Raw genomic sequence first — 72,089 nt, forward strand, 5'->3', positions numbered from 1 at the left:
AAGATCCCTGGAAGGAGGGCATGGCAACCCCCCTATGGACAGAAGAGCCTAGAAGGGTACAATCCACAGCGTCTCAAAGAGTTGGACATGACTGAAACGACTGAACGCGCACTGAGAATTCACTCAGGGATGCTGAAGCTGAAGCTTCAATCCCCGGGCCACCTGTTGCGAAGAGCCAACTCATTGGTAAAGACCCTGATGCTGGGAAAGACTGAGGGCAGGAGGAGAAGGGGACGACAGAGGATGAAATGTTTAGATGGCATCACTGACTCAATGGACATGAGTCTGAGCAAACTCCAGGAGACAGTGAAGGACAGGGGGTTGCAAAGAGCTGGACACGACTGAGTGACTGAACAGTAAATTAGCATACATAGTCTGGGACGGATCCAAAGTTTCTAAATGTGAGGGGTTTTCTATCTGGTTGGAGTGTGTGTATGTGTGTGTGTATGTACGTACGTGTGTGTGCTCTTCCTGATCACCCCACCTGCTCAACCACCCTTCACCCAGTTCAGTTCCAGACACCTCAAAGCTAAATTTGCCTTATTTCCTGTGTGCTTTCCCAGTGCCCGGTGCCAGTTCCCATGGCGGCATTTATCAACTCATCACATGGTATTTTAAATTTCACCTTCCCCACCTCTCTCTCTTATTGGACTCTGAGCAAAGAGGAAAATGTCTTGAGATAAAGAGACTCGGGTTGTATCAGAGGGGAGGTCAACATCTGGGTGGCTGAATGAGCACAGTGGGGTGGGGGAGGGGAGAGCAGGGCAATGATGATTACTTCTTTAATCTTTATGACTGTGGCCACCTTTGCACATCACAGTACCTGCAGAGGTTATCACTCATTATCAAGGCAAGACTGACAAAGAGGAAGGAAACTGATCTTACTTTTGAATGAATTTTTATTGGAGTAAGGCTTCTCTGGTGGCTCAGACGGTTAAGAATCCACATGCAATGTGGGAGACCCGGGTTTGATCCCTGGGTTGGGAAGATCTCATTGGAGTATAGCTGTTTTACAATGTTGTGTTTGTTTCTGCTGTACAGCAAAGTGAACCAGCTATACATATATCTCCTCCTTTTTGAATTTCCTTCTCGTTTAGGTCACCATAGAGCACTGAGTCGAGTTCCCTGTGCTATGCAGTAGGTTCTCATTAGTTATCTATTTTACACATAGCAGTGTCTATATTAATATGTCAATCTCAATCTCCCAATCCATCCCACTCCTCTTTTTCCCCTCTTATGTCCATGCATTTGTTCTCTACGCTTGAGTCTATATTTCTGCTTTGCAAAGAGGTCCATCTGTACCATTTTCTAGATTCCACATATGTGTGTCAATATACAATATGTGTTTTTCTCTTTCTGACTTACCTCACCCATATGACAGTCTCGAGGTCCATCCATGTCTCTGAAAATGGCACAATTTCATTCCTTTTTATTGTCCCACTGTATATATATGCCCCATCTTCTTTATCCATTCCTCTGCTGATGGACACTTAGGTTGCTTTGATGTCCTGGCTATTGTGAATATTGTTGCTATGAACATTGGGGTGCATGTATCGTTCAGAATTATGGTTTTCTCAGGGTATGTGCCCAGGAATGGTATTGCTGGATCACATAGGAAAGAAGCTGAACTTGAAGGAATTTGACTTACAGTGTTTCTCAATTGTGGCTGCACAAGTGAATTACTTGCGTGAGCTTTGAAAGATAGTGGTGTCATGTCTGGTTCAGGAGAGTCTGACTTAACTTGTGCTGGGGTAGGGGTGGGGCATCCATCTTTTTAAATGGCTCCTAATGATTTTTATAGGAACAGGGTTGAGAATGTCTGGTTAGGGGAGTGTAAGGTTAAAGGGCTAGACATAATTGTGACTCATGTGTAAGGGGCTCCTCAGGAGCAAAAAAGGGCCCACCACATGTCTGCCTGTTCCCTTGCCTTAGACAATTTCTTTTTTTCACATCCCAAAAAATGCATTCACAGCACAATTCTTAAATCAACAAACACACATAGTACATTCATTCTGTTCTGGAAAGAGTAAAGACTAAAGGTGGGGGGACTTCCCTCTTGGTCCAGTGGCTAAGACTCGGTGCTCTCAATGCAGAGGACCTGGGTTTGATCCCGGTCAGGGAACCAGATCCTTCGTGCTGCCACTAAGACCTGGCGTAGCCAATTTTGTATATATATGACTGAAAGGGAAAGTCTATTACTAAACCAGTAACTATCAAATTATCTCCTGTTTCAGAGAAAAAGTCCTTGATCTTTTATTATGGTAGGAAATTAACATTTATTGAGGACACTTCTATGATAGTTTTCACATTGGTGTTAGGGGGCTTCATATAGGTTTTCTCATGAGAAAGAAACGTAGTATACTTCTACAAAGTAAAACCTCGAACTGACTCTTACACTGGAACCAAAGAAGACCAGGTCAGCCTTGGGTAACATTGGATGGAGGTGGCAAAGGGGCTGGTGGTTGCCAATGACTGGAGGGAAGGGGAATGGGAGTTTGTTCATTGATTTGGAGTTTCAGTCTCACAAGATGAAAGTTCTGTGGACGGATAGTAGTGAGGGTAGTACAACAAAGTGAATGTTAATACCGAATTGTGTGCCCCAAAAAGGTTAAGATGGTAAATTTTATATTATGTATATTTAACTATAATTCTAAACATAAAAAATAAATTCATCCACATAAAGTGTGAATTTCAATGGTTTATAGTGTATCTACTTTAGAGTTATGCAGCCATTGCCATAATCTAATCTTAGAATATTTCTATCACACCCGGCTCCACCCCACCCCACCTCTGACAAAAAAAAAACAAAAAACAAACAAACCCTTATACATGTGAGCAGTCATTGGGAGAGATATTCCTAACAGATCATGGGTGTCATGTGTTATTCTTCTGGAACTTGACTTCACAGACTCTTAGAAGCAGCTTAGAGACTTTTAGTCCAGTCTCTGCAGATGAAGAAATTGAGGCTCCGAGAAGCAAAGCATCTTGGCAAAGGTCACACAGCAAATTCATTGGCAGAGGCAAGGCTTCTGATTTCCCGTGGAGTTGCTTTTCCCAATACAAAAATGCTGTGTCATTCACTTCCTTTAGACTGTTGCTGACAGTGGATTGAAGGTATCAAATAAATTGCTATTCTTTTTCACTGTGGACACAGGGACTGTTTCTCCAGCCTCTCATCTTACCCACCTGAATCGGGAAGTCCAGCGTAAAGACAGGAGAGTGCAAAAGTCTGCAGTGGTGTCCGGTCATGCTTCCTTATGCCTTAACACTATTAGGGAAGAGCTATAATGAAGGTTATGGAGAATAATGTCGCAGCCTCTCTTAGAAGAATGATTAGAAACAGCCAGGTGCGAGGACTTTACTTTTGAAAGATGTTGTGTTTTGCTGTGGCAGCAAACAGAGCACCATGTGTCAGAGATGCCAAGGTTTCCGGCTGATGGTGGAGGTCATTACCTCTCTTGTCATTGCATGATTATTGGGAAAGAGCAGAGGAAGTGGGTTGAGGCTTCTGTACATCCTGCCTTCTTCTCTTTCTTGTCTTTCAATTACTTTCAGACTCAGCAGAGCCTTGGGCAGGGCAGCAGCTGGACAAAAGTTGGGATTTGGAGTGGGGTGGAGGACGAACTTGGTGAGCTCCTTGAAGTATCTTCAGCAGTCCTGATTTCCTGGAGGGCTGGTGGAGAGGGCGCTGAGGTTGCTACACATGGGGAATGAGGCCAGAGAGACTCACGCAGCTACAGACTTAGACATACCTAGATCAAGTCCTGAAACCTACTCCAGGCGAGGTTTGGGTCTCTTTTGTCTTCTGTCCTTTGGTCTTTCTGGGAATTTGACCTACCCTCCTCCCCCCTGGTTACCACTCTAACTCACCCCAGGATGATGAACACCCCTGGGAGTGTTTGGAATTTCTCCAGCCAGGCTATCTGCGAGGTAGGTACTCTAAACTTCCTGAGAGTTTCCATCATGATAGACACACCTGACTGGAGAGATTGCTGCGGGAATGAGACAGGCTCCCAGCCAATGGAGGACACTGCCTGGATTAGTCATCTTTTAAACTTCCGGTACCTCGCCAAGGGCCAGGAGGGTTTACTGAATGAATAAGTAGTAACGTTTCACATCAAACGATGCATATTATTTACAAAGTGATTTATTTCCCATGCATGGACTCATCCTCACAACTGCCCCTACTTGACCCCTGGAAGGTAGGCAAGACTGTTTCACAGATGAGGTCACAGAGCTGGAGGTTGGAGAGGTGGCTTTCAGACTCTTAAGTCTGTTGGCATTTTTATACAGGTATCTTATTGAGATGGCCTTTCCTAAAACACTCGGAGCACTGAGATATGAGTCAGATAGACGTTTGCAGTCTCCGCATTTTGTTCCTAAATCTGGGGTAGACATATTCTTCATCTAAGTCTCTCACCGATGGTATTATTTTCTGTTGCTTGCTAATCACTGCATGTGTTTAAGTTTTCAGTCACATTTTGAGGTAAGGGGGATTTCAGGGCTAGCCTGGTAAACCCGTGTCACCCCATGTGGTTTAGCGTAGGTAGCAGTTTCTTGACAGAGAGTTTGCATCGTACACGATTGTATCTAACACAGTTTTTGGTTCATACACTATTGTCTTGAATGCAGTTTTGGGTAATTTCAATTAACTACATTATAGTTTTATGGCCCTGGGTCGTCAAGAAACATATGTTCATACATTCTCCCTGCTTAACGATATCCTTGCTCTTGCTGAACTTCTATGACCTTATTGGAAATCAATGATTGCTTCTGATCCTCCAAATGTATTGTTGAGGAGAGACCTAGATGAAATCACTATACGAAATGCTTTGAGATTGCAGGATGTGGAGAGCGCGCTGTCATTAAAATGAATGATTCTGCTTGGAGGTAAACCATGTTTTAGTCTGCGAGTATATTGTGCATGAGGGAATTTCTCTGTGCAGAATCATTTCCCAACTACCCACCCCTCCCCCAATAATTCGCAGGATCACAGCCCTCCTGGCAGCAGGTATCTCCCTAAACTCCTGGGCAGTCGCACGGCTAAAGCGAGCTTTCCTCTCCTAGCAACTGTTGCTAAGAGGGGCGTGGCCTCGGAGTCCGACTAGAACGCTTTTGGTGTCCCGCTCCCCACCCCCACCCCACCGCGTAGACTACATTTCCCGTGATGCTCCAGGGTGGTCTCTGTAGTGACGCACTCGGTGTTCGCGGAAAGGGGGGTGGGGGGGTGAAGGAAGGCGGAGGCGGTGGTTGCGAGGAAGGCGGGGGGAGGGGGGCCGTGCTCTCCGCGGGTCCCGGGCTCGCGCTCCGGCAGCTGCTGCCGCGGCCGCCATGTTGGCTTGAGGGGTGATGACAGGAGGCGGCTGCGGCGTCGGGGACTGAAAAGTGGAGGAGGAGGAGGCAGAGAGACGGAGCTCTAAGGAAACGGTTCCCGGGCTGAGGGGAGGAAGGACCCGGCCTCTTCCGGGGTCCGGCCGAAGTCGGCGTCGCGGGGAGCTCGCGAGGCCGGGGAGGGGAGCGGAAGGCGGAGACGGTGGGGGGGAGGCGCAGGCGGAGGAGGCGGGAGAGGAGCGCTGGGAAGCCGGAGACGATGCGCCCCGAGCCCCGCGGCTGCCCGGAGGCGCCCGCGGCCTGAGCCCCGACGGGCCGTGGGGGTCTCGCTCCTGGCGGGCCGAGCGCCCCGCGCTCCACCCCCTTGCCCCAGCTCCCCGCCCCGGGCTCTCTGACCCGGGCTAGCGCTTCGGCTGCCAACGAGTTAAATGCCCTTGAGCGCGGGTTTCCGCGGCCCCGGCCGCGCGAGTTGAGAGCCGTTTGCCCGCTCCGGCCGCCGGGGACGCGTCCATGTGTAGCCACAGAAGTTCTCTGTGTGCCGCGGCGCCTAGGCATCCTCCTCCCGCTTCATGAGGACTCGACTCGGGAGCGAGTGTGAATCACGGCGGGGCTGGGAAAGGAGGAAGGCGATTTAACCCCCTCCCACCCCGCTCCATGTCCGTGTGTCACTCGGCTCGGTCCACCTGGCGCGGCCGGTCCTGGGGCTGCTGCTGCCGCTGCTGCTGACTTCGGCGACCCGGGAGTTGCTCCGCTCCGGCCACAGCTCTGCCGGCGATTGTTCCTCTGCGCCCGGCCAGGCCGGCACTTCGGATCGGAAAGAACTTATTATTTTATTTAAAAAATTTTTTTTGGAGAGCATATCTCGAACCAGTCAAGATCTTGAAGATTGATTTGTTAGCTCGAAGACGAACAGAAGACTCTTTAATTTGTTGTCTTAAAAAAAATTTTTTTTTTCTTTGCGTAAACATCTGGGTATATGTCAAACGGCAAGATGTCCAGTAATGTCCCGGCGGATATGGTAAGTGAAGGATTAAGAGTTAACGACAGCCTTTGATTTAATTGTGGTTTCCAATCTCTTAATCAGAAAGGATGCAGGCGTAGGGTGAAGGTTTGCGGGGTGGGGGTGGGGAAACCACGGTCCCGGGAGATTGTGGAAGAAGTTGGAGGGTCTGGTGTCGCTCTCGTTGAAAGCGCTGCTTTGAATACGGATCTTCTCACTTGGTTGCGTTTTCTAAATGGTTAAAGACAATGGAGAAGTTGGGAACATGTAGCAAGGTGCCTTGAAGTGGAGAAAAATCTCTTCCGCTTTGCTAGAAGCCTCTGAACACTTGTGTCTGAAAGCTTCTGAAAACGGCAGGGCTGAGGCCGGGTGTCCCTGCTAGATACAGAGGTGGGCAGGAAATCGGGAATCTTGCCCTGTGACGCTGGTCGTGAATGCAGTAGGTGCAAGCCGGCTCTTTCCAAGAAGTGGGGACGTCTTATCTCTCGGCCAGGATTTGCTGTGAGCTTTTCGAAACGTTTGGGAGAACAAGTACGGCGACAGAAATAGACGTTTTGGAATGTTCACAAATCCTGACTGACTGTATTTTGGTACTTTTAATGAATATTCCAGGACTTTTAGTACCAAATAATTAGTAGTATGACATCACTGGACTTTTAAAGGCAAATGAAGCACATTATTGATCGAACCTTGATCCTGGAATGTTAAGAACTGGAAACCAAAGTACTCTTGTTTATTGACGCTTTTCTTTTTGTTCGTGAAGAAGGTTAAGCTTATGAGACTGTTGACTAACAGGTCTGTGTAGACTTACAGCGCTGGGAAGGTGGGTTTGTGTGAGGTGAAATTACTCTTTGCTGTCCTGGGGACAAACGTAATGCAATTAACAGGAAGGGGAATAATCTCCTTTATGAAAGAATTGAAGTTAACATAGTTATGCTCATATATACGAAGTTAACATTTGAGCGTTTGTATATTTCAGTGAAAAAACAAAATTGAACTTTGCTGAGGATTAAATTTTAAAATGTCAGATGTTTCAGTTAGAGTGAACCCCATTTACGGGCTATAAAATTAAATTAAATGGCTCTAAATGGCATATTTTGACCTTGGTTTAAAGACATTTTGCTTGTGTTTGATTTCCCTTTCAGTGCGCTGTTTAAATGCAAAGGAACCACAATGTTCTGTCTCTTGGGTGGCCACAGAGCAACCCAATACTCCTTCCTGAGTCTTAAAACGCGAGCATTGTCCTTTTAGTTTTCCTTTCCCTCCTGGGGTGCACACCGGAGCATAGTCTCCTGCCAGCTTAAGGCTAACCAGACTGGATTCCCTTCACCCTGTTGGTGAAGTTGCCTAGCTAGGTCTCTGGACGGAGCAGGAAAACGCTTTCCCCGATGGTACTCTGTGGGCTCATACCCTCCAGCAAAGACTTGCTCTCTGGCTGAAACCTCCATCTTCTATCGTCATGCACAGTGTGCGATATGATCAGAGAAATTGTCGTGCAATAGATCTGTGAGATTAAAACAGTGCAACAACTTTCTTTATTTAGGCCCAGTGACGAGAAAGAGCTGAATGTGCGTAGCTTCACTCACAAATCGGGGTGATTTGGAGAATACCGTTTCCAAGTTAGAGAGGAGGTTTGGAAGCTAGTGTTTGGATCGGGGTGCCGGGAAGGGATGGCAAGGTTGTATTAATAGCTGTAGTTATCAAATACAACTATTTCTGTTTTAGATTGTATTTTAAGGCCTTGATGATTCTATGGTGCTTTGAGATCCCTTGATTAAAGGTGATAGGCAAGGGCAAAGCAGTATTATGTAATAAACATATAATTCCTTGGTGATGCTGTTTCAGAATGTGTCTAGGGTACAGCTCAGATTAGATGATTCTGAATAATTTTTAGATTTCATTTTCTAGCCATACAACTTGCTGGAGGCCTTGAGGGTTTTTTCCCAGCATTAGAACCTTTTAAACGTCATTTGCTATTACTCACATTGCATTTTTAAGAAGTGTCTTCCTTTGATATGTACCTAGAATTACAGCTTTTTGAAATATAACATGATAAATACCAGTTAGAAGTCATGGAATCAATACTTCGTGTTTGTTAAAGTTTTCATTATCAATAATTGACAGTCTGCACTTACATTCTGACTTAAACTGAGGAAAATGTCACCACTCTTGAAAAGCATCGGCCTTCTCAGCCCCACCTCTCCACAATCTGATACTTCCCTTGCAGCATAATTCTAAATTGATTGGGATGCATATTCTTGCAGGTATGAATACATACATTTGCTAGATGCAGTAAGCATTTTAAGTTTCTCATTGGTGACAGTGTGTGCTATTTAGAAACAAATGTTACGCTTTTTCACCTGTTAATGGTGCTTGTCACCTGTATAGGAAAATCCTATTTCGGAGAAGAGGTGGGGCAGTGAAATTATAATAAACCCTGTCATGGTTTCAATAGAGATAGTTCATTCTTGGAGTTCTAATAATTGCTAAAGCAGTTGATGTTTTTGGTAAAGTCTCCTTATAGAAATTATTGTGACTCAGTTTTTAAAATCGATTTTTTTTAGCATGACTTATTTTGTTACTGACATTCAAAATATTTTTTTAAACATTCGGTGTATTTTTTTGTGTACCATAAGGGGTCTCTTTTTCTTAGAATCCAAATTTAGTAAGTCCGTCTTCTAGGGCAGGGTACGAATGGTACCCCTAGTGAATGGATTTGCTATATTTACAAAAAATAATTTGCAGTTGGTACTTTTTCAGTTAACATTCTGTAAAGATGTCCTATAAATGGTATAACTGTATTTACTTAAAATGTTGGCTTTTTCTTTGCTAAAGGTGATTAAGTTTGAATTGAGATTTACTGACATTTCAGTGTAATAACTAATTTGTGAGAAAAATCTGAAAATATCCTGTCCTGAACTGAGTATCATTATAATACATTGTATTTAAGTGATTCATTTCCCCCCTCAAATCATAGCTCATGATGCAGCTGTATTCATTGTTTATACTTGTAGCATGAATTATGTTAATGATTTAGGCTTTCTGAAAGAAAATGTTTAGTCTTTCTATCAGTAATAAAGCCTTAGGCTGGTTAGATAAGCTGGTAATTTCGTTTTCTGGATTTGGAAAGTTTTCAAGATGTAAATTAATATATTTATAAAATTATTATATAAAAATTGGAACTACTGTTGGGAGCTTTGGACTGAAATTATACTTTATGATATCTATAAAATTGAAAACCCTGTGTAAGAGAGACATTGTCAGTGTGAGAATAATGGCAAAGCAGTTTTGGTTATTTGAAGCATTTTAGGTGATAAAGAATCCTGTACCTTTTTAAGCTATGAATGTGAAATTGTAGCAGATGTAACTATGTTTAGTCTGGGATTAAGTGAGCTAATGATAATTTGATTTTTTTCAGTGCTTAATGAATATTTTTATTGTAATGTCATATCTTTTCCATTTGTGAAAGAAATATTGGAGCCCTCTAGTGGACAGGAAATTATTCAAATGAATTTCTTTTCAAAGTGAAGTTTTATCACTTTTCTAAGTTAAATGACAGATATAGAGTATACCAGGGGGAAAATGTCGTGCTCGAAAAAGGTTTAGAGAATAGAAAAGTTTTAACTTTGGAGAAGGAGTTATATTGAGATCCAATGCCTTAAATTTTTCTCTTTACTTACAGCTCTTTAAATTTTTCTTTCTCTTGCTGGAGCTCTTGTTTCTAATATGAGTTGGAGGTTTTATGAAGGTTAAGGGTAGATAAGTACCATTTATATATTAATATCTGTATGCTAATATATACACACATGCATATGTAGGTGACTTGATGAACAACATATTAAATAACATGTCTCTTACGGTATATTTCTCTAAATTGTTTTGCTTGAATGTGTCTTAAATTTGGTATCTTGAATTAGACAGTTTTATTGAAAAAACAAATAACACATTATTTCCCTCCATTTTGAATGACTTTTCCTTTCCAGATCTGAATCCTACTCCAGCTCATGTCCCTCTCTTGTGAAACTGGTTTTTAGTCCATTCTAGTCCAGAGTGATCTTTACTTCCTGTCAACCATTTTCTGCCTATTTGGTATTCTTCAGTTCAGTTCAGTTCAGTCACTCAGTCGTGTCCGACTCTGTGACCCCATGAATTGCAGCACACCAGGCCTCCTTGTCCATCACCAACCCCCGGAGTTCACCCAACATGATGTCAGATTTACATGAATATATGTCTTGTGTTTATTATATGTACCGTAATTTCTAAAACATTTAAAAACTGTTGAGTGATTTTCTTGACTTGTAAGGCATTACTCTTTGTTATTTATGGGAAACATAAATATTGTCCCGTACTACTACTAATAATAATGGTGTTAAGCATGAGGTCTGTGATGTCTGATACTACTTTGAATATGAAAAGTATATTTTTAGTGTAAGTTTTGAAGTTATTTTAAATTAGTGGTAAAGTACTGATGGCTCTACTAGTTTTCATAACATGAAACAGTAAATACATTTTAGGAGACTGAACTTCAATATGCTCTTTAAGAATTCCTCTCTTTCTGGAGGGCGAAAATTGAAAGTGACTAGAATTCATGGTGACTGGAGACCCTGGGTAATGAATTATTCTGAATCAGTAAATTTTTTGAATACATGATGGTTATTTTGGGGAATATCCCAATCTATTTTGGACTACTGTCCTGTTTGCTTACATGTAATGTGTGACACATAATTCAACTTACTTTTGGTGACTTAGAGGCATCATTTTAATAATATTGATTCAGTTCAATGAAGTTCACTGACTGTTTCTTTGTAATGTACTATCATTATTCTATAAACCACAGCTGTCTTAGCTCAGCATCTAATACAGCTTTTGAAGCTTTGTGCTAGTAATTGACAAAGTGATATGAGGCAAGTCAATTGCGATTTGAGAATAAAAATATTAGAACTTCTAGTTTATTTTGTGCTCCAAGAAGAAGGAGAAATTGAACTTTTTTATTATTGATACATGGATTGGGTCTGAAAAAACCTCCAGGTTTCTCTAGGTCCACATTCTAATGAACATTTTCCTGAGGGACAGTATGAGAATTTTGTAATGTAAAGACAGCAGGACTGTTGAGTTTCTCAAGGTTCTTGCAGTTTTTCTATGATAGTCTTTTATATAGGTGCTTTAAAATTATCTATTTATTTTTGGCTGTGCTGGGTCATCCTTGCTGCCCAGGCTTTTCTCTAGTTGCAGTGAGCAGGGGCCCCTCTCGAGTTGTGGTGCACAGGCTTCTTGTCGGCTTCTCTTGCTGCAGAGTGTGGGCTCTAGGGTTCACGGGCTTCAGTAATTGCAGCTTCCGGACTCTAGAGCACAGGCTTAATAGTTGTGGCGCGTGGGCTTAGCTGCCCTGTGACGCGTGGGTTCTTCCTGGACCAGGGATGAAACCAGCGTCTGCTGCGTTGGCAAGCAGATTCTTTACCACTGAACCACCAGGGAAGCCCTAGGTACTTTTTAAGAGAATCTGTGATACTTTGAATGGAAATGGGGAGCAGAGGCTCACTGTTAAAGTACCTTAAAGAGTTGTAGAACTCAAAACTGAGCAACACATTTTTATTTTACGAAAGGTGAATATCTTAGATGCTGATCAAAAAATAGTCATGTTCAGTAACAGTGCTGTTAATGTTAAGAGTAATAGTATTTTTAGTGGTTGCGTGATGAAAACAATGTTTAAGATAGTTAATTAAAATTAAACCAATATTTTAATCTTTTAATTTTTAGTGTTTTATAATTTGCATAAAATATATGGTTTATAAATGAATATATCATATATATTGGCATTGTATGCTGAAGTATTTTATGGTTGGGATGTTCAGTCAAACTTTAGAAGCTGTAAGATGACTTCAGATTTCTAAGTATTTGGAGTTCTGTTCCTGTCTCCTGCCTTGTTGAGTATTTTTCTGTTGTCAGTATGCCTAACTGTCCCTCTCTTAACTTCATAGTTGCTGATTCTAATTTACTGTGGGTGTAGAAATCAGATTTCCAAAGTTTGTGAGGACAAAGTGTGTTAAAAATGAGTAAATGACGTCCAAGTGGGATTTTTCAGGCATTCTTATGGGAAACTGCATAGTCTTCTATTTCATTTGGTCATGTCTGTTTTGGTGGTTCAGAGTTCTGCTTACTTGAGGGGCTTATTTCCTGGCTGAGTTTTGGAGAGATGTAGATTTTTGCAGGGATGAACTAGATAATTTAAAAAATAAAATTACACGAGTAGCTTTATTTTGAGCTCAGAGGGGAGAGATGCTAATATTTGTTGTGTCCTAGCTGTTTCCCAGGCAGATGCTTGGCATTTGACAGGATAACATTTAGTTTCATCCTTTCAGTGACTCTGGAGAAATAGGTTGGTAAGTAGAAAAAGAAGCGGCTGTTACCCCCTGGTGAAGAGCAACAGGAATACATCTGCAGTGGAACAAGTCAAATGTACTGACTTGCTGCAGCCACGCAGTCACAGAAGAGGGTATCGCAGAGGTTCTCGCTGGGGTTTGCCTCATGGTGCTGATGGGAGAGCCGGGGAAGAGGAGACTAGCTCAGGCTAGAATGCTGCAGACACAGAGTGGAAGTGGGCTGGTAATTGGATCTTCCAGCTGTCTTTGTTTAGGAGGCAGGAGAAAGGAAGTGGGCTGGAGGAGCTCGTCAGTCGTTGTGGAGCTGTAGTGCAGCCCTGGGAGAGTTTATTACCTGTTGGTCTTCTGCCGGCCTTGTCTGCCTCTGTCACAGAGTGATTGTCAGCAGAGCTATTTTTACTTTCTCTCAGCCTAGGTTCACAGAGGGTCAGGATCTCTTTTGGAATCGCATAGCTAGGAAAATACAGAGCGAGGGTAGGAGTTTGGGTTTTATGGCAACCGTGATAAACGCCCTAAGCCTTTCCCCTGTGTACCTGAGCAGACAGTACTCACCCCTCAGGCCCTCTGTTCAGCAGAATACCTGGATCCCCTCCCAGCACCTTGCTCCAGGTATCTTTGCAAAATGCTGTGTAACCTATGGGTTGGAGTGATTTTAATGCAGGTGGCTTTTCCCCCGGTGACTCAGATGGTAAAAAGTCCACCTGCAATGCAGGAGACCCAGGTTCAGTCCCTGGGTTGGGAGGATCCTCTGGAGAAGGAAATGGCAACCGACTCCAGTGTTCTTGCCTAGAGAATTCCATGAACAGAGGAGCCTGGTAGGCTAAAGTCCGTGGGATCAAAAAGAGTAGGGCACGACTCAGCAGCGTGTAACACACTTTTCTTACTCACTGCTTAAATTCAAGGGAATTTTCTTTAAACTTGTTGGAGCTTTGAGTCCTCTTGTATATATATTATACAATAGAACTTTTTTCCTATAAACTTACCACTTTGAATTCTAAGACTGCTGCTGCTGCTGCTAAGTCGCTTCAGTCGTGTCCGACTCTGTGCGACCCCATAGATGGCAGCCCACCAGGCTCCCCCGTCCCTGGGATTCTCCGGGCAAGAACACTGAAGTGGTTGCGTTATATATGGGACAGACACATAGGTTGATTTAGTGCTTTCAGCGTATTTCGTTTTTGTCTTCCTCCTAGTATCTGCTTATGTATGATGCAGATTCTCTGTTAATTGATTACAGTCTAGCAGCATTTTTTTATGGTCTGAATAAAATATATACATGGGAAGTCCTCTATAACTAGGTTTTCAAAAGAAAATGTTCTTTCTGTTGAGGAAAATTATCTTAAATTAGGCATTATATCGTGTGTATGAAGATAAATTAACATGGCAATTCATTATGTCTAGACAAAATGCTCTCTCAAGACAGATATTTGATTTTGTTTACTCTCTTATAAAATTAATGTTTTTGCCATAGAAATGCTCCTGCTTTTTTCATTTAGTCATATATCATTAACAACTATCCATACAAATAAGTATAGAACCATCTTATAATTTTGAACTGATTCTGAATGATGTACAAAAATTGTTTGCTATTCCATATTCATAAAGCATTTAAAAGCTATTAAAAACAATATTGTAATGCCTGTCTTAGAGTATGTCTCTGTGCCTTGTCTGATTATTTTCCTAGGATAAAATTCTTAGGAATGTAGCGGCTGTGGGTTTAGATATGTTAACAACTGGGGTGAGGTAGGGATACACGTTTTATTAATTTTAAAGCATCCATGATTTTCTGGATAAACCTAACTTTTTCATTATGAATTATCTTCTTAATATGCTACAATATATTTCATTTATATTGTTTTCAGATTTGTTCATGAAAAAGATTGACTAGTGATTTTTAATTTCTTGTAAAGTCTTTGACACATTTAGCTATCAAGGTTATTCTGACTTTATAAAATGACTTGAGAAATGTTTTTTATTCTTTGAGTTTGTGAAAATTGATTTTACTGCATCCGTAAATGGAGGAGTTCACTGGTGAAGGAGTTTGGGGTTTTCGTGGGGGGAGGGGTGGGGATTATCGATTCTGTTTCTTCATTTCACGTGGGACTATACATATTTTCTGTTACTTTTTTGTCAGTTTTGACAAGTTTTGCTTTTCAAGGCATTTATCTATTTTACCTAAATTTTCCAATGTGGCTTAAGATTTTTTTTTTCTTTTTTTTTTACAATCTCTGTTACCTTTTTGACGTTTGTAGTATCTGTAATGAAATGTGCTTTTACAACCTGATTGTTGGTAATTTGTGCTGCTGCTTGCTCTCTGTTGACTTTCACAGAGTCAATTTTCAGATTTCATGTCTTGCCCGTCTTCTAGTAATAACTAGTTTTGTTTGCCTGGAAGTGTATTTATTTACTACCTTCATCTTTAAAAGGTCTCTTCCTTTAGCACCTTTAAGTTATTTTATAATTTCTGGCTCCCACTGTTTTTATTAAGTCAACTTGTGGTCTTACTATTTCTCCTTTGAAGTTAATGTGTTTTTCTGTTTAACTTCTGTTGAACTTAATGTGTTTGGGCTATTTTCAAGATTTTATCTTTGTCTTTGGTTTTTAGCAGTTTTACTATCGTGTGCATGTGCATAGCTTTTATTTTATTCTTTATGCATGGAATTTGTAGAGCATTTCGAGTCTATGGCTTGCTGTTGTTATTTTGTGAATTTTCTAAGCTGGAATTCTTTTTTTTTAATTTATTTTTAATTGAAATATAATTGAATTAAAATGTGTCAGTTACTGCCTTATAGCAGAGTGACTGTTATATTGATACATGTATATACATTCTTTTTCATATTTTCCATTATGCTGTATCACAGAATATTGAATATAATTCCCCGTGCTCTACAGCAGGAACTTGCTGTTTGTCCTTTCGATACATACCAGTTTGCATCTGCTGATCTCTAACTCTCGATCCAAGCCTCTCCCGCCCCTTTCCCCTTGACAGCCACTAGTCTCGTCTCTGTGTGCTTGATTCTGTTTCTGTCCCATAGATGGGTTCATTTGTGGCATGTCTTAGATTCATATACTAACGGTATCAATACGGTATTTGTCTTTCTCTTTCTGACTTCCTTCACTTAGTGTGAAAATCTCTAGTTGCATCCATGTTGCTGCAGATGGCATTATTTTGTTCTTTTTTATGGCCCGATTATATTCAATTGTATATATGTACCATATCTTCTTTATCCATTCATCTGTCGATGGACATTTCGGTTGTTTCCATGTCTTGGCTATTGTGAAAAGTGCTGCTGTGAACATTCAGTTCACTTCAGTTCCGTCGCTCAGTCATGTCCGACTCCTTGCAACCCTAGGGACTGCAGCACACCAGGCCTCCCTGTCCGTCACCAGCTCCCAGAGCTTGCTCAAACTCGTATCCATTGAGTCGGTGATACCATCCAACCTTCTCATCCTCTGTCGTCCCCTTCTCCTCCCGCCTTCAGTCTTTCCCAGCATCAGGGTCTTTTCAAATGAATCGGTTCTTCACATCAGGTGGCCAAAGTATTGGAGTCTCAGCTTCAGCATCAGTCCTTCCAATGAATATTCAGGACTAATTTCCTTTAGGATGTTCTGATTGGACCTGCTTGCAACCCAGGGGACTCTCAAGAATCTTTTCCAACACTACAGTTCAAAAGCATCAATTCTTCAGCGCTCAGCTTTCTTTATAGTCCAACTCTCACATCCATACATGACTACTGGAGAAACCATAGCTTTGACTAGACAGACTTGTTGGCAAAGTAATGTCTCTGCTTTTTAATAAGCTGTCTAGGTTGGTCATAACTTTTCTTCTAAGGAGCAAGCTGCACTCACCATCTGCAGTGATTTTGGAGCCCAAGTCTGTCACTGTTTCCCCATCTATTTGCCATGAAGTGATGGGACTGGATGCCATGATTTTAGTTTTCTGAATGTTGAGCTTTAAGCCAACTTTTTCACTCTCCTCTTTCACTTTCATCAAGAGGGTTTTTAGTTCCTCTTCACTTTCTGCCATAAGGGTGGTATCATGTGCATATCTGAGGTTATTGACATTTATCCTGGCAGTCTTGATTCCAGCTTGTGCTTCCTCCAGCCTAGGATTTCTCATGATGTACTCTGCATATAAGTTAACTAAGCAGGGTGACAATAAACAGCCTTGATGAACCCCTTTCCAGATATGGAACCAGTTTGTTGTTCCATATCGAGTTCTAACTGTTGCTTCTTGACCTGCATACAGATTTCTCAGGAGGTGGGTAAGGTGGTCTGGTATTCCCATCTCTTTCAGAATTTTCCACAGTTTGTTGTGATCCACACAGTCAAAGGCTTTGGCATAGTCAATAAAGCTGTGAACATAGGGGTACATATATCTTTTTGAATTAGAGTTTTGTCCAGATAGATATAGGCCCAGAAGTGGAATTGCTGGATTGTATGGTAATTCTATTTTTAGCTTTTTGAGAAAGTTCAATAATATTTTCCACAGTGGCTACACCAACTTACACTCCCACCAACAGTGTAGGAGGGTTCCTGTTTCTCCACACCCTCTCCGTAAGCTGGGGTTAAAGTACTGTTTCTATTCAGTTCTTTCTTTCTGGGACTACAAATGCATGTGTGTTAGGTCATTTCAGTTTTCATTCTTTTTTCCCACTGTATGTATCTATTTGGATATTTTTGCTGAACTGTCTTCAAGTTCGCTTATCTTCTCTGTCCAGTATACAGTTATACCCAATTATTAAGTTCTTCAGTTTTTGTATTTTCAGTCCTAAAACTTATACAGATTCAGATTCTCACAATGTTTTACCTATTTTTCTTGAGTGTATAAACATTGTTGCAATGTTTCTGTCTAATAACTGTGATACTAATCCCCATCACCCATGAGCCCATTTCTGTTGTCTAGCTTTTGATCATTTGATCCTTTTTCCCAATATGCCTGGTAATGTTTTAATAACATTGTAATGAAACATTATAGTGGGTCTGAATGATGTTATCTTTCTTGAGATAAAAAAATATTAATATTCTCTGGGAGGGAGGTAGGTAAACATTGATCACTTTGATTCATTAGTGATTAATAAGAAATAAGCCTGAATTCAGGGTAATCAGGAAATTCAAATAGGCTTCTAACACATAGCTCTTCTGAGGTCTCATTTAAAAGTTTGAAGTGTTTACCAAGATGCTTCTTCCTTGGCAGGCCCTGAATTTTAAATATGATGAGACTGATAAAAGCTCTGCTTAGCTTTTGTAGCCTCTTTGCGACATCTTTTTGAGGAGCTTTTCTGCATTTCAGTCCATGTTGTTTATGATTCAGCACATTCCTGGAGGGCAAACACTGAGCAGGATGTTGGGCTCCTTTGCAGTTCCTTTTTATCTGGGATCCTCAATCCTGGCTCCTCTGGGGTAGCACAGAAGTCCAGTTTCTGCCTTCCCAGCCCGGCGGCACTGCCACAAGCTCCCGGCTCCTGTTCTGCCTGGCCTGGATGCCCTGTACTGGTAACGGGCAGATGCCACAAGGGGAAAACAGGCCGTCTGTGTGTTTCCCTTCTCTCGACAAGTGATGTCCTGGCTCTCTTGGTGGTTTTCTGTGTACCTTCAGGTAGCTCAGTTTGTTTGGTATGTTAGATCACTTTTGTAGTTGCTTTCAGTGGGGAATTTGGTCTGATACTGCTCTTCCTCATTGCTTGACCCAATTGCCCTTTCTGTGTGTGCTTTAGTTCCCCTCCCTCCCTTTTGGTTCTAGGATTTTTTTTTTTTTTCCTCTCTTTTTTCTGTCCTGATAGTAGCTATGAGTAGCTAAAATTAATTCAGTACTTAACTGTGTTACTTACCATGGCACCATCAGCCAGGCAGTTGCTTAAGTCAGACATCTAGGAGTCATCTCTGATCTCTCCCTTTCCCTCATCCCCCAAATTCAATCCATCTCAAACTGCATCTGGAATCCATCAACTCCTTCTCTTCTCCATGCCACCACCGCATTGCCAAGTACCATCGCTCTCTCCTGGACATGGCATTAGTCTTGGAACTAATTGTTCTGCTTCTGTTTACCTTCCCCTGTGATACACTTTCCAAAAATAGCTTAAGTGATTTTTGTGAGACGTAAATTGGATCATTTTTCCTTCTGAAAACAAACAAACAAACAGAAAACTTCTAGAAAGATGGCAATGACGACCCTGTATGCAAGACAGCAAAAAAGACACAGATATGTATAACGGACTTTTGGACTCAGAGGGAGAGGGAGAGGGTGGGATGATTTGGGAGAATGGCATTCTAACATGTATACTATCATGTAAGAATCGAATCTCCAGTCTATGTCTGACGCAGGATACAGCATGCTTGGGGCTGGTGCATGGGGATGACCCAGAGAGATGTTATGGGGAGGGAGATTCATGTTTGGGAACGCATGTAAGAATTAAAGATTAAAAAAAAAAAAAAAGTCATACTTCAAAAAAAAAAAAAAGAAAACTTCAGCAGCTTTCCATTGATGAATAAATTCCCATAGAATAAAATCACAGATCCTTAAAGTGGCCCTTCGGAGTCCTGCATCATCTGGCTCTTGCCTGTCCCTGTAATCTTATCTCCTTTGACTTCCTAAGCTTCAGTTATCCTGGGTCCTCTCAGACAGGCCGCACCTGGGCTGAGCCTGAAATCCTCCTCAGTGTCCTCTGTGCCCTACAGCTGTGGGCAGTCTTGCTTCCTGTCCTCAGAGGCACTCTTCCAGCTCACATCTAAAATGGAATTCCCTCATCCCTTGATTTCTGACTCAGAACCCCATGGGCTCCCTCTGTAGCACTTGTCACACTTGGTAATGCATTAGTTTGTCTTCAGATTTGTTTTAATTGTCGACAATTCTGTTAGGGTAGGTATATCTCTTTTGTTGGCCGCTGTTGGCCAGTAAGTTTGATGCCTTTTATATAGTAGGTTTTTCATAAGTATTTGTGGGCTTAAGAAGTAATTATATTGTAGGCACTGTGTAAACTAATGACTTGAATCAGACTTAATTCTCAAAAAAAAAACTCTCAGAACAAACTTACCAGGTAGGTTGGTGCTCGTGTTAGCTGCATTTCATTGATGAGGAAGGTGAAAATTAATGATATTTTGTCACTTTCCCGAAGCCAGCCAGCTAGGTAGGCCTGTTTTGTGTTCTTGGATATTTTTGCATTTCTAACTTTTCACCATTTTAATGTTATATCATCTTCATTATATCTTAAAGCTAATGACTGTGATTATACTTATATTCTGGTATTTCAACGTCAGCTTCTTGAATTTGCTTAACATTTTAAAATAACCAAAATTTCAGAAAGGAAATTAGAAATTTATAATGGAAGTTGAAGAAGTATTAATAAGATTTAAATACTTGAAGTGGTGGATTTGCAGTGTGGCTACCAAGTATTATGAGTGATTTTTCAAGCCATAAAATCTCTCTCATTATTTTGTGACTAAATAGAAAGCCTGTGTTACTATTAAATGCATATATTTGATATATATAAAAACATATATTTGAAGAAAATGGTGTTTGAGCCTTTTGTACTTAAAGGACTATTACATAGATTTTTACCTTTAGTACTCAATATAATCGATATAACTTCCATGTTAGCTGTCAATTTAGTTCCATACTTATTTGTCTATGGGTAATCATCCTGCTCTGTTTATTGTTATTCAGTTAATCAGTAAGTATTTGTTGAGCATGTGGTTATGCCAGGCACATTTTTAGGCTCTGGTGTACAGCAGTGAGTGAAGCTTACATTTAAGTAGTAGGGAGATAGACATTAAACACAATAAGTAAAATACATGGCGTGTGAGGTAGTGGTATTTTTTTCTCCAGGGAAGAATAAGGGAGAGGGTTTGGAGAATGCTGAGGGAGAGTTGCTGTGTTGCCCAGTTTTACAAAGGGTGATGGGGAGACCACTGGGAAGGGGTCTGAGGGAATTGCGGGCCATCCAGTGTCTTGGGGGATCACATGCCAGGCAGAAGGAATATGTCCTTGTTTGATTTCTTTGTTCCTTTTCAGTTTCTCTCACTGTCAGCCCTTGCCTTAGGTTTTTGTGTGTCTCATAGTTTTTGTTCCCTGCCCTTCTGTGTCATCTGCGTGATCAGTATCTTCCTCACTAGTTTGAGCAACAAACATCGCCTGCCGATGTGCCTGATAGACCCTGTCAGTAGTTGGAGCCAGTTAGTTTTCTCTGATGTCAGCACACACGCACAGTGTCTTTTGAATGAATTTCCTGTTCTTTATCTCCATTGCCTCCAGCCAGGTTTTCATCCAGATAGCATCCCCCTTTATCTACTTCTAGTTATCTGCCTTTTACCCTTACCCCAGGTTTGTCTTTTGAAAACACAGATCTCATTACAGAGATCTCCTTGTTTAGCTCTTCTACTTAATTATGGTTGGCCAGTCCACGCCCTGCTCCTTAGGTGGTGGCATTAAGGCTCTTGGCAGCTGGGCTGCCATCCAGCCTCATCTGCTGCAGTTGCCCGCTGTGTGTGCCCTGTGTGGGGCTATAATGAACCCTCTGCTGTCCCACAGACCCTCAGTCAGCGTTCCTGCTTCTCTCATCCTTGCTTAGCCTGCCCTTTCTGCTTTGGGGCACCTCCCCGCTCCCTTCTTGCTTTATTTGCACTGAAGACTTGTGCTTCATGGCGGTGTTAATTCCTTGGTAATGCCCTAACTACTTGGTCAGGCGCTTGGTCATTCTAAGGATAGCACATGCTAGGAGTTCCAAACCAAAGGGACAGTGGAGGCACAGCTGTTTCCCTAGGAAGGACCAAGGGGGAGAAGAGTGGCAGCACGGCCTTCTCCTTCCAGGGTTGCCAGCAAGGTGAAGCACACAGAGCCAACACACGTCCTGTTCAGGCTTCAGCATGTCTGGTTCCAGGGAGCCCAGAATTGCTGGGTAGTGACGAGTCTCAGCGTTACCTGTTGTGCCATCATAACAGCCGGGAACAAGGTCCGGTCCACAGGAAACTAAGGTGAAAGGATTGCAGTTCCAGCTGATTAGTCTGGAATTCTGAGAGCTGGGCCTCTCAATCAGTCCTCTCATCCACGTTATTACCTCTACTCTAGCACGTGTAAATATTTCTGTTTTGTCCACTAGACAGACTGTATACTCTCTGAGGGCAGAGAGAAGCCTTATCTTCCTCATCTCTCTATACCCCTGTTCCTATAATAGCACTGCGCCGGTTGTATAGAGAATACCAGGTGAATGTTGAGCTAACACTGCAGCTTTGTCCAGTAGAACATTCTGCAGCGATCGTAATATTCTGTATCTGCGCTGTCCAGTAGAGTAGCCACTGGCTGCACGTGGCTGTTGAGCACTTGGAAAGTGGTGTGTGACTAAAGAATGGAATTTCAAATTTTATTTAATGAATTTAAATATGAATAGTTACAGGTGGCGTTGGACAGTGCGGTTATATAGTTTACATAATTATTTCTCTCAGTGGATCAAAGAGCTCTCTGTTTTTTTTTGCTTGTATTTCAGATGGTCCCAAACTGCTCAGCTTTTGGTTTTACTTGTAATTTTTGTTCTCTCACTGTCAGCAGTTTTTGCTACTGTCATTGTATACACTGTCATCAACTTTCTTTTAACTTTTTGGATTTTGGTCTACATGACATAGAAAGACAAGCTAATGGAATTCTTTCAGAAAGAGCAAATGGTAGAGGGGCCTGGAAGTCATCTTTGACCTTTCCTAATGTGGAATAAGAATTCAGTAAGAATGTGGAATAGCCCTCAGAAAAGAAGAGAGAAGGCTAAAAATATAAATTAGTGTGGGCATTAAATTGAAGAAAAAATACCTATGTGACATTACATGAATTCATGAAGAGATGAAAGAGCAGCCCAAAAGTATAGTGCCTCTAGTTACGGGTAGGGTAATTTTTTAAATGAGAAAAGGAACAGAGTTATGGTGCAAAAATGATTTTTATAGTTTAACTCTCAGGAGAGCCATCCAAGGAGGAAGCCAAGTAAGAGTAGCGGTGGGCAACAGCAGAGATTGCAGGGGCGATTGGATCAGGACCAATTAAAGTCCTTCCTGTGTAATTTGGTAAAGGTTGCATGGATCTTAACTCATTGTCAGATATTTTTACTATAGTCAAAACATTGTTTTCATTATAATTCATAGAGTTTTCTTCCATATTGAAGTGCTAGACATGGAGGAATCCAGCATGTCCACTTTTTTTTTTTTTAAGTCACTGCAGTTTTTCAGTTTCTGTGTCCGTATCTACCTTTTCTCAACCTTCTCTGTCAAAATATTTTGCTTTGCTATCTGGACAAGTGTTAATAATACTTGCTTTCTGGTCTGAAGTTGCTCCTTTTTAATCCCGCCCAGGTCAGTCTCTCTGTTACCTGGTAGGAGGGTTGTTGGTTCAGAAGCAGCCACGGAGTTTGTGCTCTGATGCAGGGTTTACTAAGAGGTGTTTCGTGCTTAACTCTTCACACCCAGAGAAAGACAGGTTTACCAAGAGACTGAGACATCTAGCCTCTCAGTGGTTCTGTCAGACTCCCAGCTGGCCGAGGAAGCAGGCAGAGAGCTCTCAGACTTCCCTGCTTGCCTCACTCCTGTGGGATTTAGGACAGACTGCCGGTGAAAAGACAAAACTGGGAAAACACTCTCCCTAAATATCTTTATTCTGAAGTGGAGATGGGCTCATTCCTAGGTTGTTTATACTGCAGAGTGCAGATGTAAGCTTATTGTTATATTTTTATTTTCGCAAGTCATATCTGAAATCTCAAGTAGAACCACTAGCTGTACACTGAAGTCTTCCTGGAATAGTTCAAGTGGCCATCGCAGCCTACTGAGAATTCCCTGCACGCATACACTTACACCACGTCGTCTTTATCCATTCCTCTGATGATAGACTTGCAGGTCATTTCCGTGTCTTGGCTATGGTGAATAGTGCTGCTGGGAACGCTAGAGTACATTTTTGCTTTTTAAAATGCAGTCGTTATCTTTGGGGATTCTGTGGAGTCTAATATGGAACACCAATGACTAGAAACACTTTGCTAATTTTAGTTCAGTAATTCCCCTAAAGTGAAAGCAAAACAAAAATTCACTTAAATCAGAGTATTTTATTTCAGTAGAATCAAAGAAGGAGGAGTTTGAGTTTATTGAATAATATTTGAGATTTATAGGAGTGCTTAATGTCTTTCTAATCTTACAAAAGGTCTCAACTGTTGTTTGTTGTTTTTTTTAAGCTTTTCCCTTCTCCAACTAGTATTTTGCTTTATCCTGTTTCTAGGTTTGGAAATATATACATAAAGATAATAACATGTATATATGTTTATGATTTTTTTAAAGAACCTTATACTTTAAATTTTATTTACTCTCCAGTCATCTGTCAAAAATAAATAAAAATGAGTCTCTAACTGTACTTTATAAATTTTCAAGTACAAATAACTGTACTTTACAAAATGTATACTTTTTTTTTGCTCTTCAGAATTCACATTTGTGTAAGATTATTGACTTAGTGAGTTTGGGCTCTTCTAGTTTATAAGCTATTTTGTCTGCCACATGTATTCCACCAAGGTAGTGTATTCCAGTGGTGGTATTAATTATATCAAAATTAAGAATATCAACACTATTTCTCAACAGTCCTAAATGAGATCAGATTTCTAGATCTTCTAATTTAAGTAATTTAATAAGACTGTAGAGGACCAGTTGCAATCACCTGGCGACTATTTATAAAACATTCTTAATTTCATTTAAATTCCTTGAGAGCCACTGTTAATGATTCTATTTTGGGGGTTTATGTACAGTAAATTCATAACGTGTATTTCTTTACAAAATCAATACACAATACTAATACAAACTGAAAGTAAGTTTGAAGAAAGTCATAGTGTTTATCATGGCCTTGTGGTAGAGAAAGACAGAGCAACTAAAAGCTTTTTATCGGCATACTAAACTTTGCCATCTGCGGAATACATATTCAGTGAATAAAAGATACACAAAAGAAAATGGTAGAAAATCCAGCCAAAGAAGTTAGCATGATCTTTTTGGAAAGGATTGAGTCTCCCAGTTCAAGGTAAAATTTAATATCTGCAAAGCAATATTAACACCATCTCTTACTTCGTTTAAAGAGTTTTAAAATTAGACTTTGGAGAAGGAATTGGCAACCCACTCCAGTATTCTCTCCTGGGAAATCCCATGGACAGAGGGACCTGGCAGGCGGGGTCGCAAAGAGTCAGACATGACTGAGTGGCTAAACAGCAAAATTAGACCTACCAAGAAACTTTGGCAGAATAGCTTCCTAAGCAATTTGTTCAGTTTCCCCAAGAACCATGACTACTGTGAAATGACATAGTATAGTTGTAAATAATAAACACAAGTTCAGTCCTGATTTGTGTTACAGTTTTGTACCTCGGAGGTATTTTATTTTTCTCTGATGCACTTGGTGTAATAAGTCAGATACTACAAATAATAGGTTTTTAAAAAACGCAGAAGTAACATCAGATGTATTGGAACTTTGCTTGGATTTCTGTCTTATTAACACAGTCCTTTTGGAGCTTAGGTTGATTAGCCTTCTTGTGTTGTTTCTGTTTTCTGTGTAAGTACAGTTTATCCTAGTATTCAGTGTCCAAGCGGGCCCTATCCCACTTGCTTCACACACATTCATTCAGTAGAACTTCCCTAACAATGTTGTGAGCTAGGAATTATTATTGTCCCCATTTTACAAATAAGGAGACTGAAACAAGAGAAATTAAGCAGTATCTTGGTGACTGGTGGAACCAGGATTCAGATCTAGGTATTCTGTTTTCAGAGCCTATACTATGAGTGTAACATCTCTGGAATTCTGGGAAAAGTGAAAGTTCCTCAGTCGTGTCCGACTCTTTGCATCCCCATGGACTATACAGTCCATGGAATTCTCCAGGTCAGAATACTAGAATGGGTAGCCTTTCCCTTCTCCAGGGGATCTTCCCAACCCAGGGATCAAACCCAGGTCTCCTGCAATGCAGGTAGACTCTTTACCAGCTGAACCACGAGGGAAGCCCAGGAATACTGGAGTGGGTAGCCTGTCCCTTCTCCAGTGGATCTTTCCGACCCAGAAATCGAACCAGGGTCTCCTGCATTGCAGGCAGATTCTTTACCAACTGAGCTATCAGGGAATTCTGGGAAGGTATACTGTGTTCTTCAGTGCTACTGTGTGTATTAGAAATGAGCCAGTTCATTTTGTGTACACACAAAAAAGGTAGCATTTATTTAACAAATAATAGGAGAAGGAAATGGCAACCCACTCCATGTTCTTGCTTGGAGAATCCCAGGGATGGGGGAGCCTGGTGGGCTGCCGTCTATGGGGTCGCTCAGAGTGGGACACGACTGAAGCGACTCAGCAGCAGCAGCAGCAGCCAGGTAAAGGGGTCACCTTTGATGTCTTTATTATGCAGTTGAGTTTTGTTTATATCATGGTTGTAACCTAGCATGTTGATTTGGGCAGTGTCCATAGCTGATTCTTTAGATTGAAAGAACGAAGAATGGAAGATAACTCATAGAAAAAACAACTTGAATTTAATCTTTTTTAATTTCTAATACCATTTCAGATATAGGAACAATGAATGTAAAATAAACTCTAAGACTGCAAGGAATCTGGGAGTAGTCTAAACCTAGAATTCATTCTCTCTTACTATAAAAAAGTCCGAGGACCTCTCAGTGGAGTTCTGCCTATCTCCAGTGCATCTTTTCTGCAGGGTCACTAACATACCACTCATTGTCTTCATTAGAGAAGCTTCTTTCCAAAAAAGAAAATACTGAGAGTTGGTACCGTAAGTTAGGAGGCATTGTTCAGCGTATGCAAACAACATAAATCATTCTGTTAAGCTTTGTAGAATCTTCCACATTTCTAAGTGTTTGACATTTTATCCTCGCAGTTGTCTGTAGAAAAACGAGTGGCGAAAAGGGATTATTACCCTTGATTTATTCCCTGTAATGGAGATCTCCGCTCTTTTAGTAAAGCTTTAACATTAGTGAGTGTTGTTCATTAATTCTTTGTGGAAGGGTGGTCCTTGGATTCTTTCTAGATTGTTTCTCTCCAAATTGCTAATCAGATTTTTTTCTAACTTTCCTCTCTCTCTCTGTTTTTAATGGTGTCTTTTCTAGTGAAAGGGCTTCCCTGATAGCTCAGCTGGTAAAGAATCCATCTGCAGTGCAGGAGACCCCCGTTCAGTTTCTGGATCGGAAAGATCCACTGCAGAAGAGCTAGGCTACTCACTCCAGTGTTCTTGGGCTTGCCTGGTGGCTCAGATAGTAAAGAATCCGCCTGCAATGCGGGATATCTGGGTTTGATCCCTGGGTTGGGAAGATCCCCTGGAGAAGGGAACAGCTACCCACTCCAGTCTTCTGACCTGGAGAATTCCATGGACAGAGGAGCCTGGCAGGCTACAGTCCGTGGGGTCCCAAAGAGTTAAGAGTTGGCTCATTGGAAAAGACTCTGATGCTGGGAGGGATTGATTGGAGGCAGGAGGAGAAGGGGACGACAGAGGATGAGATGGCTGGATGGCATCACTGACTCGATGGACGTGTGTCTGAGTGAACTCCTGGAGTTGGTGATGGACAGGGAGGCCTGGCGTGCTGCAATTCATGGGGTCGCAAAGAGACACGACTGAGTGACTGAACTGAACTGAACTGAAATGACTTTCACTTTAAAACACTACAGTTATCTTTCTGGTGGAAAGAAGAGCACATTTTGTTTTACTTTGAAAAACTTTTTTTCCTGTTTTACTTTGTTTACTTTGAAAAACTGCTTAGAAGAAAGAAATGGATATAATTTGCAATGCCCTGGTAGTTTAATCAATTCATTATTATAAATAAACTGATTATCTGGGATGGCTTGGACAAAGTATATAGCTGCTTTATTAAGTATTCTAACTACCTGAATAGGTAGGTTAACTTCTTCCAGGTTTGTAGAAATGCTGTTATAACATCCTTCTTAGTTCATGGATTTGGTGGAATATTTTATTCCCTGGTGGCTACATTTCTTGTTAACACTATAACGGTTATTCCAAGATTTCTGATACAGATGCAACAAAACACCTTACTTGGCCTTTCTCTTCTGTCTCATGCTATGATAGTTTCTCATTTTCTGTCCCAAAGTTAAATGACCAGGTTTACAGTTGACTCAACTTCTTTAGATTAGAACATTAAGAGTTCCTTATATGGGATTTTGTAAATACTTATTTTAAGTTTTATGAAAAATTGCAGACAGAAGTGGAGAGAGAAGTATAATAAGTTCCCATGTATCCACATTCCAGTTTCAACAATTATTAACTCATGGTCAGTCATGTTTACTTGCTCTTCCTGAATGATTTTGAAACAGATCATATTACATATGACATTTGATATGTGTGAATGAAATATGCATGAGAATGACTTTTTAAACCACAGTAATCATTACAGCTTTGAAATTAGCAATAGTTACCTAACATTATCAACCTTACAGATACAGAGCATATAAAGACAAGTATTTATGCCACTTTTAGTTTTGAACTGAAGGTGCTGAAAAATTTAACGTTTCAAAGGCTGTTTAACATTAAAGTGTTTTTTTTTCTTTTGTCTTATGAACATTGAGACCTGAAGAAGTCATAGTGTAGCAACTTCCTTTTCTAATCCTGCTGTAAATAATATTCTTAGCATTCTCAGCTTTTCTCTTACCTCTAAAAAGAAGTAGAAAATGTTCTGACTTTGCTGTCAGAATATACAAATTTAAACATTGACCACAGATTTTGAGTATAATTGCACTTATACAGATTATGTGACGTAAGAACGTTTTCAATAAATAACAATCTTTGAAATCTAAGAAAATTGCCTAAAGATGTAAAAGTAGTTCTTGGACAGAGAAATATATTTCAGGTGATTGGCGTTAATGTGGGAAATCATTAGGTTGCTATCTTCCTTTTTTATTGCAAGGAAAAGGAAGAAAATTACGCTTGTACCTCTGGCCAGTGAACTAAACAGTTTGTTCTCTTTTTTCCTTTGCTCTATAATAGGTTAGTAGTTACTTAAATAATTGATGTTAAGTGTCTCTGAATTCCTGTGGTTCACAGATACTATTAACTTTCTCTTCCTGACTGAAGAGGATGTATAGGATAGAATCTTTTTTCCTTTGTCTAAATTTAGACTTCATCATGCATTAGAAAGTTTGTGAGGGTATCTGAACTGGAGGTAAAGTATGGCTATTTTCTTATTTTTTAGTTTTGTTTTGCTGCTGTTGCCGCCTTTTGTGTTTTTCGATTCTTTATGCAGTTAAGGGTGAATGGAGAGCTAAAAATAAACATTTGCAAACAGTTCAAGCTAGCAGTTATATTTCTATAATCCTTAAACTGAATAAAAGCAGAAGTTTAAAAACTCTGAATCCAAGTTTCACTGGCATCCCTGGCTTACAGAGAAGGCATTTGGTTGCCATTCACCCAGTTACCTGCTCTTGTCTCAAAACCCTGACCTAGTTCTAGATCTGAGTAGGGATTGGCCCCATGTGCAAATTTATCCGTACCTGTGGATTTGCACTTGAATATCCCTTTTAACAAACTTGATGATCTTCTGTTGGTTTGGAGATGTTTTTTCTCCTATGATTACTTTCTGCTTGTAGAGTTGGATCACAGGTTGACATTAAGATATCAAAAGCTTCTGGAAACCCTATCCTTTCTAATACATTTCAACAATTTCGTTTATGGCCCTTTCCCTGTCCCTCCCTGAGAGACCCAGTCTCTTATTACAGTTACTGAGACTGTCCTTCTCAACACATACTCCCACCCCCAAGGGTGGGGAGGGGACTGAAATGTGAATCGCAAGAGCAAGCCTGAATTACTTAAATCAGATTTTTAAAAATTCAGAGTTTCTGCTGCCTCTACAAATCTATCAAACAGGAGATAGAATAAAACAGAGGAACTGAAATTTATTTATTGTAATTTATACTTTTATTCTTAACATTATAGCATACTGAGCTGTTTAGTAGTAGCCTTTCCCCACATTGACATTCAAACTCTAAACTAGAAAATGCTTTTGTTCTTTTATTCTAGAAAGAATAAAACAGACAAATTTGTATATTCACCTTCTACGTCTGGTTGTAAAAATTGAAGTGGTTTAGCATTTTGCACCGTAGCTAGGAATTGAACAGTCCTCAGAACAAAATGTCCAGGGATAACATAGCAGCATTGCCCCGGTGTTGTCTTGCTCCTGAGGATTGTTACATGCCCCTAATATAATTTGTGTTCCGTATCTTGAATCAGGATATAACACAGCATGGGATAGATAACCCCTAATTTACCTGTCTGTATAACGATCTATACAGCAATAGACTGCTGTCTCTATAGCAGTCTCTGCTGTGTAGAGTTTAGCTAAGGCCAAGCAAATAATAATGAAGGCCTCTAAACAGCAAATTTTATAACCAAATTGAGTTTGGTTATAAGATTTCCAGGGGTCAGCTTTGATGGCATAGTTGCTCTTATTTTAGACACAGTTTAAAACTGATTATCTCAGCCTGTAGCAAGAGAGAAGCTCTCTGGATAGCCACCACAAGCAACGTCTGTGATAAAATCTCTTTACTGTTCGTTGGTTCTAAAAGTAAAATCCCTAAATTCCATGATTATATTTCATAATTATTTTCTTCAGTACCTTCAGTGCTTTAACTGAGGGAAAGAAGGAGCTCTATACATAGTAACATAATAACTAACATTGACATAATTAAATAATACTGATAAAATTGCAGTATACTTATGGAGAGCTTTTCATACAGTTAACAAAATGCTTTCATTCCTAGTGTTTTATTTAATAGATTTTTTCTTTATTTTTTAAAAATTTTTTGGCTGCACCACGTGGCTTGTGGGATCTCAGTTCCCCAACCAGTGATTGAAACCACAGCCATGACAGTGAAAGCCTGGAATTCTAACCACTAGGCCACCAGGGAACTCTAGATTATTTCTTCTAATTCAGAGAGTCTGCTGGCTTAAAAAAAAATCCTAAAAAGTGGCAGAATTCCTAGCAAGCATCCTGAAAGTTTGGGGGAAACGTCCCTGAGCATCTACCTAATAGATCCTAAAGGCATTATTGTTTGATAAAGGATATTTATAATGGCACCCTGCAGAGACTGGCTACTTGATGTATATTGAAAGATGATGAGCTTATCTCTCTTCATGAGTTGGTCCCAGAAAATAAAGTTAAGAAAGGACTATATGGGTTTCCCCTATTGCCTTAAGCGAGTTTTTCAGACACCTTCCGCTGAGTGCTTCTCTCTCTGGATTGGAGTCATTTAATCAGCCTGTGAATGATAAAGCCAGTTGTTTGCCCTGGTATGGAACTCATCTAGTAACTTAGATGTCTGTGCAATTCAGGAAGCACAACTTCCTGAGAATTTCCACGAAATGCCAGTAATGTCTGAATTTTTGTTTTGGGGTTCTAAGTTGAGAAGGTAGTACATATTTGGGAATTAAATAGTATTCAAAAAACTGAGAATAAAATGAAGATGTTTTTAGCCTTGCAGTGGGTTTCTGGGCCTCCCAAATTTATTCAGGAAATTTCTAACTTGGTAGAGTAGTTTTAACCTTAATATCCTTGATTCCTTTGATCCACGGCAGATGGGCAGTTCATGATGGTCTCTCAAAGTATGCGCGTTTATGGCTCTGTGGCGTCCAAATGAGAGGATCTCAGGAGTTTGAAGCAGGTGTGTTTAAGAGGTGCTTCCGCTCATCCACTCTGCACCAGATGAACTCGCCTGGCCTCTCAGTGTAGGATAGAGCCTCTCTCTGGGCTGCTGTGCTCGGGCCTGTACGTCTCTGTTGGTGCTTGTTGGCTCAGTGTGCCTGACGGATGACACAGGCTTTCTGCTGTAGTGCTGGGTTACCCTGGATTGACATTTCAGTTGCTGTTTTGTTTCGCCCTGGGTTGGGTCAGTTCATGTAGTTTGGGAACTAATAGTAATGTTTTAAAAATGTTTATTTGCTCAACATTAATTAATGGAAGGGTAGACTAATTTTTATACCATTTCCATATTGAAACAAACACAGTTTTGTAAGGGTCAGTTTTCAAAAAGCAGGGTCAATTTTGTGTAAAGAATTAGGCAAAACATTTCCCAGGTTTTGGGTGTTTTAATTCATAATTTTTCTTTTTTTTTTTTTCATAATTTTTCTAAAGCAAGAAAGAATTAGTCACTCAGTCATGTCTGACTCTTTGCAACTCTGTGGGCTATAGCCCACCCACCAGGCTCCTCTGTCCATGGGGTTTCCCAGGCAAGAATACTGGAGTGGGTTGCCATTTCCATCTCCAGGGAATCTTCCCAACCTAGGCCTCAAACCCAAATTGGCTGCATTGGCGGGTGGCTTCTTTACCACTGGGGCACCTGGGACAGTCTTCCGTGTATCTCATTGGTCGGAACTAGATACATGGCTGCTTCTAGCTGCAGTGAAGTTTGCTGTAGTTCTGATGTCCTCTTGTGTTAAAGGTTGATTCTTATACTCTTTATGAGGAAGGAAAGAAATGAACATTGCATGAATCTGTTAGCATTGTGTTTAACTGTTAACGTCACTGCAGAATTGTACTTAGTGGCATTAAAAAAGTGACGGGTTTACATGCTTCCTGCAGCAAGAAATCTGGATGGTGACCATTTAGGGTTAGTGCAGTGGCCTGAGGCTGCTCTCAAGGGACCAGGCTCCTCCTGTCTCTCTGCTCTTCTCTCCTTAGCCTGTGGATTTCTGTCTGGTGGTCTAAAGGTAACTCCAGACATCACATTATGTTCCAGGTGGTGAAAAGATGGAAAGGCAAAAGGCTTTTCCTGAGCAGTGCTCTATTTGAGAAGGGCCTTCCTCCCCAGGTGCTGTAACCTCTGTCCCCCTGACCTGGAGTTGTCAAGGGCCCAGGCGTATGTGGTGCTGGCATTTTGAGTAGCCCTTTCAGGCCCTGATTGTAGAGACTGGAAACTCACCAGTCTTGGTGGTGCCAGCGCAGGAGCCAGCCTTTCAGACAGAGGGGCTCTGGTCCCTGTGTGTCCTTCGTGCACCTCCCTTTCCTGTGTCAAGAGTTCTCCCTCCTAGTTTGTATTATAAGCAGTGTTAATTCAAATAAGGTAAATTGTGTTCTTTAATTGAATTTAAAAATATCTAATTCCTATGTAGGAAACTCATTTTTATAGGAAAAAATGACTGTATTTTCACTCAGTGGGAAATTAAGTAGTCATTAAATATTTACAAGGGTTGTGCACAGAATGGGCTGCATGCCCCGGAACTATTCTAGGTCATTAGTGATCTGTAGGATATAAATCCAGAAAATGCTTTTCTATCTTCGTCGTACTTGGCCTCTCAGCAGAACTTAGAATAGGAGCGCGTCTGGTCTTCCCCTGACACACTTTTCTCCTGGTTCACGTGCCCCACATGCACAGCCTTCTGGTGGTGTCTCCTCAGCTCCCCCCTCAGTTTCCTTTGCCAGCTCTCAATTTGCTTGAAACTGTTAACTTTCTTCGGGGCTCAGTCTGGGCTCTGATCTTATCTCACCAGCTTATCCGTATAGCAGTCAGGTGATCTTCAGTGGAATTTGGATCATGAGCCTCGTTGTTTAAAGCTTTTAAATGGTTTCACAGTTCGCAGTGAACACTCAGATGCCTCCCAGGTTGTGTGAGCGGATCCAGCCCCTGCGAGCTCTTCAGCCTCATTTGTGCCAGCCTTCTTCAGCCGCTAGTCTGTCCCTGCACTTGGCAGGTTCTTCCTTTTGTTCCTTGAAGTTGTCATACGTGCTGGTCCACTGCCCGGAGTGTCCTGCTGCCCACTCTTGGCATCTCTGGCTCCTGTTCTAGGTCCTCAGCGAGGCCTTCAGTGAAGCCCCCCTGAAGCTCTCTGTTCCAGAGTCTTGGGTGTTTCATGGCACCTTCTCACAGGTGATCTTTTGTCCGTTTGCTTCTTTTCGTACCCAGTTTGTGCATTCAGTTCAGTCCAGTCGCTCAGTCGTGTCCGACTCTTTGCGACCCCATGAATCGCAGCACGCCAGGGCTCCCTGTCCATCACCAACTCCCGGAGTTCACTCAGACTCACGTCCCTCGAGTCTGTGATGCCATCCAGCCATCTCATCCTCTGTCGTCCCCTTCTCCTCCTGCCCCCAATCCCTCCCAGCATCAGGGTCTTTTCCAATGAGTCAACTCTTCACATGAGGTGGCCAAAGTACTGGAGTTTCAGCTTTAGCATCATTCCTTCCAAAGAAATCGTAGGGCTGATCTCCTTCAGAATGGACTGGTTGGATCTCCTTGCAGTCCAAGGGACTCTCAAGAGTCTTCTCCAACACCACAGTTCAAAATTATCAACTCTTCGGCACTCAGCTTTCTTCACAGTCCAACTCTCACATCCATACATGACCACAGGAAAAACCATAGCCTTGACTAGACGGATCTTAGTCGGCAAAGTAATGTCTCTGCTTTTGAATATGCTATCTAGGTTGGTCATAACTTTTCTTCCAAGGAGTAAGCATCTTTTAATTTCATGGCTGCAGTCACCATCTGCAGTGATTTTGGAGCCCAAAAAAATAAAGTCTGACACTGTTTCCACTGTTTCTCCATCTATTTCCCATGAAGTATGGGACCGGATGCCATGATCTTCGTTTTCTGAATGTTGAGCTTTAGGCCAACTTTTTCACTCTCCACTTTCACTTGCATAGCAGATACGAATTTTTTTTTTTTTGGCTGAATGCATGGTTCATATCATGGAGAGATTCTTAACATTATTTTGAGAAAAAGAAAGAAAAATTCTGTAGAGTGTGATCATATTGTGTAAAAAATGCTAATAGTCCTATGGTGGGAATCTGTTTTTTAAAATTAGCTTCTAATGGCAAAGGAAAACTTAAAAACTCTTCTAACTTGCAGTTTTACATTTAAATGGAACTCTAGAGATCATTGAATACAATCACTTCCTCCCTAATCAGGGAACATGGATAATAATATGCTATTTTATGTTTTTACAGAAAGTTTTAGAGTTTACAGAATACTTTCACATACTGTCTCATTTGAAGTAGATTTTGAGTAGTTAGGGTATTCTCTGTGTGTAAGCCCTTGTCTAGCCACCAGGCACGTGCCTTGGGTAGGTGAGAAAATGAGGGTGGTGTGAGTATCCAGAGATTTTATATAAATTTTATGAACTCAGCAGTATGAAGCATGTTGGTAGCAGTGGTGTTAGAACGCACAAACCTAGCTCCCAGAACGGTGAAGTGCTGGCACGGCGTCTGGGACGTCACAGCTGGTGAGCGGTCGGGCTGTTAACCAGCCTCCGGCTGTTCAATAAACCAGACAAATCTCCCTCTTAACTCTGGCAAGATGTTTAGCCTCAGCTAAGGCTCAGTCTGCTCATCTGGAAAATAAAGATACTGTCTGCTTTATACAGTAGTAGTTAGCACAGTTCCTGACACATGCTAAGTAGTCAGTAAATCTTTGTTGTCACCACCACCAGTAACATCAAGCACGACAAAAATGACCCAAATGGTAGTTTGGTGAGCAGTTTGAGTCTTAGAGAGTTGTGAGCTCTTTGCTAAATTCTCATTTGAGGAGTCATTCACATATACAGGTGTGTTGTGCAGTAGCTGTGCTGCAGCATAGCAAGACTGCTCAGAAGGTTTGTTTTCCACATATTTTCTAATCGTATATGCTCGGGCTACCTTATTCCGATTTAAATTTCCAAAATAATAGCAGTTTAAAGACTGAAAAGTGTGTAGAGCGATTGCAGACGTTCAGAGGGCTTTGAAACTCTGGAATAAGGGTTGTTAGTAAGCACGTGGACTGTCAGGCCACCTCTTCAGTGTTGCTGTGGCTTCTTAGAGACAGTGTCCTGATCACGGTCTCTTTCTCTTCCTGTCTAATGGCCCCCTGGTGATTTTATTGACGCACTTCAGGGAGCATGATTAGTTGGTTCAGCACTTGTAGCATGCCTTCATTAGGATGTTTAATACGTAATGCTGCCGCAGATACCTAATCTGTAAAAAAAACAACAAAAAACAAACAAACTGGCTGATGGTGGGAGGAAGTAGAAAGGAGTAAAGACATAGAAGGAATCCAAAGAAAGAAAAGTGAAAGTTGCTCAGTTGTATCCAACTCTTTGCAACCTCATGGAATTCTCTAGGCCAGAATAGTGGAGTGGGTAGCCTTTCCCTTCCCCAGGGGATCTTCCCAACCCAGGAATCGAACCCAGGTCTCCTGCATTGCAGATGGATTCTTTACCAGCTGAGCCACAAGGGAAGCCCTGGAACACCTGAGTGGGTAGCCTGTCCCTTCTCCAGGGGATCTTCCGACCCAGGAGTTGCACCAGGGTCTCCTGCGATCCAGGGCTTTGTGATTTCTGCCCTTGAGGAGTTTACAATCTAATTGAAGCCATCTGCTGCTATTGCATTTGCTTTCTGTATTGTAATGCTAAATGTTTTGATGATGCTGGATTTATATTCAGTAACAACTTCAGTAACACACAGGTCTTGTGTTTTTCTAAATGAATAGCCTTGATGCATTCACCCCTAATGAGGAGCACTCCGTGATGATGTTAATAAACGATAGACATTCTTAGCTCAGGTGGCATATCCTGCATAGATGCAGACTTCTGTGCTCTGTTTTACTGGCAGTTGTACTGAACATTATATGCTGGTGTAGACACATTTATCATGTTTGCCTTTTTCACTTTCTGCTCATTTTGTGGAGTTCTGCAGCAAAGTAATTTGCCACACAAATCCTGAGTAAAATCATTTATTGTGACTTTAAAATTTAATAAATAATAAGTAATAAAGCAATTATATTCAAGTAAGAATTGACAAGTGTTCCAGAGACATCCAGTTATAAATGAGAACCTCGCTGTCAGGAGCACATGAGGTCATTGCTCTCTGGGGCACCACTGAGTGACGGGATCCCTAGTCACAGGTCGACGCGAGCCGTCTGCGAGCTGAATAAGCTTCGGATCCGGGCGGCTGGGGACAATTGTCGTCTTCATGGCTGCCCAGAATGAGTGCTGCTTGGACAGGAGAGCTGGCTATCACTTTTGAATAATCAGTTGACTGACAAACATATTGTAAAGAACAGGATGATTTTTTAAATGCCTTATTCTTTTTTCCCTCTTCAGGGCAACTATTTTTCTTTTATCACTGTGGTCTGTTGCAGGGCTTGTGTTCTCTGATAATTTTATTTGGGAACTTAAGCTAGAGGACCCTTTGACCTCTCCTTTACCTATTTGTCAGAGTAGATGTTTCTACAATTAAAAAATAAGGAATCTCATTGAGTTTTTACTGCTATAGATTTAATAGTTCATGTACATTAGAATATACATCATTTTCATCATTTTAAGTGTTAAAAAGAAGGTAAAGATCCCATGGTTTTAATCCATTTAGCAAATCTCAGTGCCCCTTAGTTTATGAGTACATAATACAAGTAAATTCAGAGACAAGAATCCAGGTGTGTTTTCTTAGAAGTTAAAATCTGTTTTCATGAATGCCTTACAACTTTTTCACAAATAGGACTACTCCTTCTTTCCAATAAAAAAGTAGGAATGCTTTCTTGGCTTCTTCGGTTATATTTTTAAATTCTTCTCCTGCTCTTTGGTTGAAAATGTAGTTTTATCACTTCATCCAGGGTGACTAGGTGCAGGGGAATTTTTTTATGCCATCCCCTCTCAAACATGTGAGCCCAGAGTGTGTGGATTGGAGTGGGGCAGCGAGCATTTCAGCCGAAGGAACAACCTGGATGCAGGCCTTGAGGCAAAGAGCTTGGCAGCTTGAGGCCCTGAAAGAAGGTCCATGCAACTGGGGCATGGTGGGGCAAGAGGGGTTGGAGTGACAGGATAATCACGGAGACCTTGCTGAGGAGTTTGCCTGGGCCTCCAGTCACTTGAGCTGGGTGGCACAAAGCGGGTATTGGTGGTGGCAGTCCCTGGGTTCAGCACTCAGCCTCCCACTTGCTAATATCTGTCCTGTCGTTCCCAGGACTCTGAGATGTGGGTGATAGCATCAGAGTCCGCTAGACTGAGTACCAACTAGGTGCATGGGTAGTCGCGGTTTTACTTCTGGCCACTGGACATTACACACCCTACCCTGGAATCTCCAACTCACAGGTTCTCCTTTCCTTTCTCTTTTATATTCATTTGGCAAACACTTGTTGAGCACTTTGTAGCCACCCCCTCCTCCACAATCAGTTGTTTGTATGCCTCCTAGCTTCCAGGGTATGAAATCTCCAGAAGTTTCACATTAAATATTTTGTAATCAGGCACCAAGCACTGTATCTGTTTCAGAAAATGTCTGAATAAATGAACAACTGAAAGAAAGTTTATGAATATGTAGTTATCATATCTAAGCACTGCAGTTATCTGAATAATTTGTTTTTAATCAGTCCTGTGTAGAAACATGAACATATTCCTCCTTAGTTCCATTTTTCTTTAACATGCAGTTAACAGAAATTCAGAACATGCCATTAAAGTCCATAGGTCTAGAAAAAAAAAAAAAACATCTATTTTCAGCCTCATACCTTAAGTCACTGATAGTTTATATTTTTACTCTAGATCAAGTAGCTATTTCGATACAGGATTATTTTTTAAAAAGCACTGTTCACCTTCATAAAAATAAGAAACATAAGTAAAGACAAACATACAATACTGTATACATTTTTAGGAAGTCAAGCTCTTAATTTTTAAAATAATCTTTTTGAGATAATTATGGATTTACATGGGATAGAAAGAAATAATACAGGGAAATCCCATACACCCTTCACCTAGTTTTCGCTAATGATAGCTAGCATCTTATAACTAGTTCAGTAGCCTCAGGGAATGGACACTGATAAAATCCACAGGCTCTGCTCGGAGCTCTCCAATTTCGCATGCTCTCATTAGTGTCTGTGCATACGTAGTCCTGTGCAGATTCACAGGCCGCTTACCAGCAGCACGCGTTTCAGTTCCACCCCGAGGATCCCTATTGTCCCTTTATAGAAACAGCCGCTCTCTCTCTTCCCCTCTTCCTAGAACCTGGCCACCACTGCTCTCCATCTCTTACTTAGTAATTTCAAAAATATTGTATAAATGGAATCATATATACCACGTCGTCTTTTGAATTGACTTTTTTTTTTTAAACTTGATATCATCCCCTTGAGATAAATTGAGAACTTTTTAAAAGTGATTTGCGAAGAAAGTCTGATCTCTTTCCCACTGGCCACTTACCTGTCCTTTAGCAAAAACAGGCAGGAATGAGCCCCACAAAGGTGCAGGCAGAGCCCTCCCCTGTGTGTCCTGGGACTCACTCTGCTCCTCAGAGACTCTCGGAGAAGTCAGGAGTTCCCCTTTTGATCAGTGTGTTGATCTCTTTGTGAAAAACGGTCATATTTCTTTCAGAGGGCATGGTCCATCTCCATAATCTCCTGTTTTATTTCCAAAGGCTGTTCCAGTTAATCCCATCTTCCATTCCCCCTCTTTCCTCTTACTTTTTTTTCCATCCTGACCTACTCAAAACAAATTGTTGAGTGAATTAAGCTGTAGATAAGATTTCTCCAAATCGATATAATCCAACAAATAGGAATCACAATAAGTTTGACCGAAAATCTTAAAAAAAAAAAAACCAAAAACTTGAAATTACATGCATGAAAGAGCTTCTTTTGTTTCCATTGGCTTTACAGGAAATGATCATGGTAGTTCTGCTTCACTGATAGTCTTGTTTTGATTTGTTTTGCCTCCAAAGTAATTATAAAATATATATCATTCATTTGGATGGTCTAAGTGCCATCCCTTGGGTGTGTTATTCTGTAATAAGTACTCCATCTCCTACCAAGTCATTCAGAGTCCTGATGAACAGTTTTGTTTTTAGATGAGTATGTATATGAGTATATCACATTTTAAGCTGTAAATAAGAGTGTTGTTTGTAACCCACTGTTGATGTGTTGAGAATCCCAGTACCTCACAAGCAGAGATTCTTTTAAGGTATTTTATAGGTTGACTTACCTTGGGTTCAAAGAAGAAAAAAGGTCTTTCATTAAAAAGTATTTAAATAATTAATACTTAATCTTTCTAAAGAAACTAGCTCACATTTTTAGGGATTGCTATACGTTTACTGAGAGGAGCTGTAATTGACATTTAAGCTGAATAAGCGTGATAGATTCTACCTATAATGTGCTTGCTTAGTTGCTCGGTGGTATTCGACTCTTTGCGACCCCATGGACTGTAGCCCCCCAGGTTCCTCTGTCCATGGGAGTTTTCAGGCAAGAACACTGGAGTGGGTTGTCATTTTCTTCTCCAGAGGATCTTCCTGACCCAGGGATCAAACCTACATCTCCTTTGTCTCCTGCATTGCCCTCTTTACCCGCTGAGGAAATCCTAACTATACTATAAGAACAACTAACCACTGACCAACCTATATAGCTAGATGTTTGGATGATTGCTTCAAGATTTACTCTTTTTTTTTTCTTCTCAGTTTGTAGCTCAAAGCCACTTTGAAACTGTACCATGAATTATAAACTTAATTTCTGTGGCCACCCAAGTATAAGTGTATAAAGCAGACCAGCGTGAGTAAATTGAGAGTATATGTGTCAAACTGAAAAGTTCATGTCCACCTGTAAACGTTTAAAACAAAAGTTAACAGTGTCAGGCACATCTACAGGCCAAAAGTTTTCAACATTCAGATCATCTTGATAAACATAAATTTGTTAGACCGTTGATTTTGAAATGTGAAAGAGCTAATTAGTGACAGTGATTGTACCAAGTTTAAAATAGGAAAAGCCGAGAACTTCGCAGCATGAATGCAGTTAGCATTATGTATTTATGAGGTGGAGGTGTGTGTTTTATTTTTTGTTTAATACATTGTGGATGTCTTTCCACATCAAATCATATAGGTCTGTATCTCATGTCATTTAATGATTGTAGGAAGCTTCCATGATAGGGATGCACTATCATTTATTTTTCCATTTTCTTGCTGATAGATATTAGGGAAAATTTAAAGTATGTGTCAGTGTAACCTTTGTGGAAAATAATGGTTAAGTCCTCTTCTCCTTTTTTCGTTATTTTAAAATATTATAACTTGAATAAAAGCTCAGTAGAAACTAATTTTTAACTTAAAAGTTGATCCCAGGAAATAGTAGGTTCCTATCATTTACATAACTCTTAGGAAGCCTGGATTTAATTATATTTCTTTCTGAGTGAAGCAGACATGTGGCTGACCCATTTTGAAGGGCATAATTTCTTGGGCATTAATGGCTGAAGGGCCCTTCCGCAGTAGTTTGAAGCTATTAAAAGATTCGTTGTAAGTTCAAAGCAAATAGATATTTACCCATATTCACACATAAAGAGACAGCGTTAAATAGTGATGTATGTGTGAGAACTAAAATTCACACTGTGTTTTGTAGACAGTAGGCTCCTTGCTTTGGCAGTCACTCATTACTTATTTGCTGTGGGAAAGAAAGAAGGTGGTGCTTTCTTACAACTGAATCATTATTGTAAATCCTTCCTTGAATTTTATTCTAATGGAACTTAGGGTTCCTGGATCAAATTACTTCTTTCCAACAGTGTTGTTTCATCAGACCTCTTCCTGTATTAAGTTCTTTGGTATGATTTCATTTTATTTAGGAAAGGCAGCAAAAAATTCTCACAGGTCATATCGAAAGGGCTTTTCACCTGACTTCTTTTATCTTTTGAAATACTTTAAAAATTGAGATAATAGGGTACATAGCAGTTAGAATACAGTTTCTAATTTGGAACCTGATTCCACTCCATCTGCTGTGAAATCCAGTTACATCCCGTTGAATGCAGAGGTGGGTGTGTATAGCATTTTGCGAGAGGAGATATTTTATAATTATCAGTTCCTTTTCTAAGTGGCGATTTGAGGTGCTGGGAACAGCAGTGGCTGTGGTGGTGGCGGATGGTAAATGAGTGACTGGTATTTGGTGGTGCTGCAGTAGATTCCAGTTTATTCACTGTAGACTGTGTCATCTTACAGGTTTACTGGGTTTTTAATAATAATAGAAAGATGTCAGTAACTGAGGAGGAGAGCTTGGGTGACCTGGTGCGTTGGCAGTCTCTGTGCTCTGTGTAGAGAAGCTGGGCTCTGGCTGTGCCCTTCTTTTTTAGGAAGGTGTTATCTCCTCTCATATAACAGGCCTTATAGGTATAGAAAACCTCACCTATATATCTATAACTTATAAGGGAGATGAATGAATATTGTTGTTGAAAAAAATTGTTAATTATGGACAAAGATAAAAATTTTAAAGTGAACATTTTGGAAACTATATTAAGAATGGTATAAGCAAATATATATTGGCTTGGAACTGTAAATCCAGTGGCCCTCAAAAATGTTAATTCAACTGTCCATCTTAGGTTTTCCACTGAGGGTGCATCTGTGTTCTTTGTTACACAGAGCTCCACGAAAGTGAGTGATCATGTAATTGGGATTAAAGGAACTACTGTTACCGGCTCTTCCAATTAACTAATAAAGTTCTTCAAAATTAGTTTCTGGTTAATTTGTTTAGGTTGGAATGATTTTTATAGGATAAAAAGTTATATATAGTTTATTTTTTCTCTTCCTTTTTTCTAAGAAGCATATTAGCAGCTGAATTTTTTTTCCTATTTAGTGATGTGATCTGCAGGGTAATAACTTGTATTAGCTGTTCAATGGAAAATGTATATTTTATAGTTATAGTGATAACCTGTAAAAGTCCAGTTCTGAACATGGCTGGAGTAAATTTAAAAGCGTAATGAATTTTGCTTTCCCTTTATTCATTTATATGGTAAATATACACACACACACGCACGCGCACACACACACACACACACACACACACTGCTTTCCCTTTGTTCATTTATATGGTAAATACACACACACACATACACACACACACACACACACACACATAGACACACACACGTATTAAATAATGAAAATAAAATCATGTCTCAAATTCCAGACTTTTAAAAAGAATCTTTTCAGAATTTGAGTAAATAAAAAACAGAAATTGGCATTAGTAATAATTGAGAATGTGATTGAAATGAAAAGTCGTTATTTTACTTTAAAAATGTTAAGACTTTAAAAGAATCATTATCTTCTTTCAGATAAACTTGCGCCTCATCTTGGTAAGCGGGAAAACGAAAGAGTTCCTGTTTTCTCCTAATGATTCTGCTTCTGACATCGCAAAGCACGTGTATGACAACTGGCCGATGGGTGAGTGGTGGTTTTCTCTTGAGAATGAATAATGTTGATTCTTTATGCCCTGCCTTGTTTCACAGACATTTTGAAAAAGTTGTAAGTAAAATACAAGAAAACAAGCAAATGATTGAAGGTACAAGGCTTAAAGTTGAAGGGGCTGCCGCATCCCTGCTGGGTTTGGCCTTTCAGCTCCCTCACTGCAGAATGGTAAAGGAGCCTGGGCATCAGGTCGCTGGGTGGCCTTACAGCTGTTTTAATGTGAAAGAAAATTATCTTTTAAAGGAAAACACAAGGTAGCTAACACACACACACACTTTCATATCAGTAACTCTTTACACCAAAGCACAAAGTAAAAACAAAGAAAAACTATCTTTAACAAATTATAACACATTTTTTTAATTTTTGGTCTATTCTGTACACAACCTGCATTTGACAGAAAGTGAATATCTCATTCATGTCACTTCCTGTGTTTTCTGAACTACTACAAGGTCAAGAAGGTATAAAATCCATTTATGCTTTGCATTTTCAAGCCAATATCCATGACAGAATTTTGGAGTGTGTGCGTGTGTGTGTGTGTGTGTGTGTGTGTGTGTGTGTGTTTGAGAGAGAGAGAAATCCTTTCTCTGGTTCTTTTCCATGTAATAAGACTCGTGCCGTCCTCAAACGAGTCTTCAACTTATGCTCTTCCTATGAACCTAACCCAGGTCATTTTGATCCTCTTAATTGCATGTACCTAGTGATATGACTGTTTGTGCTGATTTCACTAATTTTACTGGACTTCACTGATGGCTCAGACGGTAAAGAATCCACCTGCAATGCGGGAGACCTGGATTCGATCCCTGGGTTGGGAAGATCCCCTGCAGAAGGGAAAGGCTTCCCACTCCAGTGTTCTGGCCTAGAGATCCCATGGACAGAGGAGCTAACCAAAACAGTTTGTACTTTTAAAGCACAAGACTTGTATTAACAAAGAACACAGTGTATGCAAAATGAATCAATTAGATCAGTACTGCTCAACTGAAAATAATGTTATATATATGAAACTCTTTTAGAAGAAAGTCTTTAATCCTTATTAACTTCTATAGACCATAAAACTAAAACAGATCTACAAAGAAAATGCAAATATAGCTCTAAAACCAGTAATGTTCAAATTAACAACTTTAATGTGCCACGTGGCATATTTTTGCTAAAACTCACTCACTGCTTGCCCCATGGATATGGTACTGTGGAGTATGGCGTGCCTCTTCGCCCACTGGCTATATGAGAACCCAGTTATGTGTGGATTTACCACAGACCCTTCATTCACACAGTGTACCAAATTGTCATTCAGCCTTCACTGACAGGAACGTGTCATTTATGTATTAAGTCGTCCTTTGTTCTTTTCTTGTTAACCTCTTGACAATTAAAGAAGTACTGCTTGGTACCAGTACAATCATAAGCTTAAACTCATACATGAGCACTAAAGTCCCAAGGCTGTACTTGGTTGTAAGGTAATAATTTGAATTATCTAGATAATCTCATCCAGGTTATCATTAAAATGAAAACACAATCTAAAAACTCTTGATGAGGACTTTCAGACCCAAAGAACCTCATAGACCTGAGTTTAAGAAATAGTGCTTTAGACAAATACTTTGAAATGACTGGGTCTTTCTTCTTGCTGATAACCAAGGAACAAGTCAATACTAGCTCCTGAATCAGATACTGGAGCTAAAGGTCATAGATAAGAAGGAATTTCAGAAGAGCTGAAGTAACTAAACTTAGAATACTGGATTGTCTTCACAGCCAGGCAGGATAGATAAGTAAGACTGTGAAAAGCATTTTCAAATGTCTGAGAGTGATGTTGTTTGTGTAGTGGCTAAGTTGTATCCAACTCTGAGACCTCATGGACTGCAGCGTGTGGAGCTTCCCTGTCCTTCACTGTCCCCCAGAGTCTGCTCAAACTCATGTTCATTGATTCATTGATGCCATCCGACCATCTCATCCTCTGTTGCCTCCTTCTTCTCTTGCCCTCTATCTTTCCCAGCATCAGGGTCTTTTCCAGTGAATTAGCTTTTTGCATCAGGTGCCAAAGTACTGAAGCTTCAGCTTCAGCTTCAGTCCAATGAATAGTCAGGACTGATTTCCTTTAGGATGGACTGGTTGAATCTCCTTTCAGTCCAAGGGACTTTAAAGAGTCTTCTCCAAATCCAAAGTTCAAAAGCATCAGTTCTTTGACGCTCAGCTTCTTCATAGTCCAACTCTCACGTCCATATATGACTACTGGAAAAACCATAGCTTTAACTATATGGACCTTTGTCAGCAAAGTGATGCCTCTGCTTTTTAATATGCTGTCTAGGGTCGTCATAGCTTTTCTTCCAAGGAGCAAGTGTCTTTTTATTTCATGGCTGCAGTCACCATCTGCAGTGATTTTTGGAGTCCAAGAAAATAAAGTCTGTCATTGTTTCTGTTGTTTCCCCATCTATTTGCCATGAAGTTATGGGAGTGGATGCCATGATCTTAGTTGTATTTCTCCTGGCATTCTTGATTCCAGCTTGTGCTTCATCCATCTAGCATTTTACATGATGTACTCTGCATATAAGTTAAATAAGCAAGGTGGCAGTATACAGCCTTGATGTAAAATCCTTCCCCAATTTGGAACCAGTCTGTTGTTCCATGTCCAGGTTCTAACTGTTGCTTCTTGACCTGCATACAGGTTTCTTAGGAGGGAGGCAGGTAAGGTGGTCTGGTGTTCCCATCCCTTTAAGAATTTTCCATAGTTTGTTGTGATTGACAGAGTTAAAGGCTTTAGCATAATCAGTGAAGCAGAAATAGATGTTTTTCTGGAATCTCTTGCTTTTTCTATGTTCCAGTGGATGTTGGCAGTTTGATCTCCTGTTCCTCTGCCATTTCTAAATCCAGCTTGTGCATCTGAGAGTTCTCAGTTCACCTATTGTTGAAACCTAACTTGAAGGATTTTGAGCATTACCTTTCTAGCATGTGAAATGAGTGCAATTGTGCGATAGTTTGAACATTCTTTGGTATTGCCCTTTTTGGGGATTGGAGTGAAAATTGACCTTTTCCAGTCCTGTGGCCACTGCTGAGTTTTCCTAATTTATTGACACAATGAACAATGCTAAAGGAAATTTTCTACTCACAATAATCTTGGGTGTGATGAATTCAAAGTAATCCATACCAAAGTGTTAACAATTTATTTGGTCTTCCTTCTGGAGGAGAGGGGCCTGGGACCATGGGAGTCAGAGGGCACTGAAGGGGGATGGACGGGGGAGAGGCTGGGGGTAGGGCTGGGGCTCATCTCTCCTTTCCCGCCATGCTGAGTCACCGACAGGCACTGGTGGTATCAAACTCACTCCATCATCTTGAACAGTCAAAACAAGGCAAAAGGGAGAGCCCTCCACTCACCTCCTTTCTCTTCTGTCACTTGCTCTTGGGAGTGTTTTAAACTAGTCTTTGTGTTGACAGTTATCTCATGAAAGCAGGAACTTCTGTAGGAAACACACACATGGTGCTAGAATTCTTAAGAAAGCTGATGATGGAATTCTCAAGTCTCTGTCAAAATCACAACTTAAAATTCTGTATCTACAAGGTAGTGAAAATTACTGACCCCATACTTTGTCATGATACAATGTCCTCAGGCCACTATTTTGACAGAATTGTATTCTGTATTTTACCATAATAAGGTAAGTTATACTCTAAACTGAAGTATTCTGTTATCCATTCTACACACCAGTTGCCTTTCGATTGTCTTTGTACATTATCCTAGATTTCATACTTGTATAGTACCTTGTGATATCTGTTGCTTTTCAAGTTCATTCTGAGAATTTTGGGTAAAGTGAACTAAAATTGTATCTTCTGTAATGTTTATCAGTTAGCTTAAAAATAATAAAGTTATCCACATTATGAAAAAGTAGACACTGTTCTGCTTTTTAAAATTTTAATTTTCTAGTTACTGAGGTATAAATTTTTTTGTTGTTGTTATGCTCTTTACCAATATACTAATGCTTTTAAAAATCTTTGTTAAACCTACTGTTCCCAGCCTCAAATATATGTTTTAACAGGTACAGATACTGGAATATTGCAATGTTTTCTGTTATTTTGATAATTAAAATTAATTTTCAACTGACTTCTTTTTAACTAGGATTAGACTTTCCCCAACTCATTTGTTTTAGTTTTTAAATTTCAGGACTGTGTTCGGGCACATTTTAGTGTTCTTTAAGAAGCAAAGACTAATCTTAAGCAGTTCCTTCTATGTAGTGAGAAGCAGCGAGAACAGTGCTTGCGAGACTCGTGATTATTCCAGTTAGCAGGAAGCTCCAGGTGTCCTCTGTGATACTCTTCATCTGAATGGGATCAGAATTTTAGAACAATGTGATAATGCCTTAATTTTATGTTGAAATGCACCTAACAATTCCCTGGTTCTTTTCAGACTGGGAAGAAGAGCAGGTCAGCAGTCCAAATATTCTACGCCTTATTTATCAAGGAAGATTTCTGCACGGAAATGTCACATTAGGAGGTAATGGTCAACTTTGTAATGGACTTAGTTCCTGTCTTGCAGCAGCATCACTCATTTGTTCATTTAGATGCTCATGTCTGGTTTTGCTAAAAACATACAATTTCAAACTCTATGAATTTTGCCTAGTTTTTGGTATGTCTACATTTTTGCATTTTGCATTCTAATTTCAGCTCTATGCTTAAGTGTTTACCACCTTGTAAAATAAACTCTTAAGCCATTAGAGATGGGAATCCACACTTATTATTTTATAAATGTAGTTTAATTTTACCTCTGGATAATGTAATTTAGATGTCATATTTTTAAGTTAAATCCAGACACAAACTCGGCAAAGTTTATGATGGTGGATTTTCAGATATAATATTGAAGGGATGTTTTTCGTTTTGACTGTAATTGATGGAATTGGTAATCATGCAGAAATGCAGGTCAGCGAGTCATGTTAGAGAACCAGTGAAGCACAGCGACTGGAAGAGCAGGCCTTAGAGCCAGGTTGTCCGTGTGGGAGCTTAGCTGCACTGCTCACTGGCTCCGTGACCTCGAGCCAGTTCCTTGCCTGCTCTCTGTCCTGGTGTTGCGGTCTCCTCATCAGTAAGGTAGAATAACCATAGTGCCTCAGAACAGTGCTTGGCACCTGTTACACACTGTGTTAGTTATTACTGCTCTTCACGTGTGAATGCAGAGACGTGGCTCAATAGTGCCCCCTCATGGGGGTGCATTTTCTACCATGAGCAGAATTTGGTTTTAAGTACCAGTATTTCACATACATTATAATTATCAATAGAAATTTGTAGGCAGAGGAAGTGATCTACCTTAATGTATCTTTGTATACATATAGTGATGGGTTTTTTCCTCTAAACCTAACAATTGAAATGTTTAATCTGATCTTCCTTCAAGGTAGGCTCTTTTCATTCATTCACTCACTCACTCACTCAGCATCTATTTATTTCTTATGTGACAACAGTGCTAAACAGTTAAAGATACAGGATTGAAAAAGATAGAATCTCTTCCTTCAAGGTAGTCTGGTATTAGATAATAGAAGCAGATAAAATTCACTGTTAAAATACTGTGTGATGAGGGCTGGAGTAGATGAATGCAAATGATTATTATGACAGATAGATAGAACGTTTCAGTATATAACTAGAAGTGTTGTATGGTGTCTGGGTAGCATTAAATAAGATGGAAAGTCACATTGATCATATGAAATATTAGGAATATTGAAGATTATTAGGGCTCTTCTTAACCATCATCCTATAGGGAAGATTTAAACAGCGGGTAGCAGGAGGACTGAGCTTGTTGGGTACTGATCTGAGCCTGCCTTTAATTCCAAGTGAGGGGAGTAGACTGAAACTCAGAACTAGAACATTGCAACTGCAGAAACAACTCCAGGCCGTAGCTGCACTGTCTGCTTCTCATTGTATACACAGAATGACAAAGGGATTTACTTTGTGTAACTGGTTCATGGATACATGGGTGTATTATATTACTCTGTTTCTGAAATATTTCATAACAAAAATCGTTACTTATAAATGAGAAAAACCTTTTAAAGGCTTGAATAGAAACAGTTATTACTAATAATGCCAAACAGTGATTCATTTATTTAAAATAACCTTTTAAAGAAAATTGTTTTCCAATAGAAGAATATAAGGTTGAAAATATAAAATTATTATTATTATGTTTAAAATCATTAATATGTCATTTCTTCTATTTCTACATTGTGGTGACCTCTTTGATGCAGGAATTTTATTAGGTGACTAAATAAAATTAGGTTAAGCAATTATGTATTTTCTCTTTCCCCTTCCTTACACTATGTTTTTATATGTCAAACTAATAGTCATAACTAAATAATTTCTGAATTATAAAAATTGCTTCTGATAATATTAACCTAATTTCATTATGTAATAAATGCTATATCTAGTAAGAAGTGCTGTCTGTTGAGGAAGTCATACAGAAAGCAGTCAGCTTTTAAAGTGGTCTCAGTTCTGGTGAGTGATTCCAGTAGGTTGATGTATGTGTAACAAACTGTCTTCTTTTCACACAGCATTAAAGCTTCCTTTTGGCAAAACAACAGTGATGCATTTGGTCGCCAGAGAGACCTTGCCAGAGCCAAACTCCCAAGGTGAGCTGTGTGCTGGGAGCTTCCTGCCTTGCGCCACAGAGGCAGGCGTTCACAAATGGCTCCAGTTCTCTTGGACATTCTGAGGACAGGATGTTCTCATAGTGTATGGTCAGAGCTCGCTAAGCAGATAACCAGGCATTTTGGAAACAGGCTAAAACTAAAAGGGTATTTATTATAGCCTTTTAATTTAAAAAAAAATGCCAACATTAAGCAAAAAAAAAATCCCTGTTTCTTATTACGCTGGAATCCCTCTGCTTCCCCTAAGCATCTTTATAAACAAGGCTTCTCTTCACTTCCCTAGGTCAGAGGAATCGTGAAAAGACTGGAGAGAGTAACTGCTGTGTCATCCTGTAAGCGGTCTACCTGGCGCGTGTGGCGTGGTCTTTGTCTTTCATGCTGCCGGGCCAGGGGTGACCCGGCATCGCTTCAGAACCTTCAGGAAAGCGTCTGCCTGTAGACCCATGGACCTCAACCACCACGTGGACACTGTCATCTTCTCTCATGAAAGTAAAAAGAACCAAGGACATTTTTCACTATGACTTTTATTTCTAGTAGTTTTGTTTATGTTAAGCAGTTTTAAAATATAAATATAAATTGATTTTTGAATGCAAGTCAATCTCCAGGGGAAAAGTTAACAAGTGATTTTTCATAGCAGAAACCATTTTCCTGCCACAAAAGTTTTCATCACCAGAACTAACAAATCAAGTGTTCCAAATACAATTTTGCACTAAAAATAATTGACAATTATTTTCTTCATCAGCAGAATTTATAACATGGTTTATGGTACCTAGAAATACTCATATGTGCAAATCCACACTGGAAGACATTCAGCAATTAATGAAGTTAATTGCTGGGCCAACATGAGAGGAAAAAATAGAAAAGAAACTAAAATGTTGGGTGAATTCTACCGAAGTCAGCCATGGCGGCTGCACTGGCACAGAATCCTGCCCTGAGCGCGGCTGTTCTCACTGCAACAAATGAAAAGACACAGTGTGCCTGTTGTTGGAAGTGCTCAGCAGAGGGCTCGTGAAGCTAGTTGTTTTTCCTTCACACGTGCACTCCAGTCAGACTGGGGGCTTGTTCACACAGCACAAGAGGGAACGCGCGCGTCTTAGCCTTAACGCGGGGGGTAGTTCCAGTCACTCACTCGTAGATTTCCATGATTGCACAGAAATATTAGAAAACCTCATTAATTCACCACTTTTATGTATTTGAATATCAGCAAATTCAATTTTCCGTAATTATTGCTCATCTCTGTGTCCCGTGTCATACTTACTCATTAATGAGAGCTCAGATGAATTCTTAAAATTAAAAATTCTCCATAGGACTAATTCTGTTTCCTTATGTAGTTTGCCTTGGGTATTAGTGCTTGCAATTGTATTAAAATCAAAAGCTGATTTTCAAGGCATACTTGATGAGGGATGCCATTCTTTTGTTTTGTACCGATAATTTAAAAATTGATATGCTAAAAACAATTTGCACAGCGCTAAAGCATGAGCTAGTTTCATCTAAACCTGTAAAAAAAATATAAAAGATTTTATATTTTTTCACTGGGAAGAAATTCTTCCTGGGTGAAATTGCGAATATGTGTAGAATATATTTAATAAAAACCTCATAAAATACCTAACTATAGAACTTAAATATAGATTGGCGTGTAGTATATAGAACAATATTCCATATAAATAACTCTAGCCTTTATAAAAATGAAGTTGCAGGCTGACGTAATGTCCTGTACTGAAATGAGTGTCCACGGCCCTTACAAGCAGTAAGTGTAAATGGTTTCAGTCAGCTTCGTTTAAAGGTAATCAGGTTATTTTATTCATTGTTAATGCTTTGATGAAAAGGCTTTATATGCAGCAGATCTACAAAAATATTGTTCATACTGATCAGAATTAAATTTGTATAGAGCAGAGTTTTAAAATGAATGTAAATAGCACTAAACATTTTCTTTCTGCAACCTGTACTTATAGATTCTTTCTGTACACTAAATAAAAAAATATCATAGTGCATTTTGGTGGTAATTTTAAAAGTCTTTGATTAGGTTGATAGTTGTTTAAATACTGTCTCATCCATGTTATAATTGTTCAATTTTTATTTCTGAATCTTTAAGAAACTTTGTTGAATATTCTATTGTTAGTTTTGGGAGGATTCCCAGTGTATCTCTGATATTTAACCTGGTTAATTTGTGCACAGTCATGACAATGGGTAGAATTACGTAGTCTCTGTTATCACTAAGATGTTCTATTCAAGAGATGTTGAATATTTATATGCTTTGTTGACTGGCTCAAATGTGAATTCTGTTAGTGTTGACTAAAGAAGAATCTGGTAGTTACTTAATTGGGCAATTAAGCCATTTTTGGCTGTATTCTTTCCTAATATAAACTACTGGTAATTATTTTTAATACCTATTTTAATTCTAATTATTCTGTTTTTCCAAAGTTAAAGACTATCAGTTAAATTATTATTGAAATTTTATGATGGCTAGCCACATTCCCTATTGGTTTTCTATGTATTTTTCTATGTGTTCCCATATTATAAATTTCCCTTCACAAGACTGCAATTTGGAGTTTGCAAAATGGATAAACTGGATCATTAGTAGAGAAAGAAATGTCATTTAATACCTAATATCATTGTTGTGCAAAATGAAAAAAGAATAAAAAATAGCAGTAAAATTATATACTGAAAACACCAAAAATGTAGATGCCTTAATAGTGTATACATGAAAATACTCAACTGTCCCTTTTTAAAATAGTTATTTGGACTGCTTGACGGTTAAAATCAATACCACATCCCAGTGAAGATCCCTCCGCCAGAAACAGTAGCTCACTCACTGAAAGGTGAGGGCTACAGAGGTTCAGTCCTGTGAACACAGCCTGAGTTACGGGTCTGTGACCCTCCTAGCACTTGGTATTTAATTCCTGTCTTCTACCTAAATTGTCCTGGATTTTAAGCATTCTGGGAAAGGCAAAGCTTTTCTTCTTCATTAAAACCTCAGCATGTCTCCTTGATCTGACTTATTTACTTTCTCTTCAAGATAAATTATTTCTTATGAAAAGTATAGTATCTGACATCATCACTGACATTAAATGAGGTTTCCTCATAACAGACATTTATCCTTAGTTTTATGTCATCTTGACCAATGTTACAGTAATTTCTGTTAGCTGATTGTGGTATACGATGTTTAATGTGAAAAGAAATTAAAACTTTCTTCATCTGTTGTAGAATATTTCTCTTCTTTTAAATGACTTCTGTTCATAATTTTGGTGTAAAAATTTTGTGTCTCCACTATCTTCCTCTTTTTTCCTTCAGTTTATTTCATTACATTCTTCAATAAAATCAGTATTGTGTCAGCCCTTTATTCTTCTGTGTTACCTAAACCAAAGGGAAAGTGATCAAGGAAGACTGAGTATGCCTTCACACTGTCCTTATTGGTAACTGTCACAGGCTTTTCTCAATTTTTTTTCCCATTATTAGTTTGTGATATAGTCACTGGTTAGCCAAACCAGGTGATTGGGGGTGGGAGGAGGGCTTGAAGGAGCACGCATAGCCTATACTTGGGGTTGAAACCAAACCACAGGCTGCTGGCCGTCTCCTCAGCAGTTTCCCTGTCCTGGCAGAGCAGGCCCCGTGGCCGTCGGCAGTGGCTCCCTCAGGCTATCGCAGCCAGCCTCCTGGCGCACGTTTCTTCAGAAGACTCTTGATACATGAAGCCCTTTCACAGACTGGGTGACTGGAGAGCTGACTTCTGAAAGAGTTCATGGACAAAATCAAATCAACACCTAAGTCCTGGTAAAGTTTAATCCAGTACTAGAACACGAGAACATTTCATTTACTAAAGTTATTTTGTGACTCTTGACAGTGACATCAAATGTCTTGTGATATTATTTTTTTATAATTATGCCTCTTTTTCAAGATGACAACTTTAAAGAAATACACAGTAGGCATTGTAAAGTAATGCTGTGAAAAGGGGGTGTGCCAGTCTCTCCTTTGATTCAGCCAATTAAAAGCAGGAATTGAGGGCTTCCCTGAAGTCCAGTGGCTAGGACACTGTGCTTCTACTGCAGGGGTCCGGGGTCCCATCCCTGGCTGGGAGATCGCTCACGCCACCTGGTGTGGGCAAAAAAAGAGAAAAAGACACAGATATTTCTTAACGTAGATGTAGAAGTAATTTGTTTTGAAAACAGTATCTCAGGTGGAGACAATTCTAGAGTGTAGTTACTGTACATTCAGACATTTAGTATCTGATTTGTATTTTCTACAGACATCTTATTTTGATGGACAGGAAGTCTACGTTGTAGTAGAAGAAACCTCATTTTAAGTAACGAGGGAGCAGGATGTAGAGGGGAACAGTGCTGACCACAAGCAGAGGTGGAACCTCCAGGTTTAATCCATGCTGCTCTTCGGCTACATGTTCCACGTGGTGATGATAAAAGAGGGATTTATTTTGTTCTCAGCTGTCTGCTCAATAAGGTGGATTTTCTGGCATTCTGGAGCCTGGCTCCTCTCCCAGTCCTCGCTGCTTCATCACACACTATGGTTTTCTCTCTGGGGTGGGAGGTGGGGTTTCTTAACAGCGCTCCACTAATCAGCGTGCTTTCTACCAATGCTTCTCAGACATTTTAAAAATTTTGATTTAACATATCTCCATCCTGACTACCCCTGCCCCTCAGCCCTCAGAGCACAGGATACCATGCAGGAAAACCGCAGGGCTTCAGGGTCCACTTCCTTAACCTTTGGGCTCTGGTTGGTTCATGTGTAGAGTAAGAATAATATCTATTTTGTAGGGTTGAAAGGATTATTTTAAGATAAATATTTAGAGCACTGATTGGGCAAAGAACTTACCTGACCAACCTGCAACCCTGTCAAAGGGCCTTCTGTTGTAAGTAGAGGCCAGGCACCCGCATCGTTCTGGATGTCCTGAAGAAGCAGATTAGGAAAAGGAGAGAAAAAAATGAAAGTTCGGCATGCAGATCCCTCACAAGTAAATATGACCATATAGTCACAAGTTACTGTGATGAGGAAGGAAAAACATTGAGAAGACCATCGAGGCAACAAGTCAGCTCTCCAGTCTCATAACTTAGCACGAGCAGACCGGGAGCTTGGCCACGTAAATCAAGGGTGAGTATAGTAGGTGTCTTAACACCTCGGAGAATGATCACTTGGAATGAGCTGGGTGGAGAGGAAATAAGAAGTACATGTTTACTGTGTTCAGAAAGGACAGGGCAGTGATATGCTGCTGGGTGTCAACCCTGGTTGCATGCTGGAACCACCTGGGGAGTTTTGAAATTTTTTAGTTTTTCATATTAATGCCTGGGCTTCTCACATCAGCTGAATGAAACCTGAACACTTGTGGCTCCAAATGGTCACCTTCTTGCAGATGGCCAGAAACTCAACCACTTAAATACAAGAACACAAAGGAAAACAGTGGAAAGACTGCAACAAATGGAGTTAAGACAGAAATGGAAATGGGGTAAGAGGCTGGAGATGGAAAAGAGGAACTTGGCTGCCTTGGGCTCAAGTCACCAAAGCCGGATGGGCATACTGGGCAGGATTGTAGGAGCCGTGCACACTGGCTGAGCAGTACCGCCCCCCTGCCCACCTCCTACAATTGCCCCAGACCCCCTCCTGGGATGTTGTATCTGGGTTCTGTGCTGGGCCCCACGTTTGAAGTTTCAGTGACACACCTGAGTGTGTCCAAAGGTGACCAACCAGGGTACCAAAGGACCTGGAAATGATGTCACCAGTGAGCTGTTAACCCCCCAAAGAAAAAACAGAAGCAGATAACTTCACATGTTTGAAGGTCTGTAATGCAGGAAAGGCCTGGTACCTCATGGGAGCCGCTGAGGTGGTCAGAACAGAACTCAGGGGCAGAAATTGCAAGTAGGCAGATTTTGATTCCATTTGGTTCTGAAGTGCAGAAATGAAAGCAGCTCTTTTTGAGTAGTGAGACTGCTGTTATAGGAAGTGTTCGAGCAGAGGCCGTTGGAAGGAACAAAGGCCCTTTCGTACAGGGAGGATGCAGAGGAGAGTCACACGTCGAGTGCAAGAATGGATTATTTAACAGGAGCTAAATCTGACTCCCTCCTGAATTTCTCTGTTCTTTTCTGTCCTCTGCATCAGGGTTATTCTCTCACCACCACCCCCCACCACACCCCTCATTCATTTCTAGGCACCCACCCCTTCCTTCTCCCCTCCAGTGTGGCCTTTCTTACCAGTGAGGATGGTCTTGGGAGCCCTACATAATTACTAAGACTTCCTTAATCCTCAACGTCTCCAAAGAACTACCATCACATTTTAGCTGAAATGTGACCATCCCTTAGTACAGTAAGTCCCTTATATACAAACAAGTTCCATGCCAAGAAAGTGAAAGTTGCTCAATTGTGTCCAACTCTTTGCGACCCCATGGACTATACAGTCCATGGAATTCTCCAGGCCAGAATACTGGAATGGGTAGCCTTTCTCTTCTCCAAGGGATATTCCTAACCCAGGAATCGAACCCAGGTCTCCCTCATTGCAGGTGGATTCTTTACCAGCTGAACCACAAGGAAAGCCCTCCATCCCAAGAACGTGTTTGTAAGTCCAATTTGTCCATTAAGTCCAAAAAGTTAGTTTGGGCACCCAACTAACACAAGCAGCTATGTAGTATTGTACTGTAGTATGTTTATAGTACTTTTCACACAATACATAAAAGCAAAAAACATTTCAGACTGTACAGTACCTTGAAAAGTACAGCAGTGCAGGATCCCAGCTGGCACTTCTTAGCAGTGCCAGCTACATCACTACTTCCAGACATCCTGCCAAGGCTTGAAATAAAGATGCTAAACTACTGTACTCTGTACAGTGTTGTTCAGTCACTAAGTTGTGTCTTTACAACCCATTGGACTCGGCCACCAGCTTCCTCTGTTCTGGGGATTTCCAGGCAAGAATGCTGGAGTGGGTTGCCGTTTCCTTCTCCAGGGGATCTTCCCAGACCAGGAACCGAACCTGCGTCTCCTGCATTGGCGGGTGGATTCTTCACCACTAAGCCACTAGGAGCCTCACTCCATGCATACTGTACAGTGGAGTACAGAAAAGCACAGTCACACACGTGTTGTGGAGGATGTACATGCGTGACAATGTGCGCCAGACTCATGAGCTGACTTACCTGCCTGGGCATGAGGCCACATGTCTGCATCTTCTGAAGTTCGGAAGTTAAAGATTCATATATAGGGGACTTACCATATATATTTCTGAGCTGAGGTTCCCTAGAGAGTAGAGACTGAGGCAAAGCCTACATGCTAAGGATTTGCTGGTTGTTTTCACCCCAGGACAAGAGGAATGAGAAAAAAAAAAAAAAATCTGAAATTGGGTGGGCAAAGGGGGAAGGTTACCTGAATGGTAGGGGAATCAGAACTGGTTTGGGGAGTAGACAGTGTCCAAGTGGAATCAAAAACGAGAGGGATTTGCAGGTCAGTGTTCATAGCAAGATTATTCACAGTATCCAAAAGATGGCAACCGCTCAAGCACGTGAAGAGAGAAGCAAAATGTGGCATTGTCCGACAACAGAACCTTGAAAAGCATGGCAATTCTGACACGTGCTACAACCTGGAGGAGCCTGGAAGGTACTATTCTAAGTGAAATAAGAACTCACAAAATGACAAATAATGATTCCACTTAGTCAAAGTACCTTGAATAGGCAAATTCACTGAGACAGAAAGTAGAATAGAGGTGACCAGGAGTCGGGGAAAGTAGGGCTGGGGAGATAGAGACTCTGTTTCAGTTTGGGAAGACGAAAGTGTTCTGGAGATGAATGGCAGCGATGTTTGCACAACACGATGAATGTATGTCATGCCCCAACTTGTACACTTAAAAATAGTTAATATGGTAAATTCTGTCATATATATTTTACCATAATAAAAAAATAATTTTTTTGCCCAGAAATATGAGTAGGCCTTGGCCAGGAAAAGGAGCATGGTGGAGGGTCAGAGAGAAAGGTCGGGGTTGGGGTAGGGGGCAGTGATGCAATCAAACGGAAATGCAAAGGCCCAGACACAAGAGTGGGTGATCTGGCCAGGAAACTGTGAGTAGCCCCGAGGTGGCTTAGTGGTAGAGTCCTCCTGCCAATGCAGGAGACTCGGGCTTGAAACCTGAGTCGGGAAGATCCCCTGGAGGAGGGCATGGCAACCCACTCCAGTATTCTTGCCTGGAGAAGCCCATGGACCGAGGAGCCTGGTTGGGCTACAGTCCAGGGGGTTGCAAAGACTTGGACATGACTAAGCAACTGGGCACGCACACAGTATGGCTAGAACACCAAGTCCCTGACCGAGGGGGAGGAAATGAGAAAGTTGAGCCTTGAAAAACCAGCCAGGAATGCAATGTGGGGAAACTCAGCAGCAACCCCTCTCCAATTCTGAAATCTGGACTTTTCCTGCAGGGGGTTAGAGCAGTGAGATCACCCTCTAGAAGACACTTGGCCCCTCCAGCCTTTCTACTGTAATAAATTATAAATTACCAAACTGCTTTTGTACTTTTAAAAAATACTTTTTTATAAAGAATTCAAAGACTCCTAAAGGTGAAGAGATGAAAACCGTTTTTCCACTTTTGTTTTACCCCTAATCCATCACACACAAATCAGAAGGTGATCTGGATATTACAGAGTGAAGTAGGTCAGAAAGAGAAAAACAAATACTGCATATTAGCGCATACATGTGGAATCTAAAAAAAAAAATTGGTACAGGTGAACCTATCTAGAGGGCACAAATAGAGAGTGGACACACGGACAAAACGAGAGAAGGAGAGGGTGGGTCTGAGAGAGTAGCACTGACATGTATGCGCGACTGTGTGTGCAACAGCTGATGGGAAGCTTCTGCACAGCGCAGGGAGCTCAGCGCGGGCCCTGGGACGACCTAGGGGATGGGAGGGGGAGGGAGGGAGGTCCAAGGGCGAGGGGGCGTGTATATATGTATAGCTGATACATGTGGTTGTACAGCAGAAACTGACACAACATTGCAAAGCAATGATTCTCCAATTAATGACTGGAGAATAAAATGATTCTCCAACTAAAAGAAGAAGAGGGATATCGAGGAGGGAAAAAAAAAAAAGGAAGCACAGAAGTGGATTGCCTTCATTTTGGAATGACTCCAGACTTACCCTGTTTCCACCTGCTTGACCCCTTTGCACATTGGTTCCATACACACAGACACACACACGCGCACACACACACACACACACACACACACACACACACACGCACCCCTGGGCCCAGCCTCGTGTGTCCTGGAAACCCAGCACTGGCCCATTCTTTCTGACTCTGGCCTGGCAGCTCCTTGGAGTCCAGGTGTCCAGGCCCTGCTTCTAGATGCCACTCACCTTCCCCAGGCTGCTCACATACCTGGACACGTCCCACAATCAAACCCGCACCAGCGCAGCCCCACTTTCCAAGGGGGGAGATTCGACAGTTCCTGACTGGTGGAAGACCTTAGACATCACTGGGTTGACCCCATAATGACAGAAGGTCTTTGCAGCAAATTTCTCAAAAAAGTGTCTTCTTCATGAATTGTGTTGACCTAGTTATCAGACAAGAGCCAGCAATCCGTTCCTTGGTGCTCGAAAACTCTGAGCTCTGTTTTACACCCTCTGGCAGCTGTTTATACCCTTAGCCTTCCTTTTCCGTTTACTGTCTACACAGCTGTCCAGTCTCTACATAAGCCCTGTAGGTAACATGGAAAAACACAGGCCCCACCATCAGACAGAGGTGCTTTTGGCCCCAGGCCCACCATAAATCAGTCTGACGAGTGTGGGCACAGTTTCACTTCTCTACACATCGTTTCTCCATGTGAACAGGGATAGAACACCCAGTGTCCCAGTGGTTGAATGATTGCTGAGCTCCCATGAGCTAATATCCACGCAAAAACCCACACATGCAAACGCTCAAAAGATGTGAACTCTCTTGCCTCTTCTTCTTTTTTGAAATAGACCCATCCCAGCCGTTTCTTGCTTCTGAACACATTGGGAGGTAGGCCAGGCATCCGTACGGAACAAATAAATAAACAAGAAGATAAGGGGCTCTGTGGAGCCCGGCCCCCAGGGGCCAGGACACCTGAATTGTAAATATGAGGACAGTCAGGACCTGGCGTGGGACAGGAGAGGGTAAAGGCATGAGCCACGAATGCAAATTGGTTCTCTGTCTCAGTTCCCCAAAACGGCTGTGGGGATCTCCAAGACGAGTTCCCAAGGAAGAAATGCAGCCATCGCTGTAAACAGTTGAGAATGGTCTCCAAGATCGTAAACAAGTGTGGGAGCCAGAACCAGCATTGCAACAGTTTGTGCCTGGCCCGGGAACAGAGGCTGGGCTGGTTAAAAATATGAGTCTGCAAATAAGTTTGTGCTGGTGAATTTGGGGTAGAAAGCTCATTCCTTCTCATCTGAGCCCTTGTTTTGGGTGTGCTTTCCTCCGGGCAAATGACGACCTCGGCAGCTCTCAAGAAATATTTGCTGCATCTGAGACAGATGGGGACTGTGTGTGCAGGACGGGAAAACAGATCTCCTTCCCGTAGCTTAAGAGCCTCGTGCAGTCTTGTCAGGAGGAGACACAGCGGAGAGGGGACAAGAGACTGAACAGACTCAAGTCCAACAAGTAATTTATAGGAAGGAGAACCACGTGGCCCAGTGATGCCTGTTGTCTGGATGCAATGTTTTTTCTTTTTAATTTTACTGAAGTATTAGTTGATTTACAATCTTGTGTTAGTTTCTGCTGTGCTGGGTACACTTCTTTTCGTTGTTGTTTAATTTGGCTGTGCTGAGCCTTAGCTGCAGCACGCAGGAGCTGGTTCCCTGACCAGGCACCCTGTACTGGGAGCACAGAGGGTTTCTGTTTGTTGTTCTGTAGAGGACATTTTTTTTATATTATTATTGGAACATAGTTGCTTTGCAATGCCGCATTAGTTTTTGCTGTGTAACAAAGTGCGTCAGCCACAGGTGTACATATATCTCCTCCCTCTGGAGCCTTCCACCTCCCCAGCCCCATCCTACCCCTCTGGGTCATCACAGAGCACATGCTAAACTTGCAGCAGCTTCCTGCTAGCCTTCCATTCTACACATGGCAGTGTGTATAAGCCAGGGCTATGCTGTGCTCAGTCACCCAGGCCATGTCCGACTCTTTGTGACCCCATGGACCATAGCCCACCAGGCTCCTCCATCCGTGGGATTCTCCAAGTAAGACTACTGGACTGGGCAACCATTCCCTTTCTTCTCCAGGGGATCTTCCCGACCCAGGGATCAAACCCAAAGCCCCTGTGTCTCTTGCATTGCAGGCAGATTCTTAACCACTGAGCCACCTGGGAAGCCCAATGTCAACACTACTCTTTCCAATTGTCCCCTCCTCCTCACCCTGGTCCACAAGCCCATTCTCTACATCTGCAGCTCTACTCCTGCCCTGCAAGGAGCACAGAGTCTTAACCCCTGGGACATCAGGGAAGGCCCTGGCTACACTTCTGTTAGGGCTCCTTTTCACTCTGTTCACTGATCCTCACGGTATCAGCTTCCTGGAAGTGCCCTAACAAAGTACCACAAGCTGGGTGCCCTAAACACTGAGACGGTATCATGGAGGCCAGAAGTCCAAGACCAAGTTGTCAGCAGGCTTGGCTGGAGGGGATAACTGTTCCACACTTCCGTCCTGGCTTCCCCAAGGTTACGAGCTATCTCTGATGTCCTGTGGCTTGTAACAGAGTCTCAGCATCTGTCCATCTTCACAAGGTATCTGCATATCTGTGTAGGACAACCGTCATGGTGGATCAAGGGCTTGCTCCACACACCACCCCCATCCCAGTGGGACCTCACCTGAGCCAGTTACATCCGTGATGACCTGTTTCAAGTAAGGTCGAGTGCTGAGGTACTAGCAGTTAGAGCTTCCGCACATGAATTTGTGGGGACACCTGTTGGGGGCACACCTTTGCTAGATGCTGGGAGATGGAAAGACAGGTGGATACGCAGTCTTTGCATTATCCAGACTGGAATGCATTTAGCAGAGCCTTCTACAAGTGGGCTGCAGCCCATCAGCAGGACCCTGGAAGGATCAGTCACCTTCTGAGCGAGTGTAAAGGGGGGGGCACCTCAGAGAAATGACTTTCGAGTACTAGGCATAACCTTTAAAATGCATCCCAGTCTGATGAAGGAGATTTCAACAGAATACACTTCTTTTTTAAAAATAATTCTACTTGTTTCTGGCCATGCTGGGTCTTCGTTGCTGCACGTGGGCTTTCTCTAGTTGTGGGGAGTGGGGGCTCCTCTCTGGTTGCGGTGTGTGGGCCTATCCTTGCAGCGGCTTCTCTGGTTGTGGGGCACAGGCTCTGGGCACACACGGGCTTCAGGAGTTGCGGGACACGGGCTCAGTTGCTCCTCTGCATGTGAGATCAGGGATCAAACCCTTGTCTCCTGCATTGGCAGTCTGATTTTTTTTTTTAACCACTGAGCCACCAGGGACACCCCCGAATCCACTTTCAAAGTCATCTTTAGTGTATCCTTAGGAGAAGGCAATGGCAGCCCACTCCAGTACTCTTGCCTGGAGAATCCCATGGATGGAGGAGCCTGGTAGGCTGCAGTCCATGGGGTCGCGAAGTCGGGCACGACTGAAGCGACTTCACTTTCACTTTTCACTTTCATGCACTGGAGAAGGAAATGGCAACCCACTCCAGTATTCTTGCCTGGAAAATCCCAGGGACGGGGGAGCCTGGTGGGCTGCCGTCTGTGGGGTTGCACAGAGTCGGACATGACTGAAGCGACTTAGCAGCAGTAGCAGCAGCAGCCTTTCTATAGTGTAAAATCATATGGTTGTTAAAATGAACATATTGTGGCACATAAGCCATCTGGTCTAGAATTTAGAATAAAAATACTTCAAATTTTGAAGGATCCATGGTCAGACCATAATTTTAGTTTAAATGGTTTAGAAAATTCATCCAATTAAGTCTGTTATCAGTGTTCAGATGTTCATGAAAACGTGTTCCTCAAACGTGGTTTATTAAAATTGTGCTGTGTTTAGTAATTCCCATAAAGTAAGATAAAGTAAAATAATAAAATAAAAATACTGAATTGTGTCTGACTTGAGTCTGCCCCCAGATTCCTACACTGAAGCCCTAATCCCCAATATCCCAGAGTGTGACTGTACACAGAGAGAGTGGACCAACAAGCAGGTGATTAAAGCTAGAATGAAGTCTTCAGGGTGGGACCCGAATCCAAGATTGCAGGTGTCCTTATAAGAAGAGGGGATCAGGGCAGACGGGGAGAGATGCCTGGGATCCAACTCCACACAGAGAAAAAAGCCGTTTGAAGACAAAGGGAGAAGGTGCGGTTTGCAAGCCAGGGAAGGGGAGGCTCCGGGAACCAACCCTACCAGCACCTCAGCGTGGACTTCCTGCCTCCAGAACTGTGGGAAAACAAGATACATCTCTGTTGTTTAAGCCACCCAGTCTCTGGTATGCTGTTGTGATGGTCTGAGCAAACCAACACACACTGTTGTGTTTTGCTCAGTCCCTCCGTCATGTCCGACTCCTTGCAACCCCATGGACTGCTGCTGCCAGGCTCCTCTGTCCATGGGATTCTCCAGGCCAGAAGACTAGGATGGGTAGCCATTTCCTCCTCCAGGGGATCTCCCCAATCCAGGCACCAGACCGGGGTCTCCTGAGCTGCAGGCCAATTCTTCACCAGCTGAGCCACCAGGGAAGTCTAACACATAGTTAGTAGTTTACCGTCCTCAGGGTTTGCTTGTTCGCCTGCTGGCGTTCGGTTTGGTTTTGCTTCTTAATGTTTTCAAAAGAGCACACACAGGGACTTCCCTGGAGATCCAGTGGTTAAGACCCTGAGGTTCGACTGCAGGGGTCATCCCTGCAGGGGGCACTAAGATCGCACAAGCCACGTAGCATGCCCAAAATAAACAAGAAAATGATACACACACCTCCCTTTTCTATCCCATCCTCATCTCCTTGCCCCATGTAGCCTGTATTACAATTTGATGGGTGTATGTACATGTGTGTGTGAGCTAAAGGAGTCTTTTTATAAATATTATGGTATTTTACATTACTTTGCAGCTTTTTTTTTTTTTACTTAATTGTATGGCTCTGAGATCTTTCTGTATTTTACCATATTCCTTATTGATATACTTTTAAATTGTCTCCAGTGTTTGCTAGTAAACTCTTTATTTAAAAAAAATAGTACTTCCAGTCCAGTTGGTAGTTTCAATAGTCCAGTGTCTTTAAACTTGTACAGAGACTAGGAACAGTCATGAGTGAATAAACTGTCATGCCTTTGAAGGACTTCCTTGGTGAGCCAGTGGTTAAAACTTTGCTTCCAACACAGGGGCATAAGTTCCATCCTTGGTCGGGAAAGTTCTACACACTGCCCTGTGGGCCAAAAAAAAGAAAAATGCAGAAATAACTAGAGTTTGAAGTTTCTTAAGAATTCAGCAGAGCTATATTCCTTATTTGGAGAAGGCAATGGCAACCCACTCCAGTACTCTTGCCTGGAAAATCCCATGGATGGAGGAGCCTGGTGGGCTGCAGTCCATGGGGTCGCTGAGAGTTGGACATGACTGAGCGTCTTCACTATCACTTTTCACTTTCATGCATCGGAGAAGGAAATGGCAACCCACTCCAGTGTTCTTGCCTGCAGAACCCCAGGGACTGGGGAGCCTTGTGGGCTGCTGTTTATGGGGTCGCACAGAGTCAGACACGACTGAAGTGATTTAGCATATTACTTATTGTGATGGTTTTAATGGAAAAAAAAAAAAAAAAACCAACTCCAATAGAACAATGTACTTATTTCAGCACATAGAATTTACACCCAAACCAGAAAGGAGTTCTGATTTCTTAGCCTTAAATTCTTTAAAACGTCAATTGAATGGTTGCCTGTAAGGCCTGGTGGGATGGACTCCGCTTTAGCCTTTAGCTGCAGCCCTGGGACTGTATCAGGCTCGATGACCACTTGTATTTTATTGCAACTTGTATGGATCCAAAATGTTTTGAGTTAAAATCAACCCTCGGGCCAAGAAAAGCTGATGAAATTTATTTTAGACACAGAGCAACATACCAGATGTGACAGCCCTTCCAATGCCTTTGAGAGATTTAACTGTTTCACAATAGTTCTGGTGCATCCAATTGTTTTATTGCATTTCCAAAGGATTTTTATTTCGCCTATAGCCATGAATGCTTTGTCAATTATTATTCGTACATTTTACCGGTTCAATTTAGCAACAAATGGCTTGTGTTTGAAACACAAAACAAAAGCAAACACACTAATCTGAACAGATGTGTGCTGGTTAAAAAATATCTCTGGGGCTACCCAGCAGCAATTGGATCACGCACACATGTATGTGGCTTGTCCTTTGAAATCTATGAATTTTATTTAAAAATCAGTTTGAGGCAAACAGTGTACAGAAAGTCCTGATGTAAGTTAATGTTAAGTACCTATTGGTTTATAGTTAGAATATCCAGCTTTAACTAAATAACAGTGATAATTTAAAGATAATGTGTTCAAATATTACAGTGCCAATTAAAAATGTGAACTTTGCAATTCTGAACATAAAAAGCAAGTGTGTATGTGTGTGTGTGTGCACGTTCAGTTGTGCCCAACTATTTGAGACCCCCCTGGACTGTAGCCAGCCAGGCTCCTCTGTCCATGGGATTCTCCAGGCAAGAATACTGGAGTGGGCTGCATTTCCTCCTCCAGGGCATCTTCCTGACCCAGGGATGGAACTTACCTCTCCTGCATTTGCAGACGGATTCTTTACCACTGAGCCACTTGGGAAGCCATAAAAAGCAGTAAAACGTCCTTATTGTAAATTGTCATCAACACTCACAAACCTCTCTCCAAAGCTCCATCACACCCTGGGAGATGACAGGTCCACTGGAAGACAATGGAGCTAGATCTATCAGAAAACCTTAACCAGTAGCCTAATATTAGTGGTGGCATTAACAGAAATAGCAGGAGTATTTATCATCCAACTTAATACATGAAACACTGGCAATTACACTCTTACAGGATTTTTGGTATTTACAGGAACTGAAACTTGAGAAAAGCCTGTGTAGGTGTTTTCATAGATGCGGGTCCCCTCTCTGCTAATGGGTTAACCCTTCTTGGAGGCAAGAACTAGAAAGAGAATGAAAACCCTTCTCCAGGGTGCATTTGGCTGGGAGCATATGCAGAAGGTGGGGTGCCACTGCAGGGTGCCCAGGTCACTTGCCGGGACCAGTTTTCACCGTCTGCAGCCCTGGGCTTGGTTCCGAAATTCCATCCCAGTTCTAGCACTTCACAACCCCACTTGGTCCCTTCACCTCTTTCTCTTAGAAAGCCGGGAGCTGAGTTATTGCTAAAGCACAGTTTCTGGTGGTTTCTGCCGTGGGGTTAGGCGGCTGAGTGGAATGGGCTTTGGTGTCAGACCTGCATAGGCTCAGCTCTTGGTTCCCACTTTACTCTCTAGCTGTGGGATCTTAGGGGGTTTCTGTAACTTCCTTAAGCCCTAGTATCCTCAACTGAAAAATATTAATAGTACCAGAGCTACTCAGCCATGAGATTATTGTAGTGACTGAGACACAGTGCACCTGTCCTGGTTCAGAATAACACTGTGGGCACGTCAGCATCTCTTTAGATTTACCGTGAAGTACTGGTGTTCTCTTTCACAGATATTTTCATCAGTGTGAAATTTACCAAGTTTAAAAAAAAGAGTGAAAACAAAATATTTGCTCATCAGAGAAATTATAAACATAATGCAAATACTAAGGAAAACTTTTATAATGGTTGTATTTTATCATGCAAACATAGAACTTTTAGACAATCTTATTTAAAGCAAAGTGCTTGAAAAGTAAGCAAAAGCTACATGGAATGAAGACTATTTCATGGCAAGTAATGAAAAATAAAGCACGTTTATTTGACCTTTTTAACAGAGCTCAACCTCAAAAAAAAAGGGGGGTTCAATGGTACCATGGTTTAAGGGTAAGCTTATTTTTATTGAAAATTTTCCAGCTACTGAAAAAGATCTCCCCCATCTTTCTTTTTCTTAAAGGAATTGCGAGGAGGTGATTACAAGCTAAGGGGCTTCCCTATTCCGGGGGTAAAGAATCCACCTGTCAATGCAGGAGACCTGGGTTCGATCCCTGGGTCAGGAAGATCCCCTGGAGGAGAAAACTGCAACCCATTCCAGTGTCCTTGCGTGGAGAATCCCAAGGACAGAGAAGCCTGGCAGGCCTCAGTCTATAGGGTCACGTAAGAGTTGGACACGACTTAGCAGCTAAACAACAGCAGACCCAGTTCCATCATGGAGAGTGGAAATGCGAGGAGTCATGGGCGGATGCCAGGGACCAGAGGTGACAGTGACGGGGCGGGGGTGGGGAATGGAGCCTCTTACGAGTAGCAGGAGAGGATTGGACTCGACTGACGGAGGTGCTTCTAGGGCTCTGTTCTGAGTGTGGAGTTTGACACGCCCAGGGCACATCTAAGTGGGAACGTTCACCAGTGGAACTGCTTCACGCGAGGACACAGAGACTAGAAGAGGGCTCAGGACCCAGCCTTGAGCAGATCTGACATCTGGGGGACCAAGGGGGAAGCCAGAGCCAGCAGAAGAGCATGGACGAGAGGCCAGTGCAGGAGGAGAAAACAGGGGCGGGCGAACTGGAGACGCCCAGGGAACAGTGTCTTGAGAAGCAAGACAGGCGGGACTGCCCGGGCGGTCCAGCGGCTAAGACTCGGGGGTCCCAATGCAGGGGGCCTGGGTCAGACCCGTGGTCAGGGAACTAGATCCCACATGCCGCAATTAAGACCTGATGCGGCCAAATTAAAAAGAGGAAGAAGAAAGGTCAGGTATGTTCAGCAGAGTGCCCTGGTGTTGGCATACGGAGGTTGTGGGTGATCGAGACACACAGCCGGCGGCTGGGAGCTCTGCTGGTGAGGAAGTGGATGCAGTTCTTGTAGACAGCTCTGCTGAAACCTCTTCCTGTTTGCCAAGTGGGAACCCTGGGGCGAAGAGATGATGATTTCCTCCAATTAACCCCTCAACCCCTGGGCCCAGAAACCTTCTCCAAACAGGAGAGCGTTTTCCTCCAGCTCCATCCTCACCACCCTCATAAATGCCCAGCTGAGGGTGGGGGTGCAAAGGGACCACTTGCTTTGGGTCTCAGTGGGGAGACGTCTGCTCACTTTGTTGCCAGGCCCTCTCCCCGCCCTCTGCTAACAAGCCCACCCCCTCCCTCCACACCTTACCCATTTGGGCTAAACGCCCGGCGAGTTTCTATCACTTACAGCCAAGCGACCCTGGCTAATAAACTTTTTTTTCTGAAATGGTCCAAAGTCAGCTCTCCTTGACTTTCTCCCTTCGCCAGCAGTGAGGTAGGAGGACATGAAAGAAACACTGGAGGGTAGGAAATTAAAGAGAACTTGGAAGAATGTAGTTGTTCTCACAACATTTTGATTTTTCAAATTTTATTTTGTTAAACTAACCACATTATGGGAAATTGCCAATGGAGGAATATTGATTTCTTCAAAGCATAGCGGTGCTTTAGGAAGTGATTACCTGGCTTTTATTGAAATTGTAGAATCACTGTATTTTGTACGTGCTGTCTAAAATGGCCTGGTGTGGGGGTGGTGGAAGAATGTGTAATACAAGTAAGAAAAGGAATAGAAGGGATTTCATTAAGGGTAGGATGCTAGAAGAGGAGGCTCTTACGTAACTGGAGAAGGGTAGAAATTGAAAACCAGGAACAAAGGGCAACAAGAGAAGTGAAATGAGATGTAACAGATTTAACCGACTGTCCCACCTCCAGTCAGTTAAGCTCTCCTCTGCAGACTAGACAGGTTTTCTCTCTTTGTAGCAAAGCTTCAAACTCCAGGCTGGCTTCAGGCCATCAGAGTGACTCCAGCCACCAGGAAGACACCTGGAGTCCGGCTCCCAACCGGACTTCCCAGCTGGAACTTCCAGCATCTCCCTCTCCCCGCATCTTCCCATGTCCTGGCACCAAAAACTTTAGAAGATGGGAAAGGAGAATTTTCTTTCCTTTCCCTTTCGAAGCTTTCTGTGACTCCCGACAACATGGTCCCCAACTGTCCCCTGATCCCCACCCCTGCCCCACTGCTCCCAGGCAGTTCCAAGCCAGGAGAGTCTGGGTGGACCCAAAAGAACGCGTGTCTTTTTCTCTAAAAGACCTTGTGGGAAGTCCCCACTATCCTATGTGGTAAAAACATGGTCTGTTCTGTTCATTCTCTATTTCAGTGCCCTGCCCAGGCCAGACACGTGACTGACAACATTTCTCTAATAGTGAAAAATAGATACATGTGCTTCCAGTTACCTTGAAAGGAGTTTCCCCTGGTTTTTTTTTTTTTTTTTTTTTAACCCTTGTCACTTGGGGCAAAATTCAAAACAGCAAAATGACTTTTTGCAGGGTCGTGACGCTTTAAAGTAAGAGGATGGGATCTTGGCAAATCTGAGAAGCTGACTCTTAGAGCCTCCCTGGTCGTCGGTCCTCTTTCCCCACCTCTCATTTCTCTGGCTTCCCCATCCTCCTTCTCCTCTCATCTCCAGGGCTCAGCTATGAATTCTGCTGCCTGAAATATAGCCCTAGAGGACTGAAAAATTATTGGAATTTTAGTAAAAGATCTTGAGGACCAGCACAAAAGAAAAACCCTAAGCAATAAAATGTCCAGTGGGTGGGACCAAGTGATTTAGGAGGACTTAAGTTTTCTATTTCAAACCCAAATAGGCAGCTAATGTTCCAACCGTTCATCAGGCTGGGTCTGTTCTCTGATGAACCAAATTGGATTAGGACCCAGAGATATGAGATTGCCTTTAACCAGTAACTACCAGCCCTGCATCCATCCGTTTATCCATCTATCCCATTCATTCACTCATTCACTAAAGAAAAACTCATGATGAAAAAGACAACTACGTACAAGTTCTCTCACAGCTTACACACTCAGGGAGAGAGAGATGGTGGCCAAATAACCCAGCAAGTGAAAGGAGCTCCTCAAAAGGAGAAAGGCTATGGGAGTTTATCACAGGGTCTTGCCTGGTGGGCAGGGGAGGGGGGGGGGTTGGAGGGGTTGGAGTGGTAGGGGTTGGGGGGTGGTAGGGGTGGGGGAAGGATGACTAGAGGGGCTTTCCAGATGAAGGAGAACTCTATGGAGGAGGGAGTGTGGCTCCTTCGAGGCATGGAAAGCAGGCTGGAGGGGCTGGAGGGGACGATTAGTTGGAGGGGAAGCCGGAAGCCAGACCATTCAGGCTCTCTGGGGCCATGATTAAGATTTCATTCTTATCTTAAGATCAGCAGGAAGCCATTGAGTAGTCTTAAGTGGAGACGGACAGTGATGTTATCAGGCTAGGATGTGTTTCAAATCTGTTCAAGTCTTACTGTGCCTTTCTTCTTTGAGCTCCTAAACCAGCACGGCTCTTCCTAGGGGAGGAAGCAGGCTATGCTTTCCTGAAGGGCAAAGACAAAAGACGGGGTCAAGGCCGGAGCTCTGATCTGTAAGTGCAGAGCATCCAAGGAATTAAAAGGCAATGTCCCAGGAGATCAGGGGCTGAAGTTCATCCGCAGTGAGCAGATCTTAACCCGGACTGTATGGGGGGCCGGGGAGGTGGACAAGGGGAACCTAAGCACGAGGCCAGAGGGACTTGCTGGCCTGTGGAAACTGTACAGAGAGGAGGGCGTGGAGGGACTGTCCACCCTCTGCCCCAGAAGCGCCAGGTGGGACCCTGGCCCATTCGGCAGCCTGTCTATACCCCGGGAGAGCGCACGGTTGGGGGCTGCCTGGGCTAAGGGGCCATCTTTCTCTCTGCATGCTCTCCCCACATCTTAAGCCCAGCAAAAGGGACTTCACCCTTTGTTCAGCCCAAACAGACTGTCCCCCTTGGTTCAAAGGCTCCTGACAAGTGTCAGTTCCGGCCCCAAGAGGTCATGGTAAAATGGTAACCTGGATGTGCCCCAATGGGGACAGGGGCACCGTGGATAAGGAAGCCCCCATTATCAGAGCAGAGTGAGAATCAAAGCGTCAGCTGGGCCAAGAGATTGGCGAGACTTTTTAAAATGAGGCTGGTCCTTTTCAAATGTCATATTAGCTGCAGGGTAGAGAGCACTATGCCAAGGGGCCAGAGCCAGAGGGGTGTGACCAGGCAGGAGGCTTTGCCAAGGTCCAGGCGAAAAAGGGGCCAGAGCTTGAGCTAAGATAATGGTGGTCTTGCAGACAGAGAGATATGATTAGGTTCCAGAGGTATTACTGAGATAAACTGACAGCACTAAATGAAGGAGTAGATAGGAAGTACAAGATAATTATACTAATTAGGTTTGCACCGCAGTGAGATAACAAACAGTTATCAGTGGTTTCCACTGCAATATTGGGTAACACAAATTCTCCGTGGTTACAGTAATCATTTCTTTTTCTTGTTATAGGTCTCAGGTTGGTTGGGATCCATGTATTTCCTTTTTTTAAAATAGAATTTTAAAATTTATTTATTTGACTGTATTAAAAGATAGAAGGTGGGAGGAAAAGGCGACAGCAGAGGATGAGATGGTTGGATGGCATCACTGACTCAATGCACATGAGTTTGAGCAAGCTCCGGGAGTTGGTGATGGACAGGGAAGCCTGGCGTGCTGCAGTCCATGGGGTCGCAAAGAGCTGAACACAACTGAGCGACTGAACTGAACTGATTGGGTCTTAGTGTCATATTCGGGATCTTCAGTTGCAGCATGTGGGACCTAGTTCCCTGACCAGGGATCGAACCCGGCCTCCTCACTGAGAGTGAGTAGTTTTAGCCACTAGACCGCCAGGGAAGTCCCGATGCATGTGTTTCTCATTCTAGAAGCTGCAGTTACCTGGGGCAAGCTCTTCCATGGTGGACAACAGAAAGACAAGAGGCCAAACCAAAACACACAAGCACATTTCAAGACTCGGGTGAGATGAGGCCTGAAAAGAGTCTGCTCATACACTGTCAGCCCAGGGACGCCAAGTGGCAAAGGGCAAAGACATTGGGACAGGGAATCAGACCCCGCCCCAGGAAAGTGAGAGCAAGGAGGAATCATGAGCACATGACGCTCTGGATCTCGGGAGCTGCAGCTGGCCCCTAGGGTTCTGGCTTGCACGACTAGATAGATTGTGGTTGCCCTTCACTGAGAAAGTAAACACCAGAAGTGGGGATATTCGGCTGTGAGGTGCCTTTGAACACCGAAGTGGCCAAGTCCTTGCCCTTCAGCTCTCACCCCCCACCAGCCTCTGCCCACCCCTAGGTCTTCTAACAACCTGCACCTTTCGGGCTCTCCCTCACCCATCCCCACTCGGCTTCTCATTATTTTCTCATGAAAGAGCTAATAACCTCACTTTTTTGCTCAAAATTCTTCCCAGGAATCCCCGTTGACTGTATTTTAAAGTTCAGGTTCTTTAATCAGGCACGCGAATCTTCTGGGGTCACACCATGACCTTTTTCTCTGGTCTCATACACCCCAGGAACGTCTGCCGGCCGTCACATAAAAGACCCAGTGAGTGCCACTCACCCATGACCAGTCCACCCAGGGAACAACGAGAGATAACAAAACATGGTTGTTTTAAGACACTGTGTTTTCAGGTGGTGAGGCTCACAGCAATAGATAACCAAAATGGAAACTGGCACCAGCAATGGGGTGTTGACATTTAAAAACGTTCATCGTAAGGCCTTGGCTTTAAGTC

General features: G+C 42.0%; 1 protein-coding gene across 1 annotated transcript; it reads left to right on the plus strand.

Annotated features, from left to right (window-relative positions):
• The first annotated feature begins 5,792 nt into the window (after positions 1-5,792).
• Positions 5,793-52,720, plus strand: UBL3 (ubiquitin like 3). The gene is made up of 5 exons (XM_068984339.1): positions 5,793-6,349; positions 42,705-42,813; positions 47,219-47,305; positions 49,341-49,418; positions 49,720-52,720. The coding sequence occupies exons 1-5, from the start codon at positions 6,308-6,310 to the stop codon at positions 49,770-49,772; spliced, it is 369 nt and encodes a 122-aa protein (XP_068840440.1). The 5' UTR covers positions 5,793-6,307; the 3' UTR covers positions 49,773-52,720.
• The last annotated feature ends 19,369 nt before the right edge of the window (positions 52,721-72,089 follow it).

Source organism: Capricornis sumatraensis, chromosome 12, assembly GCF_032405125.1.
Source record: "Capricornis sumatraensis isolate serow.1 chromosome 12, serow.2, whole genome shotgun sequence".
NCBI classification, from domain to species: domain Eukaryota; kingdom Metazoa; phylum Chordata; class Mammalia; order Artiodactyla; family Bovidae; genus Capricornis; species Capricornis sumatraensis.

Bases quoted from the DNA above. Each gene is read 5' to 3' on its own strand.
- UBL3 (XM_068984339.1), top strand. From the start codon at position 6,308: ATGTCAAACGGCAAGATGTCCAGTAATGTCCCGGCGGATATG. The intron at 47,306-49,340 runs GTAATGGTCAAC...CTTTTCACACAG, and splicing joins CGGAAATGTCACATTAGGAG to CATTAAAGCTTCCTTTTGGC. The intron at 49,419-49,719 runs GTGAGCTGTGTG...TCACTTCCCTAG, and splicing joins GCCAGAGCCAAACTCCCAAG to GTCAGAGGAATCGTGAAAAG.